Source organism: Carassius auratus, chromosome 26 (genome assembly GCF_003368295.1).
Source record: "Carassius auratus strain Wakin chromosome 26, ASM336829v1, whole genome shotgun sequence".
Taxonomy (NCBI): Eukaryota; Metazoa; Chordata; class Actinopteri; order Cypriniformes; family Cyprinidae; genus Carassius; species Carassius auratus.
This window is the reverse complement of record NC_039268.1, coordinates 2,724,591-2,796,679: the sequence shown is the minus strand read 5'-3', so window position 1 is coordinate 2,796,679 and position 72,089 is coordinate 2,724,591. Positions and strand designations below refer to the sequence as shown.

At 38.2% G+C, this 72,089-nt stretch overlaps 7 protein-coding genes across 7 annotated transcripts; 4 read left to right on the top strand and 3 right to left on the bottom strand.

Moving 5' to 3' along the window:
* Positions 1–1,212: 1,212 nt before the first annotated feature.
* On the top strand, positions 1,213–4,591 carry LOC113043942 (mucin-5AC-like). Its single transcript, XM_026203495.1, has 4 exons — positions 1,213–1,438; positions 2,038–2,223; positions 3,736–4,384; positions 4,528–4,591. The coding sequence occupies exons 1-4, from the start codon at positions 1,213–1,215 to the stop codon at positions 4,589–4,591; spliced, it is 1,125 nt and encodes a 374-aa protein (XP_026059280.1).
* A 2,874-nt stretch (positions 4,592–7,465) lies between these two features.
* On the top strand, positions 7,466–10,365 carry LOC113044082 (integumentary mucin C.1-like). The gene is made up of 5 exons (XM_026203682.1): positions 7,466–7,517; positions 7,678–7,916; positions 9,502–9,563; positions 9,693–9,850; positions 10,086–10,365. The coding sequence occupies exons 2-5, from the start codon at positions 7,686–7,688 to the stop codon at positions 10,223–10,225; spliced, it is 591 nt and encodes a 196-aa protein (XP_026059467.1). The 5' UTR covers positions 7,466–7,517; positions 7,678–7,685; the 3' UTR covers positions 10,226–10,365.
* Positions 10,366–16,054: 5,689 nt separating this feature from the next.
* Positions 16,055–22,130, top strand: LOC113043941 (mucin-22-like). Its single transcript, XM_026203494.1, has 5 exons — positions 16,055–16,187; positions 17,436–17,535; positions 17,663–19,884; positions 20,608–21,344; positions 22,085–22,130. Exons 2-5 carry the CDS (start codon positions 17,442–17,444, stop codon positions 22,128–22,130), a joined length of 3,099 nt encoding a protein of 1,032 aa, XP_026059279.1. The 5' UTR covers positions 16,055–16,187; positions 17,436–17,441.
* Positions 22,131–46,929: 24,799 nt separating this feature from the next.
* On the bottom strand, positions 46,930–48,754 carry LOC113044752 (coiled-coil domain-containing protein 86-like). Its single transcript, XM_026204927.1, has 4 exons — positions 48,109–48,754; positions 47,723–47,852; positions 47,432–47,506; positions 46,930–47,297 (listed from the first exon to the last, which is right to left on the bottom strand). Exons 1-4 carry the CDS (start codon positions 48,621–48,623, stop codon positions 47,160–47,162), a joined length of 858 nt encoding a protein of 285 aa, XP_026060712.1. The 5' UTR covers positions 48,624–48,754; the 3' UTR covers positions 46,930–47,159.
* A 559-nt stretch (positions 48,755–49,313) lies between these two features.
* On the top strand, positions 49,314–52,876 carry LOC113044080 (claudin domain-containing protein 1-like). Its single transcript, XM_026203681.1, has 5 exons — positions 49,314–49,392; positions 50,149–50,623; positions 50,733–50,837; positions 51,818–51,955; positions 52,606–52,876. Exons 2-5 carry the CDS (start codon positions 50,350–50,352, stop codon positions 52,824–52,826), a joined length of 738 nt encoding a protein of 245 aa, XP_026059466.1. The 5' UTR covers positions 49,314–49,392; positions 50,149–50,349; the 3' UTR covers positions 52,827–52,876.
* A 1,732-nt stretch (positions 52,877–54,608) lies between these two features.
* LOC113044751 (N-acyl-aromatic-L-amino acid amidohydrolase (carboxylate-forming) B-like) lies at positions 54,609–63,162 on the bottom strand. Its single transcript, XM_026204926.1, has 7 exons — positions 62,937–63,162; positions 60,334–60,569; positions 58,400–58,595; positions 57,460–57,553; positions 57,270–57,377; positions 57,077–57,189; positions 54,609–54,910 (listed from the first exon to the last, which is right to left on the bottom strand). Exons 2-7 carry the CDS (start codon positions 60,567–60,569, stop codon positions 54,713–54,715), a joined length of 945 nt encoding a protein of 314 aa, XP_026060711.1. The 5' UTR covers positions 62,937–63,162; the 3' UTR covers positions 54,609–54,712.
* A 941-nt stretch (positions 63,163–64,103) lies between these two features.
* LOC113044079 (N-acyl-aromatic-L-amino acid amidohydrolase (carboxylate-forming) B) lies at positions 64,104–68,356 on the bottom strand. The gene is made up of 7 exons (XM_026203680.1): positions 68,059–68,356; positions 67,186–67,421; positions 65,479–65,674; positions 65,075–65,168; positions 64,885–64,992; positions 64,694–64,806; positions 64,104–64,353 (listed from the first exon to the last, which is right to left on the bottom strand). Exons 2-7 carry the CDS (start codon positions 67,419–67,421, stop codon positions 64,156–64,158), a joined length of 945 nt encoding a protein of 314 aa, XP_026059465.1. The 5' UTR covers positions 68,059–68,356; the 3' UTR covers positions 64,104–64,155.
* Between the last annotated feature and the right edge of the window lie 3,733 nt (positions 68,357–72,089).

Genomic DNA, 72,089 nt, shown 5'->3' with positions numbered 1-72,089 from the left:
ACAACTGCTCCTGAAACATCTACAACGACAGAGACTTCCACAATCACAACAACTGCTCCTGAAACATCAATCACTAGTGCAGCAGAAACATCTACAACAACAGAGACTTCCACAATCACAACAACTGCTCCTGAAACATCTACAACGACAGAGACTTCCACAATCACAACAACTGCTCCTGAAACATCAATCACTAGTGCAGCAGAAACATCTACAACGACAGAGACTTCCACAATCACAACAACTGCTCCTGAAACATCTACAACGACAGAGACTTCCACACTCACAACAACTGCACCAGAAACATCAACCACTAGTGCAGCAGAAACATCTACAAAAACAGAGACTTCCACAATCATAACAACTGCTCCTGAAACATCAACCACTAGTGCAGCAGAAACATCTACAACAACAGAGACTTCCACAATCACAACTGCTCCTGAAACATCTACAACGACAGAGACTTCCACAATCACAACAACTGCTCCTGAAACATCACCAACAACAGAGACTTCCACAATCTCAACAACTGCTCCTGAAACATTTACAACTACAGAGACTTCCACAGTCACAACAACTGCTCCTGAAACATTTACAACTACAGAGACTTCCACAATCCCAACAACAGCTCCTGAAACATCCACCACAAGTGCATTAGAAACATCTACAACAACTGAGACTTCCACAATCACAACAACTACTCCTGAAACATCCATCACTAGCACAGCAGAAACATCTCCAACAACAGAGACTTCCACAATCACAACAACTGCACCAGAAACGTCCACCACTAGTGCAGCAGATACATCTACAACAACTGAGACATCCACAAGCACAACAACTGCTCCTGAATCGTCCACCACTAGTGCTGCAGAAACATCTACTAAAACTGAGACTTCCACAGTCGCAACGACTGCAGCTGAAACATCCACCACTAGTGCCGCAGAAACATCTACCACAACTGAGACTTCCACACTTGCAACGACTAGTCCTGAAACCTCCACCACAAGTGCAGCAGAAACATCTACAACAACTGAGACTTCCACAATCACAACAACTACTCCTGAAACATCCACCACTAGCACAGTAGAAACATCTCCAACAAAAGAGACTTCCACAATCACAACAACTGCACCACAAACGTCCACCACTAGTGCAGCAGATACATCTACAACAACTGAGACATCCACAATCACAACAACTGCTCCTGAAATGTCCACCACAAGCGCTGCAGAAACATCTACCACAACTGACACTTCCACGATTGAAACGACTGCTCCTGAATCGTCCACCCCTAGTGCTGCAGAAACATCTACCAAATCTGAGACTTCCACAGTCACAACGATTGCAGCTGTAACATCCACCACTAGCACAGCAGAAACATCTACCACAACAGAGACTACCACAATCACGAGTGCTCCTGAAACATCCACCACAAGTGCAGCAGAAACATCTACAACAACTGAGACTTCCACAATCACAACAACTGCACCAGAAACATCCACCACTAGTGCAGCAGATACATCTACCACAACTGAGACTTCCACGCTTGAAACGACTGCTCCTGAATCGTCCACCACTAGTGCTGCAGAAACATCTACCACAACTGAGACTTCCACAGTTACAACGACTGCTTCTGAAACCTCCACCACTAGTGCAGCAGAAACATCTACCAAAACTGAGACTTCCACTTTTGCAACGTCTTCTCCTGAAACGTTCACCACTATCGCAGCAGAAACATCTACCAGAACTGAGACTTCCACAGTCGCAACGATTGCTCCTGAAACATCCACCACTATGCCGCAGAAACATCTACCACAACTGAGTCTTCCACAGTCGCAACGACTGCAGCTGACACATCCACCTCTAGCACAGTAGAAACATCTACCACAACTGAGAGTACCTCAATCTCGGCTTCTCCTGTAACATCCACCACAAGTGCAGCAGAAACATCTATAACAACTGAGACTTCTATAATCACAACAACTGCTCCTGAAACATACACCACTAGCACAGCAGAAACATCTCCAACAACAGACACTTCCACAATCTCGGCTTCTCCTGTAACATCCACCACAAGTGCAGCAGAGACATCTACAAGAACTGAAACTTCCACAATCACAACAACTGCTCCTGAAACGTCCACCACTAGTGCAGCAGAAACATCTACTCCAACTGAGACTTCCACAGTCACAACGACTGCTTCTGAAACCTCCACCACTAGTGCAGCAGAAACATCTACCACAACTGAGACTTCCACACATGCAACGACTGCACCTGAATCATCCACCACTAGTGAAGCAGAAACATCTACCACAACAGAGACTTCCACAATCACAACAACTACTGCTGAAACATCCACCATTAGCACAGCAGAAACATCTCCAACAACAGAGATTTCCACAATCACAACAACTGCATCAGAAACATCCACCACTAGCGCAGCAGATACAACTACAACAACTGGGACTTCAACAATCACGACAACTGCTCCTGAAACATCAACCACTAGTGCAGCAGAAACATCTACCACAACAGAGACTTCCACACTTGCAACGACTGGTGCTGAAACATCCACCACTAGTGCCTCAGAAACATCTACCACAACTGAGACTTCCACAGTCACAACGACTGCTTCTGAAACTTCCACCACTAGTGCAGCAGAAACATCTACCAAAACTGAGACTTCCACTTTTGCAACGTCTTCTCCTGAAACGTCCACCACTACCGCAGCAGAAACATCTACCAGAACTGAGACTTCCACAGTCGCAACGACTGCTCCTGAAACATCCACCACTAATGCCGCAGAACATCAACCACAACTGAGACTTCCACAGTCGCAACGACTGCTCCTGAAACATCCACCAGTAGCGCAACAGAAACATCTACCACAACTGAGTCTTCCACAGTTGCAACGACTGCAGCTGAAAGCTCCACCTCTAGCACAGTAGAAACATCTACCACAACTGAGACTACCACAATCTCTGCTTCTCCTGTAACATCCACCACAAGTGCAGCAGAAACATCTATAACAACTGAGACTTCCACAATCACAACAACTGCTCCTGAAACATCCACCACTAGCACAGCAGAAACATCTCCAACAACAGAGACTTCCACAATCACAACAACTGCACCAGGAACGTCCACCACAAGTGCTGCAGAAACATCTACCACAACTGAGACTTCCACACTTGTAACGAAAGCTCCTGAATTGTCCACAACTAGCGCAGCAGAAACATCTACCATAACTAACACTTCCCCACTTGCAACATCTTCTCCTGAAACGTCCACCACTACCGCAGCAAAAACATCTACCACAACTGAGACTTCCCCAGTCACAACGACTGCTCCTAAAACATCCATCACTAGTGCCGCAGAAACTCCTATCACATCTGAGACTTCCACAGTCGCAACGAGTGTTGCTGAAATGTCCACCACTAGCACAGCAGAAACATCTACCAGAACTGAGACTACCACAATCACGACTGCTCCTGAAACATCCACCACAAGTGCAGCAGAATCATCTACAACAACTAAGACTTCCACAATCACAACAACTGCTCCTGAAACATCCACCACTAGCACAGCAGTAACATCTACAACAACTGAGACATCCACAATTACAACAACAGCTCCTGAAACATCCACCACAAGTGCAGTAGAAACATCTAGAAACAACTGAGACTTCCACACTTGCAACGACTACTCCTGAAACGTCCAAAACTACCGCAGCAGAAACATCTACCAAAACTGAGACTTCCACAGTCACAACAACTGCTTCTGAAATATCCACCACCAGTGCAGCAGAAACATCTACCACAACTGAGACTTCCACAGTCGCAACGACTGCTCCTGAAACATCCACCAATAGTGCAACAGAATCATCTACCACAACTGAGACTTCCACAGTCGCAACAACTGCTTCTGAACTGTCCACGAGTAGCGCAACAGAAACATCTACCACAAATGAGTCTTCCACAATCACAACAACTCCACCAGAAACCTCCACCACTAGCACAGCAGATACATCTACAACAACTGAGACATCCACAATCACAACAGGTGTTCCTGAAACATCCACCACAAGTGTTGCAGAAACATCTACCACAACAGAGACTTCCACACTTGCAATAATTGATCAAAAATCATCCACCACTAGTGCCGCAGAAACTTCTACCACAACTGAGACTTCCACAGTCGCAACGACTGCTCCTGAAACGTCCACCACTAGTGCCGCAGAAACTTCTACCACAACTGAGACTTCCACAGTCACAACGACTGCTCCTGAAACCTCCACCACTAGTGCAGTAGAAACATCTACCACAACTGAGACTACCATAATCACTACTGCTCCTGAAACATCCACCACAAGTGCAGCAGAAACATCACCAACAACAGAGACTTCCACAGTCACAACAACTGCACCAGAAACGTCCACCTCTATCACAGCAGATACATCTACAACAACTGAGACATCCACAATCACAACAAGTGTTCCTAAAACGTCCACCACAAGTGTTGCAGAAACATCTACCACAACAGAGACTTCCACTCTTGCAACGACTGCTCCAGAATCATCCACCACTAGCACAGCAGAAACATCTACCACAACCGAGACTTCCACACTTGCAACGACTGCTCCAGAAACGTCCACCACAAGTGCTGCAGAAACATCTACCACAACTGAGACTTCCACACTTGCAACGACTTCTCCTGAAACGTCCATTACTACCGCAGCAGAAACATCTACCACAACTGAGACTTCCACAGTCGCAACGACTGCTCCTGAAACATCCACCACTAGTGCAGCAGAAACATCTACCACAACTGAGACTTCCACAGTCGCAACGACTGCTCCTGAAACATCCACCACTAGCACAACAGAAGCATCTACCACAACTGAGACTTCCACAGTCGCAACGACTGCTCCTGAAACATCCACCACAACTGAGTCCTCCACATTCACTACAACTCCAGCTGAAACGTCCACCACTAGCACAGCAGAAACATATACCACAACTGAGACTACCACAATCATGAGTGCTCCTGAAACATCTACAACAACAGAGACTTCCACAGTCACAGCAACTGAACCTGAAACATCCACCAATAGCACACCAGAAACATCTCCAACAACAGAGACTTCCACAATCACAACAACTGCACCAGAAATGTCCACCACTAGCGCAGCAGAAACATCTACAACAACTGAGACTTCCACAATCACATCGTCTGCTCCTGAAACATCCATCACCACTGCAGCAGAAATGTCTACAGTAACAGAAACTTCCAGACTCGCAACTTCTGCTGAAACATCAACAACAGTATTTACAACTTTTGCTGGAACTACTACTGCTGGACTTTCCACGATATCACCACAAACAACATATACTGCAGAACCTTTGATTTCCACTTCAGCCACTACTGAAAGTACCACTGTCAGCACACCAACAACATCCACAACACCAACAGCTACAACAACACATCTTTCAACCGTGACATCAACTCCTGTTGGAACTACTACTGCAGTACCTTCCACAAAACCACCACAAACAACATCTACAGCAGTAACTTCTGTGATTCCCACTTCAACCACTACTGAAAGCACCACTGTCAGCACAGCAACAACATCCACAACACCATCAGCTACAACAACACATCTTTCAACCGTGACATCAACTCCTGTTGGAACTACTACAGCAGTACCTTCCACAACACCACCACAAACAACATCTACAGCAGTAACTTCTGTGATTCCCACTTCAACCACTACTGAAAGCACCGCTGTCAGCACAGCAACAACATCCACAACACCGTCAGCTACAACAACACATCTTTCAACGGTCACATCAACTCCTGTTGGAACCACTACTGCAGTACCTTCCACAACAGCACCACAAACAACATCTACAGCAGTAACTTCTGTGATTCCCACTTCAACCAGTACTGAAAGCACCACTGTCAGCACAGCAACAACATCCACAACACCGTCAGCTACTACAACACATCTTTCAACAGTGACATCAGCTCCTGCTGGAACTACCACTGTAGGACCTTTAACAACAGCACCACAAACAACATCTACGACAGTAACTTCTGTGATTCCCACTTCAACCACTACTGAAAGCACCACTGTCAGCACAGCAACAACATCCACAACACCGTCAGCTACAACAACACATCTTTCAACGGTCACATCAACTCCTGTTGGAACTACTACTGCAGGACCTTCCACAACAGCACCACAAACAACATCTACGACAGTAACTTCTGTGATTCCCACTTCAACCACTACTGAAAGCACCACTGTCAGCACAGCAACAACATCCACAACACCGTCAGCTACAACAACACATCTTTCAACTGTGACATCAACTCCTGTTGGAACTACTACAGCAGTACCTTCCACAACACCACCACAAACAACATCTACAGCAGTAACTTCTGTGATTCCCACTTCAACCACTACTGAAAGCACCACTGTCAGCACAGCAACAACATCCACAACACCGTCAGCTACAACAACACATCTTTCAACGGTCACATCAACTCCTGTTGGAACCACTACTGCCGTACCTTCCACAACAGCACCACAAACAACATCTACAGCAGTAACTTCTGTGGTTCCCACTTCAACCAGTACTGAAAGCACCACTGTCAGCACAGCAACAACATCCACAACACCATCAGCTACAACAACACATCTTTCAACAGTGACATCAACTGCTGCTGGAACTACTACTGCAGGACCTTCCACAACAGCACCACAAACAACATCTACAGCAGTAACTTCTGTGATTCCCACTTCAACCACTACTGAAAGCACCACTGTCAGCACAGCAACAACATCCACAACACCAACAGCTACAACAACAGCTACAACAGCTACAAGGACAATACCTGAACTTGTGTATCTAACAGATCTGGTATTCCGCTCTTTAGATAACTTTACAGATGAACTCAGTAATCAAAATTCACAGATCTTCAAGGACAGGGCTCAGCTTGTCATATCTCAGGTGAGTTAAAATAAACCTACAAGATTAAATGCTAATACACAGAAAATATCTTTATTGCACCCATGAAGCAAAAAAGTCTTAATCAGTAATCAATGTCATTTAACAAATAATAACAAAAAATATATTGATTGTGGTTTTGACTGGCTGTTGCACTTTTACTCTTGCAGCTTAATCATATCTACAAAGCAAAATTTCCTTCCTCCTTTATCAGAGCGAATGTCTTAAGTTTCAGGTAAATATATGATTTATGTGCAGTTTTAAACACACACACACACACACACACACACACATTATATTTGTTATTTCAGAATCTTATTTGACATCCTTCTATTTTTTCCAGTTCTGGGTCAGTCATCACAGAAACCCAACTAGCTTTTAACTCCACACAAGCTGTTCCAACCGTTCAAGAGGTTTCAGACACTCTCTTTACAGCAGTGATAAAAGGAGAAGTCAATCCATTGAACATAACTCCTTATTCAATTTCAGTCAACGGTTCAAGTAAGTTTGCTTGCATTTCAGAAAACATCTTGCAGATTCTGAAAGTCTTAGAAAAACTGTGCCTACCACTTTTGTTCAGTAGATCTTATAGAATTTACAACCTTCATATCACTATGTATACTGACACACAAAATCTAATTTGTACACCTTTTTCTTATAGTTATAAACATGACTACTTCAACTACAGCATCAACAACAACAACAACAGCTACAACAACAACCACACCAACAACAAAACCCTTGACATCTACAACTAAAGTGCCTGCAACTACAACTACACAATTTGTACCTGTGTACATAACATCTCTGGTGTTCCGCTCTTTAGACATATTTATAATTGATCTCAGTAATCAAAGCTCTCAGGCCTTCAAGTCAAGATCTGAGCTTGTCAGATCTCAGGTGAGTTCAAATAAATTTACGAGATTCACAGATGACACACATATCTTGTAAAAATATCTTGTATTTAAGAGAACAGAATATATATTTTAGACCAAAGCCAATAATACCGTATAAAGGGTTTTATTATAATTTATTTCTTTAGCTTGCCGTAAATAAGTGATACATTTTGCCCCCCCCCCCCCCATAATGTTGTCAGCGGTTATCAATATAATGTAACAAATAAAAAAGATCATTCTGATTGTGATTGTGACTGCCTGTTATTGTATGTTACAGCTTGAAACCATCTACAGACCAAAATATCCTTCCTTCATCAGAGTGAATGTCTTAAGTTCCGGTAAATATGGAATTTTTGTGAAGTTTTAAGCATATATCAGAACATGTATGTATATATATATATATATATATTCACACAATATATGTTTCAAAGGAATCTTATTTGACATCCTTCTATTTTTCCAGTTCTGGGTCAGTCATCACAGAAACCCAACTAGCTTTTAACTCCACACAAGCTGTTCCAACCGTTCAAGAGATTTCAGACACTCTCTTTACAGCAGTGATAAAAGGAGATGTCAATCCATTGAACATAACTCCTTATTCAATTTCAGTCAACGGTTCAAGTAAGTTTGCTTGCATTTCAGAAAACATCTTGCAGATTCTGAAAGTCTTAGTAAACATTTGCTCAGTAGATCTTGTAGAATTTACAATCTCCATATCACTACCCTTATGAAACAAAAATATATTGCAATATATTGGAAAATATCAGGTAATATATTAGGCATATATTCTTATATATATTTATATTTTTCCAATATATTGCAATATATTAAAAGCGGCAATCATTTGTATATTTTGCAATATATTATATAATATATGTATCATCAATATATTATTAAATGTATTCAAATATATTAAATATTAGAAATAAAAAGGGAAAATAATATATTACAATATATCACAATATATTTTAAGAAATATATTGGTAAATATATTTTCCTTTCGTAAGGGTATGTATACTGACAGACAAAACAGTGCATTTTATCTAATTTTGTACACCTTTTTCTTACAGTTATAAATGTGACTACTTCAACTACAGCATCAACAACAACAACAACAGCTACAACAACAACAACAACCACACCAAAAACAACAACAAAACCCTTGACATCTACAACTAAAGTGCCTGCAACTACAACTACACAATTTGTACCTGTGTACATAACATCTCTGGTGTTCCGCTCTTTTGACATATTTATAATTGATCTCAGTAATCAAAACTCTCAGGCCTTCAAGTCAAGATCTGAGCTTGTCAGATCTCAGGTGAGTTCAAATAAATTTACGAGATTCACAGATGACACACAGAAAATATCTTATACTTAAGAGAACAGAATACCATCTATATTTTAGACCAAAGCCAAAAATACTGTATAAAGGGGTTTGTTATTATTAATATTATTTTTAGCTTACCATAAGTAAGTGACACATTTTGTTTTCGCCCCTTATAAAGTAAAAAAGTCCTCAACGCTTATCAATGTAATGTAACAAATAAAAAAGATCATTCTAATCATTCTGTTATTGTATGTTACAGCTTGAACCCATCTACAGAGCAAGATATCCTTCCTTCATCAGAGTGATTGTCTTAAGTTTCCGGTAAATATGGAATTTATGTGAAGTTTTAACACACACATGTATATAGATGTAGATGTATATATATATATATTCACACACATTATATGTGTTATTAAGAAATCTTATTTGACATCCTTCTATTTTTTCCAGTCCTGGGTCAGTCATCACAGAAACCCAACTAGTTTTTAACTCCACACAAGTTCTTCCAACCGTTCAAGAGATTTCAGAGTCCCTCATGTCAGCAGTGGTAACAGGTGGTGTTGATCCACTGAACATAATCCCTTCAACGGTTTCAGTCAATGGTTCAGGTAAGTTTTATTGCATTTTAAAACCTATCCTACAACATGTTCTGAAAGTCTTCCAACAACTGCACCTAGAACTTTGGCTCAATGGATTTTGTGGAATTTCTAGCCTTAGCACTGGTCACTAGTTAATTATCTGGAAATAAGAATAACACACAAAAAAGTTATGGTACATTTGGACTTTAATGAAACAAAAAAGAGAGACCTTGTTGATCTAATTCGTTAATTTTTTTTTCTACAGTTATAAATATGACTGTAGCTGCAACTACAACAACAACTGCAGCTACAACTTCAGCTTCAAGTGGATTGAAGATTCAATCCAGCCTATTCCAAGCAACATGGCTCATTATTATGGCAAAAATATTACAACTTTTCCTATAGATCCCTTAACAATGAATGTGAGTTGCGAGAAATGAAAGGCATGTACAAGGCACAGATTATATTAGCAAATTATATTGTTTTTGTATGTGTGTTTGTGTATTGTGTTATTTAGTATTATAGCACACTCTCAGCATTGATTCTAAGAAGCACAATTTGTAATTAGAAAAAAAATAATATATATGTATTTATTTATCAGCAGGTTGTAGTAATCAATCAAATAAGGACAATTCCTATTTCCTCAGTATTTTAAATGTAATGCTTTTGTTCACTTGTCTGCAGGTTAAAGACTATTTATACTGTAATTTTATTTTGCCTAGTATGTGGTAACATTCCAAGATCTTATTTTATCTTATTGTAATCAAATATTTATTAAGTTCACATCATCCAAAATTGTATGATTGTTTGTAGTATTTACATGTATTTAAAATGTAAGGGTTTTATATTAATTAAATTAAATAAAGTCTTAATGCAAATTTAACTTGCATAGGTCTAATTCTTTCTTCGCAAACTCATTATAGTCTAATTATCAAAACTGGAAATTTAAAAACAGAATAATCATGTCAGAATAGTATGATTAATGAGGCTTATTAGATAGTATGCATTAATGAGACCTATTTTGTTCTTTCTTTATAGCAACATGACAAGAAAATAAGACATCAATGAGTTTCAATAAACATTAGTTTTTTGTTTTTTACTGAAATTTAAATACTGCACACTGATGGCACATCTGACAGCTGGGTGTCTCACATTTTATACCTTACTTTACATAATAATAGTTACTGTATTAATCCACCTAGCAAGTTACTGCATATAGATTTTTTTTTTTTTTAAATAGTATATCCAGAGTGGGTTATGGCTAGTAAAAACAATGAAAGTATCTTTAAACACACACACACAAAAAAAAGTGTAACAACCACCTAACAAACTGCTATGCAAACTGTCATTGCAGTGGTTTTCATATTCCACTTCACGTATTTAATGCTCGCAAACAATGCAAAGCATTAAAACATTTTTATAGTTCTAGTCCCAAAACAAGTGTTTTGTACACTCACTAATTTAATGTAATAATAATTTATCAGATATCCCTAAAACATTGTACAATGCCTTATATACTGTATAGGACATATGCTATTTTTAAAATCATCTTTTTGCTGAAAGTGTATGACTTTTTCATATACTGCATGATTACAGAGAAAATATCTCCTTCTCGTGCAATGAAAAAGGAATGTCTCTAGATCTTTGTCAGGCGACATAATTAGAGCACATGACCGCTTTACTCTATAAAATTGCCTGTGTCTGTTCTAGGGTACAAGGGATGTTTGTCAGAAAGTTTTAATTACCACAAGTACATTAACTACAAGCACAATCCTCATTGTGGTTCAGTATCTTTAATTTTGTGGAATCCTCTTACTGTGCCGGTCTGAAACAGACATACAGCACAGTTAAAATAATTGATGGGATTGTTTGTCCCCATAGCAGTGTGATATGTGCAAGAATCATGTCTGCTTTCAAGACAGAATTCAATTACATTTAATACTAGAAGCTTTTTCATTTCTAGATTTCATGTCTACATGAATTGCTATTACACTGAATAGGTGTCTGGGTGACGTTTATTTACAGTATCAAGAGTAACCATCAAATTCAGTGTTTTTGTGACAGCTTACACAATCAAACTCATTTCAAGTACTGCGACTTGATCTTTTCTTTGGCAGGACTGATTGGTTTGCAGTGAACCACTGACTTGACCAGTCTTGCTTGATTGTTTGCATAACAGACTTAACTCGAAACTTATTTTGCGACATGCTTGTGATCTGTTGACTCTGAAACTCACCTTTTTTAATATAAAGATAAGTTGTGAGTTGGGTTTTTTTATCAAAAGGGAGCATAGCTTTACATCGGTCATATTTTATTTTTATTTTTACTCATCTTTTGCTGTTATAGAGTCTTTATCTGTGTGTTCTGATATGTCGGGATTTTACTTTGTCCAAGTTTGTTTGTCTATTGTTTTCATTCATTCCTTCGACAAGAGACTTGTCTTGCATAACAGTTTTTTATTTTATTTTTATGCACGTCATGTTATTGTGCGTTTCAGAGAATGTGTGAAAAAATGAAATAAAGTCTATACATTCATATATCATTAAGGTGTAAAGAGCTCTTATGTTGTATGAATTACAAAGCATTTCTGTCATAATGGGTATTAGTATTGTTGAAACAGACTGAGTCTTGGGTAAATGCCTGAGGGATTCTACTACTCTGACATTCTTCCGCCTTTACAGAAGAACACCTTCTTTATTATTCTAGGTGTTGACAGGGTCTTTTATAAAATGAACTGCAGAGATTACAGTAGTTACAATTAAGGGTAAATAAACCACCCACATTGTGTCACCATGAATGGAATGACACATGGTCACATTCTTTGCTGTTGAATAACATTGCACAACCTACCATGCTCGCCCAACATTATTCTAGGTTGCCATTATCTCTCAGTGAAGACTGTGAAGTTTTCTGATGAAAGGGATTTCAAAGTGAGAATCTTTGTGGTTGTTTGTGCATACTGTGGATTTTCACAAAAGTGTTTTTTTTTTTAAGTGAGACTGCTAAAATGGCAATGAACTGATACAAACTATATTTTGTTACTTAATTGTGATCAGCCTAAGTAGTTAAATTACACAGCTGAAATTAATTTTCTTTGAACCTGCCAGCAGAACACAATTCAAAGTGATTTAATAATAAAAATCAGGTAATTATCATCTATTACCTCTGGTGTCATTTAAAACCTGAGAATAAAACCAATGAAAGGCAACTAACTACCAAAATATATTATTTTGTGCTTTAAAGAAGAAAAAAAAGAAAGGTCTGGAATGCCATGGGGTGAGTAAATGACAGATTTGGAGGTGAACTATATCTTTAAGTGTTTCAATGTCAGTATTCCAGGTTCTAGTAAGAGATGCAAGACAATTAATTAGAGAGGAGTTCATCCACAAGCAAAGCAAATTCATGCCTGCCCTCTGTTGGCCAAATACAAGCTAATCCTTAAAAGAGCCCAAAAGAAAAGAGCATATGAGGACAGAGAGTAAATAGGACAGCAGGCACAACTCTGATTTTGCTATCCCATGAACTGTTGGTGTCACAAGACTTTTATTTTACTTTTTCTCCTTCTTGCTCAATACAATGCCCCAAATAACAAGTATACCCAACCATGCTCAAGATATTTAGAAAAAAATGTAAATTAGTTTATGAGAAATAAAACTTAAGGAACAGTAATTGATATTAAATATACCGAGTATCAAAAGCACAGGTAAGTGCATGGCATAAATAATAACACAGCAGACTACAGCCATTGCAGCTTAGGCAGGTGTTATTAAATTCGCTTATATACAGGTGAGGTGATATGGATAAACTCTCAAGCCTAGAAAAAAGGTATAAAAGCTGTCACTGGGGCAGTACCCTTTTAAAAAGTACTGATATATACCAATTGGAATGGGTAATAATATGTACACTTTAGGTACTAATATGTACCTTTAAGGTACCAAAATGCACCCTTTAGGGTTAAATAAGGTAGAAAGAAAGAATACCGTCCTAAAAAAGATACCGTCCTAATGAGTCTGAGAGTGTAGAATATTTGTTCAGAATATTTGCAATACTCTAGAAAGATTATTCCATTGTGAATGTTTGTTCGTTGCTTAGCAATAAAAAGTTGTTTTCTTTTCTACATTTGTTCTTTCAGTTTTCCAAATCCACTTACACTGTGCTAATTTCGCCAATAGAGAGCGCTTTTATTCACCGAATCTCTTTAATCGAACCATGGACGTGGGCAGGTGGAGCAAAGTATGAAGCCAATTTTTATTATACTTTTTTTTTTTTTTATCCAGGAAGGAGGAATAAAGCCAGATGGGAAAATTTAGGATTTCAATAAAGTTCTGCATTGGAATTGCTGTAATAAATATGAATTAAACATATACTTTCAGACTGAGAAAGAGAAAACCTCTAAATCTATTGGCAATGGCTGTCATGAAATCAAATATCTGCTAATGAACTATCTTTTAATCTGCTGTTATGTAGAATCCACTGATTTTATATCCACAAGGCAAACTGGACCCACATGGATTTCATTGCTACAGTTTCAATATATTTAGACTGGATAGCCTTTTTCTCTGTGAAAATGCATTTCATAATACTTTAATAATAATACAGTAGTAATCATACAAATCATCCATTCAGAACACCAAGTGGATGTATCAATTGGTGTAAACATCACTTGACTTCCAACAAGTACATAAGCACACACAGTACAGTTTCTAAAAATAAAGGGATGGGTGTTCACCTTGACCACCCACCACACCCAAGGATTCATTTCTAAGACTTGATTGTAATGCGAGGAATGACAACTACTTCACTTGACTTCGAAGATGGCACTTAAAATACAATGAATTACTTGTGCAATCATATACTTACTAGCCACTTACTGGCGTCTAGCCTCTTCAAATGTTGTTTCTAATTATAATTTTTTAAATATATATTTATATAGCTGTTTTTTTTCCTTAAATAATGTATTGATATAGCCAAACACATTACTACAACATTCTTTCAAAAGTTTCTCTCCAGAAAAGTAGCTGTAATTATAATAGGCCTAAATATAGCCTAATTTTCTCTCTTTTTTATTCGAGAAACGTTCAAAAGCCATAATGATTTTAATTAAATAAAACCGACTATAAGTCGCAAATGAAAATTAATTACGTGATCCAAGCACACCAGCAAATGATCAGTCATCAAAACTACACATTAGCTAATTTATTATTATTATTTATTTTATGTTTTTATTTTATTTTAATTTACAAATATGCTATTTTCCGTCTGAATAATTTGTATAGCTTATGTCTAAAATATTTACATGAATAGGAATGGCTGCCTACATCAATTGTTACCAACAAAAACATAGTCTAGGTTTATTTTAATATGCGCGTCTCGATACTAACAGTTTAATTGATTATTAGTGAGGCTTCATTCTTAAGGGGAAACTTTCTCAAAAACATCAAGGAAGCCCGTGAAACGTGTCAGTATATGAAGAATAAATAGGTAAACCGTGTCTTTTGTGTTGGTCAATTTTGACGTCTTTCATGTGTTGTAAACAGATCACGTGCTCCACGATGATCGATCTATGGTCGCACAAATTATTAAACTCACTGGAATCTTTGTGTTTGATGTTGTTTTTATAATCCCTAGCTATAATAATTTATATCGTTTCCACTATCATCCATGCAGTAATGTCGACAAACTGGGAAATTAAAAAACTTTAATGTAACTATTAATTTGAACAATGCCTGATTTTTTATTTTATTTTTATTATTATGAGCGCTTCATCTGTTTAGGCTATTTGCATCTTTATGCTGAAACGCCTGTTGTATTCCTCAATTAGTAAGTCGTTTTGGATAAAAGGGTCTGATAAAAATGTATAAATGTAAATGAAATGAATAACAAATTGTGTATATAATTATGTTGTGTGCCCTCAAAGAAACCGCTCTATTCCGCGAATTTTGGATTGCTATATTTTTAATAATGTCTGATTGAAATGAAAACAGTCATGGTATGAGGATTACAAATTAAAATGTGCATCTAGCTATATGACGGTGTTTATCAAGTGCTCAACAGTTTCTATAAATAGGTCTGCTTATACATTTTTGCGCACGCCAGAGGCTGGCACAATACAATAGATTTTTGAGAAAAACAAAAATCGTCACGGTGTCTGCCAAAAGGCATTCCATTCACATTATCTGTGCGTATACATTAAGTAACAAACCACAGATCAGGACGTCACTAAGTGGTATAAGAGGCAGCGCCACAGGTGATCCAAGAGAATCGGAAGAACTGGAGCACAGAATAATTGGGCTATTGGACCACCGACACAACTGCGGATTAGCCTACCGATCAACGTGTTCAGTAAAATATATCTGCTCAAAGACTGGTAAGAGCATTTCATTTCTCTAAATATGTTTGTCTTAATCATATTTAGATATACAGTAAGCTATAGTTTAATCGCTGGAAATTTTGCACCTGGCGTATAATAAGAATCGAAGCAATTTGCCTACTATTTCAATGCTAGGGCAATAAATAATGTAGTTATGTAATAAAATGTAATATTTTGTCATTTTTGCAGTAGACTGTGTTCTGTTATTTTGTGATGTATTTTATATAAAATTTATTTAGTCATTATATTTACAATAGCCTACTAAGTGATCATTTATCCTGATATGAAAGGACATTCCTATTATCAAGGGACATCCATTTATTTACTGAACCATGTGTGTTTACTATTAAGGAGTCATAATGAAAGAATATTTTAGTTTGTATAATGATAAGCAATTGGAATTTTATTTAAATTTGGTGAAATCTAGTGATAGGGCCTAATTAGAAGCGGACTAATTATGATGTAAAGTGTCCTTTTTTCAGACTGAGTAGAAAACTAAACATGTATTTGGGTGCTTAGTTGCGAAGATAAATTTTGTCTGACTGAAGTAATGTTTACTGACTTTATGTAATTGAATATGTTGAATAAATTTTCATCCCGACCCAGGACGATAGTCATTAAGTCATCGGGAAAATGACGTCATTATGTTATTGAGTAAAATAACCGGTTAACCGGTTTTTTGAACCGGTTCATTGAAACTAACTGTCCGAAAGAACCGGTTCGCGGAAAAGAACCGGACATATCACTACTCTGCGTGCGTACCTAACACGGCGCACCAGTACTCAGTTGAGTTTTTTTTTTTTTTTTTTTATATATATATATATTTTATATAATACAAATTATACGAATATAAATATATACCCTACATGTAAACACATGTAAATAATTACAAAATATAAAGTACACAAACATATGTTATGTGAAAAAACTTTGATTTTGTATGTAATTAATTGTGATTAATTGTATGACACACACACACACAGAGTTAGCGTTTACAATACTATTTTTCCCTGGGTTATTCCATTTTATTACACAGAACTTATTTTTCTGAACTTATCTGTTTCGTTTTCTTTGTATGGATGGATTACTTGGGTTGTTAATAACATCTGGTGAAACTTAATATAAACAGCACCTTTAGAAATATATTTACTGAGAAATATAGCGATGTGTTCGATACTCATTTTACCTCATTTTATATATTAGTGTGTATGTGGTTAAACTTTCTGTATATTACTTACTCTGCAGATTCTTATGATCACCACTGGATTTAGAAAAGACTCTTATCAGTGTTGGACTCTTTCCAAAATGGAGCGAAAAGCCTTTATCATAATGTGGATTTTTTTTGGTAGGTGAAATGTGAAAACAAAATCTTACAAAACAACAACAACAAAAATTCCACAATTCACACATAAAACATTTAAAATGTGTAACTTTAACAATAAACCTTTTTTAAATCTTTAAATCTTTTGTAGCAACAGTTCAAGTTGGAACAACTCAGTCCACAACAGATTCAACATCACCATCATCTGTTAGTACAGTGGACACCTCTGCAACACCCACAGCTACAACAACATCTTCAACAACCACGACAGCGGTTACTGAATCATCCACCACTACTGCAGGAGATACCACAACAGCACCACAAACTAGTGTTACAACAACTGAACCCTCCACGACAGCTACAACAACAGAAGTGCCCGCAACAACCACTACAACTCTTACTGAATCATCCACCACTACAGCAGGAGTTACCACAACAGCACCACAAACTAGTGTTACAACAGCTGAATCCTCCACAACAGCCACAACAACAGCAGTGCCCTCAACAACCACTACAACTCTTACTGAATCATCCACCAATACTGCAGGAGTTACCACAACAGCAGCAGAAACTAGTGTTACAACAGCTGAATCCTCTACAACAGCAGAACCCTCAACAACCATTACAACTTTCACTGAATCATCCACTTCTACTGCAGGAATTACCACAACAGCACCTCAAACTATTGTGACAACTGAATCCTCCACAACAGCAGTGCCCTCAGCCACTACAACTCTTACTGAATCATCCACCACTACTGCAGGAGTTACCACAACAGCACCACAAACTAGTGTTACAACAGCTGAATCCTCCAAAACCGCCACAACAACAGGAGTGCCCTCAACAACCACTACAACTCTTACTGAATCATCCACCACTACTGCCGGAGATACCACAACAGCACCACAAACTACTGTTACAACAGCTGAATCCTCCACAACAGCGGTGCCCTTAACCACTACATCTCTTACTGAATCATCAACGACTACTTCAGGAGTTACCACAACAGCACCACAAACTAGTAGTACAACAACTGAATCCTCCACAACAGTTACAACAACTGCGGTGCCCTCAATAACTACTACAGCTGTTACTGAATCATCCACCACTACTTCAGGAGTTACAACTACAGCCGCACAAACTAGTGTTACAACAACTGAATCCTCCACAACAGCAGTACCCTCAACCACTACAACTCCTACTGAATCATCCACCACTACTGCAGGAGTTACCACAACAGCACCACAAACTAGTGCTACAACAGCTGAATCCTCCACAACAGCCACAACAAAAGCGGTGTCCTCAACAACCACTACAACTCTTACTGAATCATCTACCACTACTACAGGATTTACCGCAACAGCACCACAAACTAGTGTTACAACAGCTGAATCCTCCACAACAGCCACAACAACAGCAGTGCCCTCAACAACCACTACATCTCTTACTGAATCATCCACTACTACCGCAGGAGTTACCACAACAGCACCACAAACTAGTATTACAACAGCTGAATCCTCCACAACAGTGGTGCCCTCAACCACTACATCTCTTACTAAACCATCGACCACTACTTCAGGAGTTACCACAACAGCACCACAAAATAGTGTTACAACAACTGAATCCTCCACAACAGTTACAACAACTGCGGTGCCCTCAACAACTACTACAGCTGTTACTGAATCATCCACCACTACTTCAGGAGCTACCACAACAGCACCACAAACTAGTGTTACAACAGCTGTATCCTCAACAACAGCAGTGCCCTCAACCATTACAACTTCTACTGAATCATCCACCACTACTGCAGGGGTTACCACAACAGCACCAAAAATTAGTGTTACAACAGCTGAATCTTCCACAACAGCCACAACAACAGAAGTGCCCTCAACAACCACTACAACTCTTACTGAACCATCCACCACTACTGCAGGAGTTACCACAACAGCACCACAAACTAGTGTTACAACAGCTGAATCCTCCACAACAGCCACAACAACAGCAGTGCCCTCAACAACCACTACAACTCTTACTGAATCATCCACCACTACTGCAGGAGTTACCACAACAGCACCACAAACTAGTGTTACAACAGCTGAATCCTCCACAACAGCCACAACGACAGCGATGCCCTCAACAACCACTACAACTCTTACTGAATCATCCACCACTCCCACAGGAGTTACCACAACAGCAGCGCAAACTAGTGTTACAACAGCTGAATCCTCCACAACAGCCACAACAACAGCGTTACCCTCAACAACCACTACAGCTGTTACTGAATCATCCACCAGTACTGCAGGAGTTACCACAACAGCACCACAGACTACTGTTACAACAGCTGAATCCTCCACAACACCCACAACAACAGCAGTGCCCTCAACAACCACTACAACTCTTACTGAATCATCCACCACTACTGCAGGAGTTACCACAACAGCACCACAAACTAGTGTTACAACAGCTGAATCCTCCACAACAGCCACAACAACAGCGGTGCCCTCAACAACCACTACAACTCTTACTGAATCATCCACCACTACAGCAGGAGTTACCACAACAGCACCAAAAACTAGTGTTACAACAGCTGAATCCTCCACAACAGCTACAACAACAGTGGTGCTCTTAATGACCTCTACAGCTGTTTCTGAATCATCCACCACTACTTCAGGAGCTACCACAACAGCACCACAAACTAGTGGTACAACAACTGAATCCTCCACAATAGTTACAACAACCGCGGTGCCCTCAACAACCACTACAACTCCTACTGAATCATCCACCACTACCGCAGGAGTTACCACAACAGCACCACAAACTAGCGTTTCAACAGCTGAATCCTCGACAACAGCCACAACAACAGCGGTGCCCTCAACAACCACTACAACTCTTACTGAATCATCCACCAGTACTGCAGGAGTTACCACAACAGAACCACAAACTAGTGTTACAACAGCTGAATCCTCCACAACAGCCACAACAACAGCAGTGCCCTCAACAACCACTACAACTTTTACTGAATCATCCACCACTACTGCAGGAGTTACCACAACAGCACCACAAACTAGTGTTACAACAGCTGAATCCTCCACAACAGCCACAACAACAGCAGTGCCCTCAACAACCACTACAACTCTTACTGAATCATCCACCACTCCCGCAGGAGTTACCACAACAGCAGCGCAAACTAGTGTTACAACAGCTGAATCCTCCACAACCACCACAACAACAGCGTTGCCCTCAACAACCACTACAGCTGTTACTGAATCATCCACCAGTACTGCAGGAGTTACCACAACAGCACCACAGACTACTGTTACAACAGCTGAATCCTCCACAACACCCACAACAACAGCAGTGCCCTCAACAACCACTACAACTCTTACTGAATCATCCACCACTACTGCAGGAGTTACCACAACAGCACCACAAACTAGTGTTACAACAGCTGAATCCTCCACAACAGCCACAACAACAGCGGTGCCCTCAACAACCACTACAACTTTTACTGAATCATCAACCCCTACTGCAGGAGTTACCTCAACAGCACCAAAAACTAGTGTTACAACAGCTGAATCCTCCACAACAGCTACAACAACTGTGGTGCTCTTAATGACCTCTACAGCTGTTTCTGAATCATCCACCACTACTTCAGGAGCTACCACAACAGCACCACAAACTAGTGGTACAACAACTGAATCCTCCACAACAGTTACAACAACCGTGGTGCCCTCAACAACCACTACAACTCCTACTGAATCATCCACCACTACCGCAGGAGTTACCACAACAGCACCACAAACTAGTGTTTCAACAGCTGAATCCTCCACAACAGCCACAACAACAGCGGTGCCCTCAACAACCACTACAACTCTTACTGAATCATCCACCACTACTGCAGGAGTTACAACAACAGCACCACAAACTAGTGTTACAAGAGCTGAATCCTCCACAACAGCCACAACAACCGCAGTGCCCTCAACAACCACTACAACTCTTACTGAATCATCCACCACTCCCACAGGAGTTACCACAACAGCAGCGCAAACTAGTGTTACAACAGCTGAATCCTCCACAACCACCACAACAACAGCGTTGCCCTCAACAACCACTACAGCTGTTACTGAATCATCCACAAGTACTGCAGGAGTTACCACAACAGCACCACAGACTACTGTTGCAACAGCTGAATCCTCCACAACACCCACAACAACAGCAGTGCCCTCAACAACCACTACAACTCTTACTGAATCATCCACCACTACTGCAGGAGTTACCACAACAGCACCACAAACTAGTGTTACAACAGCTGAATCCTCCACAACAGCCACAACAACAGCGGTGCCCTCAACAACCACTACAACTTTTACTGAATCATCCACCACTACTGCAGGAGTTGCCTCAACAGCACCCAAAACTAGTGTTATAACAGCTGAATCCTCCACAACAGCTACAACAACAGTGGTGGTCTTAATGACCTCTACAGCTGTTTCTGAATCATCCACCACTACTTCAGGAGCTACCAAGACAGCACCACAAACTAGTGGTACAACAACTGAATCCTCCACAACAGTTACAACAACAGCGGTGCCCTCAACAACCACTACAACCCCTACTGAATCATCCACCACTACCGCAGGAGCTACCACAACAGCACCACAAACTAGTATTTCAACAGCTGAATCCTCCACAACCACCACAACAACAGCGTTGCCCTCAACAACCACTACAGCTGTTACTGAATCATCCACCAGTACTGCAGGAGTTACCACAACAGCACCAGAGACTACTGATACAACAGCTGAATCCTCCACAACACCCACAACAACAGCAGTGCCCTCAACAACCACTACAACTCTTACTGAATCATCCACCACTACTGCAGGAGTTTACCACAACAGCACCACAAACTAGTGTTACAACAGCTGAATCCTCCACAACAGCCACAACAACAGCGGTGCCCTCAACAACCACTACAATTCTTACTGAATCATCCACCACTACTGCAGGAGTTACCACAACAGCACCACAAAATAGTGTTACAACAGCTGAATCCTCCACAGCAGCCACAACAACAGCGGTGCCCTCAACAACCACTACAACTCTTACTGAATCATCCACCAATACTGCAGGAGTTACCACAACAGCACCACAAACTAGTATTACAACAGCTGAATACTCCACAACAGCAGTGCCCTCAACCACTACATCTTTCACTGACCCATCAACCACTACTTCAGGAGTTACCACAACAGCACCACAAAATAGTGTTACAACAACTGAATCCTCCACAACAGTTACAACAACCACGGTGCCCTCAACAACTACTACAGCTGTTACTGAATCATCCACCACTACCGCAAGAGTTACCACAACAGCACCACAAACTAGTGTTACAACAGCTGTATCCTCAACAACAGCAGTGCCATCAACCACTACAGCTTCTACTGAATCATCCACCACTACTGCAGGAGTTACCACAACAGCACCACAAACTAGTGTTACAACAGCTGAATCCTCCACAACAGCCACAACAACAGCAGTGCCCTCAACAACCACTACAACTCTTACTGAATCATCCACCACTACTGCAGGAGTTACCACAACAGCACCACAAACTAGTGCTACAACAGCTGAATCCTCCACAACCAACACAACAACAGTGTTGCCCTCAACAACCACTACAGCTGTTACTGAATCATCCACCAGTACTGCAGGAGTTACCACAACAGCACCACAAACTAGTGTTACAACAGGTGAATCCTCCACAACAGCCACAACAACAGCGGTGCCCTCAACAACCACTACAACTCTTACTGAATCATCCACCACTACCGCAGGAGTTACCACAACAGCACCACAAACTAGTGTTACAACAGCTGAATCCTCCACAACAGCCACAGCAACAGCAGTGCCCTCAAAAACCACTATAACTCTTACTGAATCATCCACCACTACCGCAGGAGTTACCACAACAGCACCACAAACTAGTGTTACAACAGCTGAATCCTCCACAACTGCCACAACAACAGCGTTGCCCTCAACAACCACTACAGCTGTTACTCAATCATCCACCAGTACTGCAGGAGATACCACAACAGCACCACAAACTAGTGTTACAACAGCTGAATCCTCCACAACAGCCACAACAACAGCGGTGCCCTCAACAACCACTACAACTCTTACTGAATCATCCACCACTACTGCAGGAGTTACCACAACAGCACCACAAACTAGTGTTACAACAGCTGAATCCTCCACAACAGGCACAACAACAGCAGTGCCCTCAACAACCACTACAACTCTTACTGAATCATCCACCACTACTGCAGGAGTTACCACAACAGCACCACAAAGTAGTGTTACAACAGCTGAATCCTCCACAACCGCCACAACAACAGCGTTGCCCTCAACAACCACTACAGCTGTTACTGAATCATCCACCAGTACTGCAGGAGATACCACAACAGCACCACAAACTACTGTTACAACAGCTGAATCCTCCACAACAGCTACAACAACAGCAGTACCTTCAACGACCACTACAGCTGTTACTGAATCATCCACCACTACTGCAGGAGTTACCACTACAGCACCACAAACTAGTATTACAACAGCTGAATACTCCACAACAGCGGTGCCCTCGACCACTACATCTCTCACTGACCCATCAACCACTACTTCAGGAGTTACCACAACAGCACCACAAACTAGTGTTACAACAGCTGTATCCTCAACAACAGCAGTGCCCTCAACCACTACAACTTCTACTGAATCATCCACCACTACTGCAGGAGTTACTACAACAGCACCACAAACTAGTGGTACAACAACTGAATCCTCCACAACAGTTACAACAACCGTGGTGCCCTCAACAACCACTACAACTCTTACTGAATCATCCACCACTACCGCAGGAGTTACCACAACAGCACCACAAACTAGTGTTACAACAGCTGATTCCTCCACAACAGCTACAACAACAGTGGTGCTCTTAATGACCTCTACAGCTGTTTCTGAATCATCCACCACTACTTCAGGAGCTACCACAACAGCACCACAAACTACTGTTACAACAGCTGAATCCTCCACAACAGCCACAACAACAGCGGTGCCCTCAACAACCACTACAACTCTTACTGAATCATCCACCACTCCCGCAGGAGTTACCACAACAGCACCACAAACTGGTGTTACAACAGCTGAATCCTCCACAACAGCCACAACAACAGTGGTGCCCTCAACAACCACTACAACTCTTACTGAATCATCCACCACTACCGCAGGAGTTACCACAACAGCACCACAAACTAGTGTTACAACAGCTGAATCCTCCACAACAGCCACAACAACAGCAGTGCAATCAACAACCACTATAACTCTTACTGAATCATCCACCACTACTGCAGGAGTTACCACAACAGCACCACAAACTAGTGTTACAACAGCTGAATCCTCGACAACCACCACAACAACAGTGTTGCCCTCAACAACCACTACAGCTGTTACTGAATCATCCACCAGTACTGCAGGAGTTACCACAACAGCACCACAAACTAGTGTTACAACAGCTGAATCCTCCACAACAGCCACAACAACAGCGGTGCCCTCAACAACCACTACAACTCTTACTGAATCATCCACCACTACTGCAGGAGTTACCACAACAGCACCACAAACTAGTGTTACAACAGCTGAATCCTCCACAACCGCCACAACAACAGCGTTGCCCTCAACAACCACTACAGCTGTTACTGAATCATCCACCAGTACTGCAGGAGATACCACAACAGCACCACAAACTACTGTTACAACAGCTGAATCCTCCACAACAGCTACAACAACAGCAGTACCTTCAACGACCACTACAGCTGTTACTGAATCATCCACCACTACTGCAGGAGTTACCACTACAGCACCACAAACTAGTATTACAACAGCTGAATACTCCACAACAGCGGTGCCCTCGACCACTACATCTCTCACTGACCCATCAACCACTACTTCAGGAGTTACCACAACAGCACCACAAACTAGTGTTACAACAGCTATATCCTCAACAACAGCAGTGCCCTCAACCACTACAACTTCTACTGAATCATCCACCACTACTGCAGGAGTTACTACAACAGCACCACAAACTAGTGGTACAACAACTGAATCCTCCACAACAGTTACAACAACCGTGGTGCCCTCAACAACCACTACAACTCTTACTGAATCATCCACCACTACCGCAGGAGCTACCACAACTGCACCACAAACTAGTGTTACAACAGCTGATTCCTCCACAACAGCTACAACAACAGTGGTGCTCTTAATGACCTCTACAGCTGTTTCTGAATCATCCACCACTACTTCAGGAGTTACCACAACAGCACCACAAACTACTGTTACAACAGCTGAATCCTCCACAACAGCCACAACAACAGCGGTGCCCTCAACAACCACTACAACTCTTACTGAATCATCCACCACTCCCGCAGGAGTTACCACAACAGCACCACAAACTAGTGTTACAACAGCTGAATCCTCCACAACCGCCACAACAACAGCGTTGCCCTCAACAACCACTACAGCTGTTACTGAACCAATCACCAGTACTGCAGGAGTTACCACAACAGCAACACAAACTACTGTTACAACAGCTGAATCCTCCACAACAGCAGTGCCCTCAACCACTACAACTTCAACTGAATCATCCACCATTACTGCAGGAGTTACCACAACAGCACCACAAAATAGTGTTAAAACAACTGAATCCTCCACAACAGTTACAACAACAGCGGTGCCCTCAACAACTACTACAGCTGTTACTGAATCATCCACCACTACCACAGGAGTTACCACAACAGCAGCACAAACTAGTGTTACAACAGCTGTTTCCTCCACAACAGCAGTGCCCTCAACCACTACAACTTCAACTGAATCATCCACCATTACTGCAGGAGTTACCACAACAGCACCACAAACTAGTGTTACAACAGCTGTATCCTCCACAACAGCAGTGCCCTCAACCACTACAACTTCAACTGAATCATCCACCATTACTGCAGGAGTTACCACAACAGCACCACAAACTAGTGGTACAACAACTGAATCCTCCACAACAGTTACAACAACTGCAGTGTCGTCAACAACCACTACAACTCCTACTGAATCATCCACCACTACTGCAGGAGATACCACAACAGCACCACTAACTAGTTTTTCAACAGCTGAATCCTCCACAACAGCCACAACAACAGCGGTGCCCTCAACAACCACTACAACTCTTACTGAATCATCCACCACTACTGCAGGAGTTACCACAACAGCACCACAAACTAGTGTTACAACAACTGAATCCTCCACAACAGCCACAACAACAGCAGTGCCCTCAACAACCACTACAGCTGTTACTGAATCATCCACCACTACTGCAGGAGTTACCACAACAGCACCACAAACTAGTGTTACAACAGCTGAATCCTCCACAACAGCAGTGCCCTCAACCACTAATACAGGAATTACCACAACAGCACCTAAAACTAGTGTTACAGCAGCTGAATCCTCAACAGGTTCATCCACAGTCCCAGCAGCTATTAATGGTTCATCCACTAGTAGTGCAGCAATAACCACAACAGTGGTACAATCAACAGCTTCTTCCCCAATTTCAGTCAATTCCTCTTTACCAGCCGCTGACACATCTACCACTAGTGGCACAACAGTTATTCCTGCATCTACAGTGTCTAAAGCTTCTACTGCATCTACAGCTTCTACAGCATCTACAGTATCTACAGCATCTACAGCTTTTACAGCATCTACTGTGTCTACAGCATCTACAGTGTCTAATGCTTCTACTGCATCTACAGCTTCTACAGCATCTACTGTGTCTACAGCATCTACAGTGTCTAATGCTTCTACTGCATCTACAGCTTCTACAGCATCTACTGTGTCTACAGCATCTACTGTGTCTAAAGCTTCTACTGCATCTACAGCTTCTACAGCATCTACTGTGTCTACAGCATCTACAGTGTCTAAAGCGTCTAATGCATCTACAGTTACTAAAGCATCTACAGTCTCTACAGCATCTACAATTTCCACAGCAACTACTGCAAAAATAGTACCCGAGGTGCTAACAAATCTGGAGTTTCGCTCTTTTGAAACATTTATAGATGCACTCAGTGATAGCAACAGTGAGGAGTTCAAGAATAGGTCTAAGCTTGTCAGAGATGAGGTGAGTTCAAATCCATTTATTATATTTAATGAATCACACTGACTTTTCTTGACTTTTAAACATTTAATTAATAAAAGAGAAAATCATTTAAGTAATGTTTGTGATTCTTTTATTTGTTCCAGCTTGAGCCCATCTATAAAATCAAGTATGAAAACTTCCTTAGATTGATTGTCCTAGGATTCAGGTAAAAGCAGCAAATTACCATTTATTTATTTATTTTTGTATTTTATTCATGCGGTGTGTGTGTATGTGTGTGTGAGAGAGATAAAGAGAGAGAGAGAGAGAGAGAGAAATAAAACTGGCAATTAACTGAATCTATAAAGTTAACATTAATTTCAACATTTATATATTCCAGAGCAGGGTCAATCATCACATCAACACAACTAGCTTTCAGCTTCAATCAAACTATTCCATCTGCTGAGGAGATTTCGAAAACTCTCTTGACAGCAGTGGGAACCGGAGATGTCAATCCACTGAACATAATTCCTCAATCAATTTCAGTCAATGGTTCAGGTAAACTCTTTTTACTTACTATACCTGTAAACTATCTATAACTATAGATCTATAAGGATATCCAGCTAATTTGCTTATTTTTTATTTAATCATATATTTATGTGTGTGCTTTTTATTATTATTACAGCTTCAGCTACCACTACTGTTCCAGTAGCAACCTCAGTTTCAGGCGGATTGAAGATTGAATCCAGTCTGCTCCAAGCAACATGCCTTATTATTATGTCCAAAATATTTATACTTTTCCTATGAATGCCATAAACATATCAACCATTCATGATAGTTCATTAAGACATATTTTAACAAATTAATTAAACAACAAATGTATTTATTATTATTACATGTATTACATATAGGTACAACATATTTCCCATTGTAGCACACTCTCAAATAATGGTATAGAGCAATATAAAGATAAGTTTGATGATGTTTTGTTTCTCAAGAATATAATTAGACATATTAATGTAACAGCAGGCTGTACTGGGAGGGAGAAGTGGATCTTTTTTCTCATGCATTTCCTAATGTATGTTTTCAAATGTAAACAATGTCAATGTTGTTTAACTTTTGATGTTTAATACTGCTCAAACTTTTTTTCCAGTTCTAACATTTTAACGTTCTAATATTGCAAGATGTCATATTTTATTTTAATTAAATAAAAATATTTATTTTGTTTAAATAGTCCAAAATATTGTGCTTTCATAAAAAATACAATAAATATAGGCTACATGTTATGGCTTTTAATGGTACAGTATTCACTGTTAGAATGAAACCAGACTAAGTTATACATTAACCTTTACATTAACATTATCTTTGGTCAGTATTTATTTAACTGTAAGTAGGCTTGCATAAAACCATTCCTTTGGAGAGCTGTAAGCAAGAAACTGTCATTTTTGTGATTCTTTGCTATATGTTATGAGTTAGCATTAAAAACTAGCAATTCTATGTCTATGATGACACAACCCATAGGAAAGAAAAATCAAAAGTGAGATCTCTTTAACATCTCAAATATTTCTCCTAGACAGAAAGGAAGTTACTTAAGATCAAATAGAGATTTTTGACTGAGTCTCCTGCTTCTCAAAACTTGTCTCCTTTTCTTCAAAAACTAGAGCTCTAGCTAGAGACTTTGGATATCTCACATTTGTCTCTTTTTAAAGTTTTAGAAAGATCTCAACAACATCACACTGTGCTCAGAGCGAGAGACCGAAATGCCACAAAAGGAGTGTGTTTTTGGTTGCCAGGGCAAGACAACCCTGCACAGATTACCAAAAGAAAAAAAAACAGCATTAAGGGACCAGTGGATGGAGTTTATTTTTACAGAGCATCAACGGAGTTGTGCAAATGTTTTGGTTTGTTCCCTGCATTTCGAAGATGCTTGTTTTACAAACAAGGCCCAGTTTGACGCCGGATTTGCGTATCGTTTATTTCTTAAGGATGATGCAGTCCCAACGAAAAAGGGTCACGATCGTGTGTTGGAACCGCAGGCGGTGAGTAAAACTGCTTCAAATATCTCTGTGTTGTTAACATAGCTATCGGCGTGTAAGCACATCAAGTAAACAACATGCGATGTTGTCATCAAACTGCACTTTCCACATGTACACCTTAAAAAAAAAAAAAAAAAGGACGACATAAAGTGGAACTTAGTCATTTTCCAAAACCGCTAAGCAAATATATACAGTTTCAATACATACCACATAGAGACGTCCTGATGTAGTCGTTGCTGCTGCTGCTCTTGATAAATTTCAGCCTCTGGATCTGATTCTGGATCATAAATATACGGCTGAATCTGACTGTTTTGGATGATGTTTTTTTCCTCACGGTAATGTCACAGCTTCCAGCTCTCAACGCAAAAGCCTACTGGCGCTCGTGATTCTTTAGCTCCGCCCACACGTCACGCCCCTAGCCGCTCGTGTTTTTCCGGGTAAAATCGGTACAGACTATCTTTCTCTTATAAATATAATAAAACTAAAGACTTTTTGGAGTTATGAAGGATGCAGTACTACTCTATAGGTACTCAAGATTAACAGGATATTGAGTGAAAAGGAGCATTTCACCCCCCCCCCCCCCCCCCCACCCCCCTTTAAGAGTTTTTTGTCTCAGGAGACAAGTTTGAGAAGTAGGGGACTCAAGCTAAAGTTTCCATCAATCTTAAGGTAATCTAATTTATGTCTAGGAAAAATATTTGAAATGATAAAAAGTTTTTTTATTTTAATTCAGTTCAATTGAAGTTTATTTGTATTGCGCTTTTTGCAGTACAAATCATTGTAAAGCAACTTCACATAAAATTAAGTTTCTTCAACTATTTAGTAGCAGTGGTGACTTTATGTGCATAAAGCAGAAATGTACGGAAAAAGTCAAGTAAAGACGTAATCAAACATACAGTGAGCACTATTAACAGCAATTATAATATGATGCAGTCACACTTGTAGCAATATTTGGTAGTTCTGTATGTTGTTTCAGGGTTAGCATCATCTGAGGTCCTCTGAGGGGTCTCAGGTGTTCTGGATCCAGACTGGAGTTGTGTAAATCTTAGGGCAAAACAGAGAAACAAATAGAGACATAATTAGCGTAGCTGCTGTTCCAACCCAAAAAATTATTAGTTTAACCCAAGCTAAAGAATAATAATGCGTATTTGATCAGATACAACTGCAGTTCAAAATTATGAGATGCATTATTTGAATGATTGGCCAAAGAGATGCGTTTTTAATCTAGATTTAAACAGAGAGAGAGTGTCTGAACCCCGAACATTATCAGGAAGGCTATTCCAGAGTTTGGGAGCCAAATGTGAAAAAGCTCTACATCCTTTCGTGGACTTTGCTATCCCAGGAACTCCAGCATTTTGTGACCTTAGGGAGCGTGATGGATTGTAGCGTGGTAAGTCTTGTCAGGTATCATTAAGTGATCAAGAATCATTCAGTTATATCATGAAGGGCCTTATAGGTACGTAATAATATTTTGTAACCAATGCGGAACTTAATAGATTCTCTTTTTAAGAGATCTCATTTTATTTTATTTTTCGTCCCTCTGGTGTATACAGTGTGGTGTATACAATGCCGGACATTGAAGATAAATTTCAAGATTTAACTAGTAACCCTTGATATTCTGAAATGTTTAATGCTCTTTAAAGGGGGGGGGGGTTCACTCAATATCCTGTTAATCTTGAGTACCTATAGAGTAGTACTGCATCCTTCATAACTCCTAAAAGTCTTTAGTTTTATTATATTTATAAGAGAAAGATAGTCTGTACCTTTTTTTCCCAGAAAAACACGAGCGGCTGGGGGCGTGACGTGTGGGCGGAGCTAAAGAATCACGAGCGCCAGTAGGCTTTTGCGTTGAGAGCGTTTGGAAGCTGTGACATTACCGTGAGGAAAAAACCATCATCCAAAACAAACCATGGTTAACAGTCAGATTCAGCCGTATATTTATGATCCAGAATCAGATCCAGAGGCTGAAATTTAACAAGAGCAGCATCAGCAACAACGTCTCTATGTGGTTTGTACTGAAACTGTATATATTTGCTTAGTGGTTTAGGAAAATGACTAAGTTCTAAGATCTTTTTTTTTTTTTTTTTTTTTTTTTTTTTTTTTAAGCTGTACATGTGGAAAGTGCAGTTTGATGACAACATCGCATGTTGTTTACTTGATGTGCTTACACGCCGATAGCTAAGTTAACAACACAGAGATATTTGAAGCAGTTTTACTCACCGCATGCGGTTCCAACACACGATCCTGACCCTTTTTCGTTGGGACTGCATTATCCTTAAGAAATAAACGATGTGCAAATCCGTCGTCAAACTGGGCCTTGTTTGTAAAACAAGCATCTTCGAAAAGCAGGGAACAAACACAAACACTTGCACAACTCCGTTGATGCTCTGTAAAAATAAACTCCATCCACTGGTCCCTTAATGCTGTTTTTTTTGGTAATCTGTGCAGGGTTGTCTTGCCCTGGCAACCAAAAACACACTTCTTTTGTGACATTTCGCGACGCTCTCGCTCTGATCAGTGAAGTCTGTTGTGCTCTCAGTGCTCTGCTATACGTGAGCGCGCGCTCTTCCGGCAGGTGTCCTTAGGACCCATATAAGGAAATTCCGCTCCATCTAACGTCACACAGAGCCATACTCGAAAAAAACTTTCCGAAACTTGTGACAAACCGGAAGAGGTATTTTTGGAACAGAAATACTCCTTCAAACGTACAACTTAATTTTTGAAACTTTGTCCATGTTTAGCATGGGAATCCAACTCTTTAACAGTGTAAAAAACTCAGTATGAATGAAATAGCATTTCACCCCCCCTTTTAAATGAAAACAAACGGAGGCAGTGGTATTTTATATCTTATTTCGTTTTATTGTAAATATACAGTAAGGAATATTGCAGTAGTCAAGGCGAGCTGACTGATGTTATCACGTACGCTGCTGTTTGCAGAATTACAGGATTTGCGTCGCCGCGGACATCACAACATCCCTCCTGCTGCAAAGGCATGATGTCTGAGCCCACCACAGATGTAGGGCTTGAAATGTGCTGCAATGCACAAGCCAACATCTAAGAAAAGGACAGAACAAAACCATCTCCCCAGAGCACAAGCCTTTTGGAGAGTCTGACCAGGTGTATGTGCCAGCTACATGTGCTACCGAAGAACTATTAGTGGAGTAGAAGGGAATGGATGAAGAGCCCTCCCATACTCCCACTACTAAGGATGGGCTGCTGCTGGGACATAATTCTGACTGTGGTCTGGATCCCTGACTGACTACTATTTTATCTACATGCTGCAATCTACATGTGTCACATTTACTCACTCTCATGTTGTTCCAAATCTGATAATTAAACCAATGAAAGTCAAACATATCCTCTTATTTGTCCCACAGAAGAAAAAAGGCTGAACAGTTCTGGTGATCCAGTGTGAATAGTAGCCTCAGTTTCCTGTTCTTAGCTGACAGAAGTGGCACCTGATGTGGTCTTCTGCTACTGGAGCCCATCTGCTTCAAGATTTAACATGTTGTAAATTTAGACATGCTCTTCTGCCTACTTTGGTTGTAATGATATTTTTTTTTTTTTTTTGAGTTATTGTCTTTCTATCAGATCAAAGTAGCCTGGCCATTCTCCTCTACCCTATGCAATCAACATGACACTCCCACTCACTAAATATTTTCTTTATTATTATTTTTTTTCCCCCAGAACATTCATTGTAAACCCTAGATATGGCTGTGTGTGAAAGATTTCTGAAAAGCACAGACAAGCCCATTTGGTACCAACAAACTTGCCATTTTCTAAAGCCCTATTCGGACGGGATTAGCTTTGCAAGCTTAGATAAAGCAATGTAATTTTGCCACAGGGTGTCTGTAATATTAATGACCAATTTGCACAGGAAAATAAATCTCAGTAAATCTACACCAGTGGGGGGCATGAAAACTTCTCTGTTGTCATGTGTGTGAATGATTTATTAATTAAATTCCGTTTGGATTCTATTGGTGATAGGCACTTACCAAAAGCTAACAAAAGTTTCAAGCCTCTAACAAGTGCTTTCAACCATCTTTTGGATCTGAATAACATGTGTTGATGTATGCAGAAAACATTTGAGGTTGGCCACAAACTTGTCCCACCATTTAAAAAGCAACTGAATCCTTCTTCAAGTGCCACCATACTTGAAATAGCATAGAAAACAAATTTAAAACTGGAAATGATGCCATATTTACATATTTAAGTCTATTTGCACAGTGGTATCATTACCTGAGGTAATTTTTTTTTACTGAAGGTAAAAGTCACTGTACTCTTTAGTAACACTGTGGTGATGTTGAGCCAGGGTCGTCGCTAGTGGGGTGAAAAGTGGTGACGATTATAGGGGCCCACGTTTGAGGGGGGGCCCTCGGCGATCTCAACCGTCTGGCTGAAGCCAGCCTAAAAAGATGCTCAGGACCTTTGACAGGCCACTGCTGCTTGTGGTTACGAAAGCTTAAAATTTTCATGTGTTATTAAGCCTTGCCACTTGTCAATTTAAATATTAAAAAGAGTTTTAAGCTTTCAAACACAAGATGGGGAAAAGCTATATTGAGTAGCTGGTTACTCGTGCGCTGTGTTCGGTGCACACGCAGAGAGCCGCGTATGTATGTATATATGTATGTATGTGTCCTCCACTGTTATTCGTAACCTTGGTGAATATGAGCAAAGGTGGCTGTAAAATATATATCTGCATTGTTTATCCTTTTGATCTTTCATAAAAAAATAAAAAAAAATTCACAAAATTCTAAACTTTCATTGAAGCAAAACAATTGAAAGTGGGGGGAAATCTCATTATGAAATAAATGCTTTCTTTAGTTCATGCTGGCCGCAATTATTGCCACCCAATTATTGCAATGTCAATTTCCCAAGATAACAGCTCTGAGTTTTCTCCTATAATGCCTGAAGAGTTTAGAGAACACCTGAAAAGAGATCAGAGACCATTCCTTCATGCAGAATCTCTACAGATCCGTCAGATTCACAGCTCCATGTTGGTGCTTCTTCTCTTCAGTTCACCCCACTCATTTTCTATAGGGCTCAGGTCAGCTAGAGTTTGTTTTTGGATGAGTAAGGGTAATTTTCTGTTAAACCTATCCGAACAACATGTGGTGATGTAGGAGCTCATTGATTTATTTTTTAGGCTTTCTGACCTCGACTAAACTCTCAATAAAATTTTCTCAATAAAACTAAAATTTTCCAGCTGTGATCCTTTGAGAGTCTTTAGCAAACTCTCCTCCTCACTGTGTATTAGGACGATAAAGACACATGTACTCTTCCAGGTGGATTTGTAACAGCTTTAGTTGATTGGAACCCTTTAATTACTGCTCCGATGGTGGAAATGGGGATTTTCAATGCTTTAGCTCTTTTCTTATAGCCACTTTCTATTTTGTGAAGCTCAACAATCTTGTTCTGCAAATCAGAACTATATTCTTTGGTTTTACCTCTTGTAATGAATGATTAAGGGAATTTGGCATTAGTGTTCCACATATTTATAATCCTGGTCTACAGGAAGTCATGGCTGGACAATTTCACGCTCCTAGTCACAAAATATTTCTCACTTTAATCCCTACAGACCCTTATTGTAGCCTATTAACACTGTCATTGTATTATAATGGTGTATGGGCAAAGATACATCAAAATGCATTTTAAAATAAAATGCCAAATACCTTATTTTTAAGTGTATCAAAATAAATTAAAAAGTACAGTAGCCACAGCATGTATCAAAATAAATGATGGTATTTTTTTATAAATAAAAAAAAAAACTTTTACAAGGAAACATTTCTTCACAAACCTTTGATCCGCTTGCCTATCTGATCTATACCTTCACCATTACACCGACTACTCAGTTGATTAAGTGAACAATGTTATTATAGCAACAGTACATGCAGTAAATCTGATAAATGCAACCAGTCAAATGCAACTCTGATCTCCAAGATAAAAGTTAGATTTAAAGCAACCAACTGTTTAATGTTTAACAGTTTGCGAATGACTCATACATGTATCCTAATTTAGTTACTTGGTGTTTGGTATTGAAGGGCCTACTTTGCATCGGCAACACTGACTCAATGAACAAGTCATGCATAAGAAGACATGGCACCTGTATTCAAGTCCATGCAAACTACAGAGTAGGTACCAATCAGAGGTATTTTAAAACAACAAAAAGACAAAACACTTAAGTATTTTGATACAATATACAAAGCCATTTTCACTAATCCTATCAAATACAAATTACAAAATCCTATTTTGCATTTGATTTCTATTTTTTTTTTTTTTTTAGGGGGGCTTTCTGACCCCAAGTCTCGACTAATCTTTGCAACTTTCCAGCTGTGATCCTTTGAGAGTCTTTAGCAAACTCTCCTCCTCACTGTGTATTAGGACGATAAAGACACATGTCCTCTTCCAGGTGGATTTGTAACAGCTTTAGTTGATTGGAACCCTTTAATTATTGCTCCAATGGTGGTAATAGGGATTTTCAATGCTTTACCTCTTTTTTTAATAGCCACTTTCTATTTTGTGAAGCTCAACAATCTTGTTCTGCAAATCAGACCTATATTTTTTGGTTTTACCTCTTATAATGGGGTGGCTCAGTTCTTGGACAACTTCTCTTCTCTGTCTACATGGCATCATTAGGTTCTGTCATTCAGAAACATGGCTTTTCATACCACTGCTATGCTGATGACACTCAACTCTACCTCTCATCCCATCCTGATGATCCGACGGTAGCTACTCACATCTCAGCTTGTCTAACTGACATTTCTTCCTGGATGATGGACCATCACCTTCAACTCAACCTTGCCAAGATAGAACTGCTTGTGGTTCCAGCAAACCCATCGTTTCATCACAATTTCACCATCAAGTTAGTTACATCAAACCTTCAAAAACAAGCAGAAACCTTGGAGTAATGATTGATGATCAGCTGACTTTCTCAGACCACATTGCTAAAACTGTCCGATCCTGCAGATTTGCTTTATTCAACATCAAGAAGATCAAGCCCTTTCTTTCTGAACATGCTGCACAACTCCTGGTTCAAGCTCTTGTTCTGTCCAGGCTGGACTATTGCAATGCTCTCTTGGCAGGTCTTCCAGCCAATTCTATCAAACCTTTACAATTAATTCAGAACGCGGCAGCAAGATTCATTTTTAATGAGCCAAAAAGAATACACGTCACACCTCTGTTTATCAATTTGCACTGGCTTCCAATAGCTGCTCGCACGAAATTCAAGGCATTGATGTTTGCCTACAAAACTACCACTGGCTCTGCACCCATTTACCTAAATTTGTTACTTCAGACTAATGTGCCCTCTAGAAGCTTGCGTTCTGCAAGTGAACGTCGCTTGATTGTGCCATCCCAAAGAAGCACAAAGTCACTTTTACGGACTTTTAAATTAAATGTTCGCTCCTGGTGGAATGACCTCCCCAACTCAATCCGAGCAGCTGAGTCCTTAGCCATCTTCAAGAATCGGCTTAAAACACATCTCTTCCATCTTTATTTGACCCTCTAACTTTAACACTCACTATTCTAATTCTATTCTTAAAAAAAATCTAACTACCTTTCTAATCTTTTTGTATTCTATTTTCTTTTCATTAATTATGCAATTGTATGTGTGTGTGTGTGTGTGTGTATGTGTAAAGACCTCTAACACTAGCTTGCTCTATTCTTTTTTTATTCTATCTGTTTTCTTTATATTATATTATTTAAAATCCCATGCTATGTGCACTGTGTTAACCTGACTGAGACTTGTTATAGCACTTATATATCATTGCTCTTTTTGTTGTTTTTGGATTGCTTCCACTGTCTTCATCTGTAAGTCTCTTTGGATAAAAGCGTCTGCTAAATGAATAAATGTAAATGTAAATGTAATAATGAATGACTGAGGGAATTTGTCATTAGTGCTCCACATATTTATAATCCTGTTGTACAGGAAGTCATGGCTCGACAATTTTAATGCTCCTAGTCACCCTGGTGTGCTTACAAAAAGTCAATATCAATGGTAATATACCTCAGAGATAAGTTACTCAAAATGTGGAAAAAGCAGAGCACTGTAAATACTTTCTGGATGCTTTGTATGGAAATATATTTTGATAGACCTTTTATTTTTTTGGTCTGATTGTATTTTTCCATTGTGCATCAGCAGCACTTATTTATTTGTTCATTCCTGATATAGTGAACTCAACTGCCATACACTATATGATTGAATAAGTGAGCGATTTCAGACACACAACTGACTCAATGAACAAGTCATGCATAAGAAGACATGGCACCTCTATTCAAGTCCATGCAAATTACAGAGTAGGCACCAATCAGAGGCCACCTTTTTCATGATGTAATCTCTTCTTTAAAAATATTTTACAGAATTTTAAAACATCAAAAATACAAAACACATAAATATTTTGATACAATATATGAAGCCATTTTCACCAATCCTATCAAAATCCTATTTTGTATATATATATATAATACACTAGGCTACGCTATATCATATTTCTTATCATATTTGATTGCAATCATGCATGAAGATGACGAAACGCTGTTGCCATCTTCGTCACCATTTGTCTACAATTCAATGAAAGTTGCAGATCTGGTAATGTCATGTGTAAAGCATCATATGCACGTCACGTCCACGCTAATGATAACAAGCCTGCAACAAAACAAAACAAAAACAAAAACAAAACAAAAACAAAAACTTCCGTGTCCCATGACTGTGCCTTAAAAGTTCTCATTTATTAGCTTGGTCAGTGTTGGTTACATGTTATCTGTGCCATTGTTTCAACTTGGAACTTGTTTAATATAAATTTTAATTTTAATAAATGTATGCATTTAGCAGATGCTTTTATCCAAAGTGACTAACAGTGCATTCAGGCCATCAATTTTTACCTATCATGCGTTCAATATTAATTATTTGACAAATTTGTTCACTAACAAATATATAAAATACTTTATAGCAATTACACAAAACTCATAGAAACTACCACATTGGCTAAATGTCTTTACAGTATGTGTGTGTTGACTACAAACTTAATATTTCAAATCAAATCAAATCAAATCTCTTCATTGTCTTTTTTCAATATGTTTTTCTTATATGCATTATATATTTTTTAACAGGCCTACATGAAATGTGAATTTCTGCTTTATGTAAAACCATGTGTAAACTCATGCAAGCCATAAAAGTATTGAGTTTGTCTTCATTGCTATATATTTTATATGTAGGCTATCGATATATAGCCATATTTGGTCCGTACATTGAAACTTATAAGCAGTAATGTCCATTATAGAAATATAGTATTGTGTCTGAATGTATTTTTGTTTCGTAAGAGCAGTGCATGAGCCAGAACTGTGCAAAAGCTGAGTGTTAATTACTGTCAGGCATGTCAAAGTGCTTGATTAGTCTCACAGCTCGAGGGAACTTTGACATGGCGAACAGGGGTGTGAATATACATAAACAGAGATGCTCCCTGGCATCTTTCCGCATAATTCAGTGTAGATGAAGAAAGCAGGAATTTTGGATGTTTTGTTTTCCATTGCTGCTTGAAATTGTTTGCTCATTTTTGTTGGCAACAGTCCCACTATTTCAAGTATGAGTTCTGCATTCATGCTGTCATAAGTACTGTGCTTTTATTTGTCTTCTTTTTTAGTGAATGAGGACTTGGCTGTCAACCTCCAACATCACACCTTGTTTTGACCAATTCTATTTATTATAAAAATATACAATAAATGTGCTGCTTTTATTTTTATTGAATTCATTTGAAGACATATGACCTATGAATTTGTGAGGTCATTATTTAGGAGAAGTACAGTATGTGAATATGATAAATATAAAAAATAAATAAATAAAAAACATTCTTTTTGTTTTGAGCCTTTATTGTGAGCTTTTCAATAAATCAGCCAATTCAGCCAAATCAGCTGATCCAGATGCTATATTGTAGAAATACTGTAGAAGCATTCAGATAAAATCATGCGACCCTAAGCGATTTAGAAAAGGGATGGAAAATGTGGTCTAGTGCTTCCTACTTGACAAATGATCAGTTGTATTAAATGGTATGAGATTATGTGATGTATATTACACACTCATTTACTTATCAGATCTCAGGATACCAAAGAAATGACCCAACATACCTTGGACTTCCTATTACGGCTTTAATGTCCTAGTAAGATGTTTCTGATAAGCCTCGAGCTTTCAAGAGCAGATAAATGTAACAATCACAATGACTGACACACCCAAAGTCTGTTTTCATCACGTCACATGTCTGCGCACAAACTATTCAAACTAGTGCGACAGCTGCATTCTCTGACCCTTTAGAAACACAACAGTATTAAGAAAAGACTGGATCTTCCCCCTGTTTTCCGTGTAATGTGGCTTCTCTGAACTGATATTGTGCACAGCAGATGTGACGCCACGAGCCAACAGGTTTCAATGAAGAAACCAGGAAGTTTACTCAAAGCTACAATAAATATAGTTATTATAACTATATTTATATATAGCTAAATATAGTTACTTATATTATAGTTATGAAGACATAACCCATGTCCCCACTTTTCAAAACGCTTATAAATCATACAGAATGAGTTTTTTTGAGAAAGTAGAAATGCACAAAGTTTCCTGTGAGGGTTAGGGTTAGGTGTAGGGTTGGTGAAGGGCGATAGAATATACAGTTTGTACAGTATAAAAACCATTACGTTCATTATGGGATGAACCCACTTTTCACAAAAACAAACGTGTGTGTGTGTGTGTGTGTGTGTGATATCAAATGACCTGTATTGACATTGACAAACATATTTGACCTCATGAGAACGTTTCCAAATAAATGAACAACATAACACCATAAAAAAACACATTAAACGCTATTATATAACGTAATTTATTAAAAAATATGAAACTGCCCCTCTGTATTTTTTTTTTTACTTTTTTAATTGTTTGAAATTGATCAAAACATTGACATTTATTTATTATTATTTTTTATCCGTTTTTATTTTTTATGCTTGTGTAAACTTTAGAATTAATGTGCAGAAAAGCTAAAAAGTCCAATCATATTTTTTATTATTTGAAAATTATTATTATTATTATTTGACATTGGTGTAATCATTTCCACCTTATACTAAAGCTATATGTTATCAATACCACCTTGTTGAAAAAAGAAAAGTGTATTTTGTTTACCAGCAATGCATTTTTGAGTTTGTGTGAGAAGGGAGCGGTTCTGATTTAATTACCTCTGATCATTTACTGTAAGTTTGCAGGTGTATACACCTTAAAGACACAAAGAGCCTGAAGCATCTGTATCGGCAAATCCCTTTTAAATTCAGAGTAACTTCCTTTACTTGTGTGCTTATACTCATACTCATGCTAGAATCACTCATGCACGGCCCCTGGTTTACTGATTTACTGATATGTTAGTTAATTGTTAAATAGTTATACATTTGAAAAAAAACTGAATGTTGCATATATTGCAAATGTATTTAGATATCTGAATGCTGACGATCAAGCAAATCTAATGACAGTGACATGCAAATCAGATTCACATTTGCTTTGATCTTCACAAGAAAAGTATATTTTTAAAGTGAAATTTATCAAATGAAATATGTAAACTGCATATCATCTTTGTTTCTGTTTAGATCATCACATTTTTATTTATTTATTCATATTAATATAATCACTTTTAAGATTGAATGTGTGCATTTGTGGGAAAAAAAAATAAAACATTAAAACGGTGTAGGCTACAGACGTTTGAAAAGTACTGAACACTGTAAGCGTAGTTAATAAAAAAAAAGTTTCAAGATGTTTTTAATGACACTTATATACAAGTTTAAAACTGTCAGTGCAAATAAAAATATTAAAAATGCATTAAGAAGAAATTACCACATGGCTCAAAGAATAAAAGTGGTTTACTTGTATACTCTTTAGGCCACTGTATGCTTCAGGCATGATTGTGCATGGGTTTGTACTGTAGGTGTGTCAGTATAAGAGAGGCACCTTGTGGTGTATTTCTGTTTAACACCAACGCGTCCTTCAGCTTTTAGATGACAAACCAATAAATATGATGGTCTTCTTGCAAGGGACACTATAAAAGACTATTGCTGATTAATCTATGGTTTTAATCACAGTAATTTTGCACAACATTAGAAGCTTCAGGTTAACTTACTGTATATACCGACGCAGGTTATATTACTGTATATATCATGACCAATTCGTATTTTATGAGGTGGCGAATTGGCTTTATTGTTAGAATTACTGAATAACACTCGAGGGTTGTCAGAGGGCGATTTTACTCACTTTACTCTAATGTTCCAAAGTGCAGTTATTAAACATTAACTGTAGAGGTCGTCCTAACAGCATGTTTAGCTTCATTCGCAGGAAAAGGAGAAAAGATGTCTATGTAAATATGACTTAACCTTCATGTGCATTTTGTCATTTATATTTAAAATTAAATAAGGCAACATATGTTCAGAACATAATAAGCCTATAAAACCAAACATTCAAATGTTTGTATAGACTTGTTAATGTATTAGCTGTAGTAATAATGAACAATATATTTTTAAAACTGTTTAAATAATTTTTAAACAAACACTAATTATATTTAAAAAAAATCATGAATTCTATAAGTATTTTATAATTATCAGACTTTTTTTTTTTTCTGAAACTGCTGACTATATGACATTATTATTTAGCTTACATTCTGTGTGTCCCGTTCATTACTGTGAAATGTCAGGAAATGTAATGTCTGGCACACAAACATTCATAGCATTGCAGTTATCATGATATGTTTCTTGCTATGCTACAACCCACGATTTATACCGCTAGGCCTACTACCTAAAAATGTCCCTGAAAATTATAAAAGTGAAAGAGAAACTTTGTTTGGGAATTCACCTATCTACCCTACTTCTGTTATGGCATTAATAAACACATCCGGCACTCCAGATTCTCACCAAACACATGATTTACAAGAAGAGCTCAGCACTAACCAAAGGTGTTCACGTGACTTTACCGTCCAGTTATGAGAAACACAATTATGAGAGATTTCTGGAAATCACTGTACTTTGTCTTGCAGTTCGAAACTAACTAGTTTCCCTCACTGTGTTTTACAGTATGTTGTTTTATTATATTTGAACCACAGTGATTAAGGTCTACGTTAGTCACAAGTCAAAGGATCAAACTTATACAGGTGATACTGTAGGCTACTTTGAAAGTTGACTATAGTTAGTAGTTAAGCCATCTTGTTGTGCCTTTCATAGTTATTTGTGTATTTTTTTTTTTTTTTTTTGTGGTCATCTTATTACATTATGCTGAAGTTATGGACGATACACTTACAAAGTGAAAGTGAAACTGTTTTATTGTCAGTACTACAACCTCTGTGTGTTCTGGCTTCACAGCCCTTCCTGGCCATTGTTGTATAGAATACAAAGCAATACAAAGTATAATATTATTCTTTTTTGAGTCAGTCAAGTTCAGAGACAGCTTAAACAGAACGGTCTGCTCGTGCATTATCAACAACACACACAATTGCTTTCAGTTTCATTTGGTTGCTTTTATTTATGATTGCATGCACTGGACTTGTTGTTGTTTTGTTTTAGAAGCAATAGAAAAAAATCTATCCTTTTACACAGCTTTGTTACTAAATGTGTAAACTGTAAATATCTCGTACAGTAACAATGTGATATTTAGCATGGTTGTACATACATTTAACATATTTCACATGTGTCTAGTAAACATTAAAACAATGAAATGACAAATAAACAAAAAAATCTATCTTTTATAATAGTCTATGTCTTTTATATACTTTTAGCTTCCTTCAATATCTGGTCCATTTTTTTAATGTTTGTTTTTATATAGAAATCTATACTTAATCGCTGAGAATCTAATCATTTAGGCAGATAAAAAAATTCAGTACAATGCTTCCATGACTTTGATGATATGTAATGCATCATATGAGCTAAAGGTAATATAAGATAACACATCAAAACATATAGACACTGTAATAAAAGCAAAGTTTTACGTAAATTTACAGTCCTAGAGTGTCATTTATTCCAAATCATATAGTGTTAAATGTAAACAACAAGAAAGTCTCTTAACCTCCATGACATTTCTGGTAGGTGATGAACACGGCTCCGGGCTTCACCTGCAGCTCAGACAGCTTCTTGTGCGGCTGAACCGGTTTACCATTATAGGACAGATGCCCACTTCTTAGTTCTGGTCTGAGCTTCAGGACCTTCTGCTGCAGTTTGGCGATGGTATCGATGCTCCTCACCGTCACAGAAATCTTCGTACCATCAGAGCCATTGAAGACATTCACGGGAAAGCGTTTAAGTCCTGGGGAAACTGGCTCTTGAAGTTGGAGAATGGCGTGGGTGGTGTTTCCTAACGGTTCAGGGAAGGGAACAGGGTCTCCTCTGGGATGTTTGGGATCTACTTTGACACACTGTTTCGGTCCACATGTTTCAGGCTGAAGAAAGATCGGAGCCTGAAAGAGAATGAAAATATCCAGAGAATGTGAGCATGGCACCTTAAGACAACAAAACAAAACACAAGTGACAGCATTTTCATAAGACCATACATAACACTATTGTGTTAAAAATGTTCTGTTCTTATAAAATGTATTTGAAAACATCTTACCGGTGCTGCTTGAATGTCTGTAGCCATGCTGGTTTGAGCTGCCAAACATCCACAATCCACAAATGATGTTCTGTTCCTGTGCCGATTGAATTTATAGAGTCAGAGACATCTTTGGGAATGTACCGGACTTCCCATGTTTCTAGTAAACATGCCCATCCCAACCGTGCTAGGCTGATTTTCATCAAACGTGCATTTAAAGGAACAGCACACCTCTGCGTAACTACAGCAACAGTGTGAGCACAAGAGCCGGATTTGACACAAATGGTAACCACCGTACTTTAGTCGCACTTCAAAACAAATAGTTTCATGTTTAATTTCATTTTCATTTTAAGCAGTGGTAGCTGTTTTTATATGTCATATGTGGTGATGGTAACATGAATCTACATCAAATTTAATGTCAGTAAAACAAACCTATATACAGAAGAACTTTTCTTGAGATTATTATTTTACTTGCAAGGCGGTCCATGACCCTGCTAAACACAGGGAATATAAAGGGTCATTGTAATTCCATAGACTACTACTTGCCATCCTTTAGTATAAGCCATTGTATCTGTCAAAAATAATTGTACTGCTAATAAACTGATAATGAGAAAATCTAGATCATAACAGGCCTGTTGAATTTAACTGAGTGTTAAATCATAATGGACATTCAAATCTGGAAATAAATTTCAAAATGTAAACGGAGAAAGATGAAGAAATATTTAAGCTTCTGCTGTATTTCTTTGGGACACTTACATGTCTGTACTTTTTGTACAGACTGTCAGATGTTCTTGTTTCCACTGAAGCTCACAATCTTCTTAAGAATATCCAAGATCATGAAGGAGAACAATAGCAGGACTTGTTCATGTAGCTCCAGTGCTGCTTTCATTAGAGAAGCTCAATTTCATGAAGAATTTAATTTGAAGTGTTGAATATCATAACTCACATCATAAGCTATCATTTTCAACAACATATTACAATGGTATTGAACTAGAAAACAGTGCAAAACAGAATTTATTTGCTTCAGATTCTTGTATTTATTTGCATTGAAACTAGAATCTGCTTCCTCTTCTGTGTGGTTAGATTCTGTCATTTCCGCTAGCTCAGTGTTATGTTGTTTGCAGATGTTACAGAAGGTGTCTTGCAATGTACCGATTAAGATTAAAACTCTTCCTCATCAATTCTTAAAGAATACAAAACACAAACTTAAAAATAAATCTTTATTCCATCAAGTTTTATTTCTCGTGACTAAAATATCATTTTAACTGCATTTTTTTTTTGTTTCACTATCATTTTCATCCCACAAAGCTTGATACACTAATTAAAAATAATCACATTATTGTAATTAAAGGCACATTATGATACAGGAAGATTTACCATTGAGCCTTTTGACAAAATAGAAGGACAAAGTCCTTGTTAACCTCCATGGCATTTCTGGTAGGTGATGAACATGGCTCCTGGCTTCACCTGCAGCTCGGACAGTGTCTGGTCCAGCTGAACAGGTTTGCCATTGTAGACCAGATTCAGGCTTGCTCCGAGGTCAGGTCTGAGTTTCAAAACCTCCTGCTGCAGTTTCCCGATGGTATCAGTGCTCCTCACAATCACAGGAATCTTCATACCATTAGAGCCACTGAAGATATCGACAAGAAAGCTTTCAGGACCTGGTGCAACTGGCTCTTGAACCTGGAGAACGGCGTGGGTGGTGTTTCCTAACGGCTCATGGAAGGGAACAGGCACGGTGCCTTTGGGGTCTCCTTTAACACATTCCCTGGGTCCACATGCTTCACGTCGGAACAGAAGGTATTGAGCCTGAAAGAGAACCAGACATTTGTGACAATAAAACATCTAGACAATCAAAAAGTCTTATGTAAAATGTTGGCATATTATGTTCAATGATTGTCTGCTTTAAAATGCATTTAAAAACAATCTTACCAATGTTCCATAATATGTAGCCATTCTGTCTTAAACTGGAAATCCTTCTTGTCTTCTGTGTTTCTTGGTGTTTGTCATGCTCTGTATGCTTTTGTGGGTCTAATAAATACGGAAAGTACCTTCTCATTGTTTGGCGACAGACTCCACCTCCCGTAATCTCATATAACTTGGTTACATCTTCCTGTCTGATTCACCACAGCCCCCTGGAGGGAGATTCACCAACTATGAAAAACATCCAATATGGGTGGACATGAGACAGCAATTGTTACCAAAAACAAAACAGAAACCCTGACAAGTCATGATGTCTTATTTCCCTCATTTGTACCTTTATTATTTGTCATGTTATTTTAAGAGTACAAGCCTAAATCACCACTTCTGAACACTATAATTTTGCCTTCTAGGACTGTAGTTTTTATAGTATTTTTTTGGATTGAAAGGTCAGATCAATCCACCTCACCATGTAAAGTACCCAAGATACTGAAAGTGTAAGCATCTCAGCTAGATAAATATTACCATATATAACCATGAAAACAAATAACATTGAAAATGAAATTAATTTCACATGCATGAACCAGGGTCAAATTGACTCATTCATTGATAAATAGATTTATTTAAAATGTTTTTTAATGAGACAAATCACATAAAAAAAAAAAAAACAAGATCGGTGACATTTTCCATGAGTTCCAAACATATTTGATTTTTATTTTGCTGTACAAATATTACAACAAACCCAGAGACTTAAAGCAGTTTTACAACCCAAGCGGTCTACTTAAGGGTCACTGATCCAACATTATTACAGGTCCCTAGTATTTTCCATAGTGAGGTTCACATGTCAGTCCATTCAATAGGCACTACACACGTATATACAATAGCATGTTAAGATCTGATGAGATCTCTCACAGTACTGTACTGAAACGCTCTACAAGCTGCTGGTTGTGTTCCCTGCTCCCTTCTTGACACTGGGTGGTGTTTTCTGCACCATCGAGAGCGTGTCTCTTTTCTCAATCTTCCTCAGCTGTTTCTTCTTCATTCTCTTGATCTTTGCTGTATTCTTAATCTGAAAGGGTAAAGCAGTAACGAGTTATTAAAAAAATACAAACAGAAGAATTTTCCAGATTTAAAAAAAAAAAAAAAAAAGATAGTAACGACAACTGATTTTTTTTGGGTGAAAAATAGACATTCTGCATTTACCACTTGCACAATCTCTGCTTTTCTTTCATTTTCTGCTCGTCTTCTCAGGTTTTCTGCTCTCCTCCTCTTTTTCTCCTGCAAATTTAAATGCAGAAAAAGCACATATGACCAATGCTCACTTTAATTTTTAATTTAAGGTTTGACACTTTTATTGAGCAGGGAAGCATTACATTAATCAAAAGGGAAATACACACAGCCTTGGTTTGCATAAGGGACTTATCTATGCAAGTTGTAAGGATGTTGAAGACAATGCAATAAAAATAAAAACAGAGTCTTGGTGCATAAACTGGCCTCTTTCTCTCTGGCCTGCTCATCTTTCAGCTGTTGGTGGTACTGCTTCACCAGCTGCTTCTCTCTCTTGGCCTCCATCTTCGTTTCCCATGATGTACGCAGAGGTTTGTCTCTCAACAGAGCGGAGAACCTACAAAAAGTCAAATAGATACAGTTCCACGCTGAAAAACACTGATGTACTAGTAAACGGGCAGAAAAGACTACCAAAAAAAAGCCACACAACAAAACTGGTTAGAAAACTTAGAGAAAAGGTTTATGTATCAAAGTATTATTATGGACTGATAGACATGCAAGAACATGAATGCAAACATAGACACGCAGTCTCCTAAATTAAACAAGCCAAGTGCTACAAAGAAAGTGATAAGAAACATCATAATATTAATCACCTTTGCTTATTCCTGTCTTTCCATACTCTTCCAGATTTAGGTTTCCCAAGAGGTACCCTCTTACTTTTCTTCTCACTGGATTCTGAGTGAGTCCTTTTTTTGCCCCTTTTCTTGGGGTCAGTGGGACCAGGGGCTTCAGTCTCTGTATTATTTACCACATTTTCCTTCTCACTGGTCTGATCTGACCCTATCAGACCTGACTCTTGACTGACATCTGCGTATGTGGACAGATCTGGACACACTGGTTCTGTCTGTGGACTGCACTGGTCGCTTTGAGTATCTGCTGTACTCTCATCGGGTGGTGATTCTTGCCGAGCCTCGGTGTATTCTGCCGGATCTTCCCGCACAACGGACTTTCTGGTCCGGCGGACGGGAGTTTTGGCCGCGGGTGTCCGTATTCTGCGACCGCTCCGTGTGCGGCTCACAATGGGAGAGTCCTCTTCGTTGTTGAGAGCTTCTGTCTTTGTGGCAGCCTCTCCTCCGTTTGTTTTCTTGTTTATAGACGCAGACATCATCAGAGTTGTGTCGATCAATACAATACAAAAATAATTAAACTGTAATGAAATCTACACGTGCGGAAACCATAGGCGGAAACACACGTGTATTCCTCCTGTGCTTCGACAAGCGAAGAAGAAAAATCCTTAAGAAGCGCTCGATATCGCTCCCTAGAGGTTGGGAGACGCGTAGCGGTGAAGGAATGCGACTCATATCCGCGATTCGGTTCTCGAAGAGGTTCAAAGACTCGGTCAGTGATTCTTTTGCGCTATCCTATCCTTTTTAATGCTTTATGTCAACAAATAACATGTACAATGTCGTCTCACATTGAAAATTTCACATACATCATCAAGAAGAAACAAGGAAAAAGGGGAACAATTAAATAAAAAGTAGAGAGGGTGTGCTACTTAGCATCAGTTTACAGACACATTGCACATATTCTACACTTCCATATATGTTACAATGCCATTTAAATACTATATATATATATATATATATATATATATATATATATATATATATATATATATATATATATATATATATATATATATATATGAAGGCAGGTACACTATGAACAGAAGAAAACAGTTTAGTTTCTTATCATTTTAGTCCTTCTTTTTTAGCAAGAGCGTTTGAAAACCACAGACTGTATGAAAACCTAATAAAACTCTCAACGCGCATCTGATCGAGTGCACTGCTCGTGCCCGTGCGGATTTAAGTTGAGTACGCGCGTTCGTAATGGTAACCGGAAGCGGAGTCGTCGTCAGCGCGAAGGGTGTGTGTGTGGTAAGTTTAGTGACAATCGCACACAGCTTTTATTGCTTTAAACAACAAACCTATATATGGTGTTTCATTGCTATATGAAGTTCACAACACTTACATTTTAAATACTTTATTTTTTATTCGCAAGAGTCTCGAGTACGTCGGTAAAACTAGCCTGTTAGCTGTTATGCTAGTCAACGTCTAAACTTTAATATAAGTTAGGCAATATTTAATTTTAGACACTTGTGTCTCAGTTAAATATATCTAAATCACCATATATGGGAAGAAATGCTCCTTTGTGCTTTTAAATGCTGCGAAAATTATTTTATATAGTTAACTAAAAAAAGACCACTTAACGTTAACTTAAATGAAAAGTTCAACTGTTGTTTTTAAACCCTTTCTTTTTCATATATATATATATATATATATATATATATATATATATATATATATATATATATATATATTTTAAATAAAGTTTTGTTATACCATTTTATATTAGAATTAACTAGTCATCGTTTCTTTGTTGTTATGTGCGGTTTAGTGGCATTTATGTGAAATACCTTCTGCAATCGTAAGTACAACGAATCCTTTCCCAGTCATACAATACACAGGTTTACTCACGAATGTCTAGCTACCTGGCTGAATGCTTCGAAACTGGGATTGTCTTTTGCAAATCCAGCGACTCATTCCTCCTTAAAAGTGTATTAACTTGTTACTTCTGTAAACATGACTTTGTTTGACTACTTTGAGATTTAATCACACTCTTCTCTGTTTCAGATGACTTAGGATCTTAAGAAGGATCACCTCCACGAGGATGAGATCTGACGTTCTGCACAGGATATTATAAGAGGATGAAAAGCAATCTCTGTCACCAAAACCCAAACAAGTTATATTACCGATCTCCTCCCATCAGTCACCACACTCCTCAACTAAAGAGTTAATTGTTGGACATCTATAGGAAGTCTTTTAATCAAAACCATGGTGGACAACCGATACGCCACGGCTCTGGTCATCGGCTCTGTGCTGAGCCTGCTCGCCACCGTCTATCTCTCTGTTGCAATGGGTACGCACCACTGGTACCAGTACCACAGCCAGCCGGCCAGCAACGATGCCAAAAACAACTACTCGGACCTGCAGAAGAAATTTGAGGGAGAGGAGGTGAATGAGGGGAACTACAGTGACGCTCTGTTCCGGCTGAACGGCACGCTGGGTCTCTGGTGGCGCTGCATTCTGGTGCCCTTTAAAGAGCCTGGTAAGGAGAGGAACATATGGTGATGTATTATTATTGTGCAGTTGGTTAAAAATTGATGCTTGCTACACTTTGCTTTCTCTCTCCTCACTCTCCGCTTCCTCCTTTCCAGATCTGATAATGACTAAATGTCAGGCCTTTACTTTGCCACAGCAGTGGGAAACCAAGTACAACTCCCCGGGGAATATTAAAAGTGGAGAAGATCTGCTGCGTACATGTACGTCCTGACTTGAAATCAATCATGTACTCAGACCTATATTTTCTAGGGATTTCTTTTTATGATATTCCGTTCGATTTATACACTACCATTTGAAAGGCTGGGGTGGGGTCTTACTGGATAAATAAACGCATTTATCGAGTAAAGTTGCATTGAACTAAACAAAAGTGACAGTCAAGAAATTTATATTAGGGCTGTCACTTTTAGATATTCGAATATATTCGAATACATTGCATGTTATTCGATATCCGTTCAAATTAGATTTTTCTCAAAAGTGATCGCCCTAATTTATATTGTTACAAAAGATTTCTGTTTCAAATAAGTGCTGCTCTTTTGAACTCTCCATCATCAAAGAATCCTGAAAAAAGGAATACATCATAGTTTCCTCAAAAATATGAAGCATCACAACCGTTTTCAACATTGATAATAATATTAATACTTGTTTCTTGAGCAGTAAATCAGCTTATTCAAGTGATTTCTGAAAGATCATGTGACACTGACGTGGCGTAACAATGCTGAAAATTCAGCTTTGAGTCATAGGAATAAATGTTTTTTTTTTATTTGAAAACAGGTATTTTAAATTGTAATAAGATATCCTAATAATACAGTTTTAATGTATTTTTAATCAAATCAAATGAATGCAATCTTGGTGAGCAGAAGAGTCTTCTTTCTGAAACGTAAAAAAAAAAAATCTTGCTTACTTTTGAATGGTAGTGTATATATTGGGAAGATTTTTATTTTTCATTTATATCAAACATTTAATTTTAAACTTAATGACCAAATAAAAACATATCAAAGCTATATCGGCTAATTTAACTAACAATGAAAAGAGTAAACATAATTTTTAATGCTCATTCCATTCACTTATAATTGTTTATTGTCTAGAAACAGTTACTTTAAGTAAGATTCATTCATATATAGTATTTTAAAATTTGAAGTTATTTGCTGTGTCATCATGTTTTAAATGTTTGTGTCCACAGACCTGTGGAAGTGTCAGTTCCTGTTGCCGCTGGTCTCTGTGGGGCTGGTGTTTCTCGCCGCGTTGATCGGAGTGTGTGCCTGTCTTTGCCGCAGTATCACTCCCACACTATTCGTAGGGCTGCTGCATCTGCTGGCCGGTAAGACATTAATAACAGCTAATGGCTATATATATATATATATATACACACACACAGTACAGACCAAAAGTTTGGCCACACCTTCTCATTCAAAGAGTTTTCTTTATTTTCATGACTATGAAAATTGTAGATTCACACTGAAGGCATCAAAACTATGAATTAACACATGTGGAATTATATATGGAATTATATACATAACAAAAAAGTGTGAAACAACTGAAAATGTGTCAGATTGTAGGTTCTTCAAAGTAGCCACCTTTTGCTTTGATTACTGCTTTGCACACTCTTGGCTTTCTCTTGATGAGCTTCAAGAGGTAGTCACCTGAAATGGTCTTCCAACAGTCTTGAAGGAGTTCCCCCGAGAGATGCTTAGCACTTGTTGGCCCTTTTGCCTTCTGTCTGCGGTCCAGCTCACCCCTAAACCATCTCGATTGGGTTCAGGACCGATGACTGTGGAGGCCAGGTCATCTGGCGCAGCACCCTATCTCTCTCCTCCTAGGTCAAATAGACCTTGATGCCTTCAGTGTGAATCTACAATTTTCATAGTCATGAAAATAAAGAAAACTCTTTGAATGAGAAGGTGTGTCCAAACATTTGGTCTGTACTGTATATATGAGATCATTATAATTTGACGTTTATTGTTTTCTCAGGCCTGTGTTCCCTGGCCACCGTATGCTGTTTCCTCACGGGCATGCATTTGTTACACAAAATATCCCAGCTCCCCGAGGGTATGGACTATTCTCCGAGCTGGTCCTTGTTTTTGGCTCTGGTGTCGTCACCGCTGCAGATCATGGCTGCTGCGCTCTTCATCTGGGCCGCGAGGAGCCAACGCCAACACTACACTCGAATGACAGCCTACAGGGTCGCTTAGGCAATAGAGGACTGACTATACAGTCGCTGAAGGGATTGTCTGCTCTCACAGAATGCATTTAGCCATGTTCGTTCAGCTGCTGCTTTTACCACTAACCAAGTTAAAGCTATGAAGGAAAAGATCAGAACATACCGCTCAAAGTTAGTAGGTTAACTAATGTTGTCCGTCCACCTGTCGCACTGTCCTGTGAATATATTCATTTCTTGAAGGATCTTCCTACTATATACCTGCCTTTTTAACCACTCGATTAGCATCTGTGCTGCTGAAGATGAGAAACTACACTTCTCAACCACAGACTCACGCTCAACAACAGAAAAGCATCTATAAACTAAAACCGCAGTTATTCAGAGCTTCACCTTTTGTTTAGTCACACGGTTACTCAATTTGATAGGTTAGGTTTAGTTTCATCTCCTCAGCATGTTTAAAATGCCGTATTTTTTCGGACTATAAGTCGCACCTAAGTATAAGTCGCATCAGTCCAATAATACGTCATGACGAGAAAAAATAAAACATAAGTCACATTTATTTATAACGGTATAGACTGTAATGAACACCCTCTCGCGGCTATAGACAGTAATGTTTTCTCTCGGTTCATGTCAAATTAATTTCGATAAATAAGTTGCACCTGACTAAGTCGCAGGACCAGCCAAACTATGAAAAAATTTGTGACTTATAGTCCGGAAAATACGGTAACAAAGGTGTTTTTTATTCTAGCTACTCGGTGACATCTTTAAGCGATAGCATTTTAGCACTTTGCAATCCCAAAATGTAATGGGTTATGCCTTGTCCTTAAAGACTAATGTTTGTGTCCATTATAAGAATTAACCACTTGAGCCTTTTTTCGTTTTTCTGAACATTTGGTTTGCTTATTATTTTTTCTTGTGCTTTGCATTGGTTATACTCTGTTGTTTACCATTTAGTTTCTCTTTGATAATGTATTTCACATTTGTTTAGTGACTTGATTAGAATCCATATATAATGGTTTGAGATGGTTCAAGTACAGTAAACCATCTCAGCTGTGGTTTATATTTTATACTTCAGTTAAAATATTTAGCTGGTGCACGTTATGTGATTTTTACCATTATGTTGTTTTCGATATGCTTTGCAGTTTAGGATTGCATAATGTGAGGCTATGACAACTAAATTAGTACATATAAAGCCACTCTAAACATTGGTGAAATCAGTGCAAAGGCACAATTATATTGTCAATTTTGTGTGACATGATGTGGATGAGTGATTTAAAACATCCAGTTACTGCTGTCATTCATCATGTGTTTCATGCACTTTTACTAAAAATCTGTAGATGACTTGCAGTCAGTTGTAGATTTTACTTAAGATTTCACTGCCATCATATTAATTTAAAAAAACGCACCAGTGGTAAAAATCACACTGTGCACATCCAGCTTCACTTGATCTCATTGTGCCATGTGGTTTATTCTGTGTGTTGTAATACTTGAGATCACATTTTTTTCAAGTGAGTGTGCTTTTTGTTTTGTCTTTTTATTTTGAGTCCATGAGAGGCTCTATTTTCTCAAAGAAATCAGGCGAGAGCAACAGCATATGAGCAATACAGTCAAGAGGATACCTCACACTCCACTGTGACATCATCATGAAGTCAATACTTCAGACCGTTTGCCTTTTTTATACAGTTTTGTACACCTTCCCATCAAGTGAACATTTTGCTGGTCACAATAAATATCTTTGCATCCAAAATGCTGTTGCTCATGTTTTAGAAGCAGATAAATGAGCCATTCATTGTCATATAGCTACAAATAAGTACATAGCATATACCTGATTTACAAGTGACTGTCAAAAGCATTTAGGTGAAATCAACTGATTGATGGTGGTAATCGCGCTGAATTTAATATATTTCCCTTTCTCATCCTTCAGTCTTTCTGCACTCGCACCGTTGGAATTTTCAGCATTATCTTTTTTCCCAAGTGAAAAGCTATACCCTTTTCATAGTAAGCAGCCTCATTGATAAAGAAAGGATGAAGTGTCTCTTCTTCCTTGTAGTTCACAGTTTCTCCAGAAAATGACAAAAATAAAGGGTCTCCATGCTTGAGAAGACAGAAGTCTTTGTCCTAGACAAAAAAAAAAAAAAAAAATTTAGATTTTGGGTATATTTCACATAAATATATCTAGGTCACATTATAATCAGAATCAAGAAAAATTATATTTAGCATGTTTTAGACCGATTGCTTTTGACCAAATTTTAAATGGGAATATTATTAAAAATATAAATAAATAAAAATTTTGTTATCGACATCGTAAAATGCATTAAACATTACATTTCTGTATTGTTCCCCAAACTGTGTTAAATTAAAGAACTGCAGGGGGGTTATTAGTTGATGAAGAGCTAATCATTAATTACATAATAAAATTCTAAACAATAAATTGTTTTAAAATAAAAGCATAAAACACTTGAACACCCAAATTTGAAATCTTGTTTACATACATGTCAACATGACCATTAACTGACATCAAAGAACATGTAAATGTGTTAATTACTGAAATATTCATATTTAAATATTAGGGGGACTTTAAAATGTAATATAATCCAATTACAAGTACTACACTTTAAGAATTTGATTACATAATCCAGATAATGTAATTAATTCCTATAAAGCACTGTTTACCATAATAATAACTTATCTTTTTTCCACACAACAATAAATAGAATTGGATTTTTTTCACCATTACTGTAAAAGAAAATGGAACTAAAACTTCATTTTCTCATGATCTAGACATCCTCATCCTGATTCTGTGAGGATATACAGGTGCTGGTCATATAATTAGAATATCATCTAAATGTTTGATTTATTTCACTAATTCCATTCAAAAAGTGAAACTTGTATATTTTATTAATTCATTACACACAGACTGATATATTTCAAATGTTTATTTCTTTTAATTTTGATGATTATAACTGACAACTAAGGAAAATCCCAAGTTAAGTATCTCAGAAAATTAGAATTAACTTAAGACCCATAGAAAGAAAGGATTTTTAGAAATCTTGGCCAACTGAAACGGATGAACATGACATGAACATGAACAGCACTCAATACTTAGTTGGGTCTCCTTTTGTCTGAAAGACTGCAGGAATGCTGTGTGTCATGGAGTCGATCAGTCTGTGGCACTGCTCAGGTGTTATGAGAGCACAGGTTGCTCTGATAGTGGCCTTCAGCTCTTCTGCATTCTTGGGTCTGGCATATCACATCTTCCTCTTCACAATACACCATATATTTTCTATGGTGTTAAAGTCAGGTGAGTTTGCTGGCCAATTAAGAACAGGGATACCATGGTCCTTAAACCAGGCACTGGTAGCTTTGGCAGTGTGTTCAGGTACCAAGTCCTGTTGGAAAATGAAATCTGCATCTTCATAAAGTTGGTCAGCAGCAGGAAGCATGAAGTGCTCTAAAACGTCCTGGTATATGGCTGCGTTGACATTGGACCTCAAAAAACACAGTGGACCAACACCAGCAGATGACATGGTACCCCAAACCATCACCGACTGTGGAAACTTTACATTGGACCTCAAGCAACATGGATCGTGTGCTTCTCCTCTCTTCCTCCAGGCAAGACGCTTCTGACGCTGTCTGTTGTTCAAGAGTGGCTTGACACAAGGAATGCGACAGCTGGAACCCATGTCTTGCATACGTCTGGTTCTTGAAGCACTGACTCCAGCTGCAGACCACTCTTTGTGAATCTCCCCCACATTTTTGAACGGGTTTTGTTTCACAATCTTGCTTCTACACTTTTTTTCTACCACATCTTTCCTTCCCTTCACCTCTCTATTAATGTGCTTGGACACAGAGCTCTGTGAACATCCAGCGTCTTTTGCAATGACCTTTTGTGTCTTGTCCTCCTTGTGCAAGTTGTCAATGGTCGTCTTTTGTACAACTGTCAAGTCAGCTGTCTTCCCCATGATTGTGAAGCCTACAGAACTAAACTGAGAGACCATTTAGGTCTAAACAGGTATTTAGAGTTAATTAGCTGATTAGATTGTGGCACCAGGTGTCTTCAATATTGAACCTGAATTTCTGAGATACTGATTTTGGGATTTTCCTTAGTTGTCAGTTATAATCATCAAAATTAAAAGACATTTGAAATATATCAGTCTGTGTGTAATGAATGAATAAAATATACAAGTTTAATTTTTTTATGGAATAAGTGAAATAAATCAATTTTTGATGATATTCTAATTAAATGACCAGCACCTGTAAAATAAATAGCAGAACGACTGGCACCTGCAGCTGAGGATGAATGGCAGCAGTGAGACTCCGAGTCTCTGGATCTCTGGGATAATCGACACTTTTGATTAGCTTAAAGGCTTCTACATCCCCACCTTCAAACACCGTTCCTGAAAACAACAACACACTTAATAATAAAGTATTACAGAAAGTACACAGGTAAGCCACATTTGTTTAGGACATACAGTACCTGAGTTGAATTTGTGGATCCAGTCTATTGTCAGGTAGATGGCCTCTTTCATAATGTTATAGATGTCAGCTCTGATGACACCATGCGGCTGCGGCCCGACCTCTAAAGCTACAGAAACACAGCTCATCTGAATGTGCATTTGTGGTTGAGTACACAAAGCAAATGCATTGAGATGATCACCATCACTTACTAAAGCCATGCTTGGACACAGACTCCAAGGAATAAGAATCACTAATCGGGACATCCAGTACCAGCACTCTCACAGGAACCTTGGTTATCTTAGTCTTAAATGTGTACATGACAACACACAACATCAAAACACACGTGCGCATAAATAAAACAAAGGTCTGTGGTTCTTAACTGTTTTTTTTTTAAGGACCTGTATTTTACACTGAATATTCTGTATTTTCAGTGCTGTGTCGTAACTAATTACAAGTAATCTGGTTGCGTAATTATATTTCAATCTAAAATGTTAATAATTGGATTACAGTTACTTTTTCATGGATTGCATAATTTTAAGATGCAGTCCGTTAGTTCCTCTTTGTTGCCATCTCCGTCTGTTATTTGTGAAATTATCATCTTTGCATGCCTCCGGTGGAAGAATCTAATGTTTTGAGGAGTATGTGTGGCTTTCAGATTCTAGCCTCCATCTTGAAATATAAAATCATATTGTCATCTAAACAAGTAACAAGTCTGCCATTTTTGTTCAGACCAACTGTGGAAAAGCCACAAATTATTATAACGGTTACTTTTCATTCTCAAATTGTCATGGCATCAGCATTGCGTGATTTAAATTTCTGTAGTCGAAAAGGGAGGGAAAGGGTGAGTTTGAGAGAAGGAGACAAAGAGTACGGTATGAGGCGGCCCATATATGAAGGTTTCAGGAAGTCAACATTTGCATGTTCTGAGATGACAAGTAAAGGACATATATATTTCTTTACGATAACTATAATTCTCATTTAAATTTATAAACTAAAGTAGTGCTGTCCCAATTTTTCCCTTGCTGTCTGTCAATTTTTTTTCCCTAGCTGCCTGTCCAATTTTTGGTCACAGCAACCCACTAGATGAGAACGACCTTGACCTTGGTTTCCAGTATGGTGTACATTGAAGCACACTAGAAATGTTCTTGCCTGTAGGTATTTGCAGATGTGCAGGGTCACCCAGTCACTGGTCGTGTAATGGATGAGTGTGAGGCCCATGTTGGACGTGGTGTTATGAAGGTCACAGATCATGTCTGTTGCATCGGTGGATCCTTTCAGCCCCAGCAGATTGTTCAGTTCCTGAGCACGCCGGACTTCATATGGGCTGCTGGCTGTAATAGGACAACTGCAAGAGAGAGCTACACAGTAACATATTTGCATTTAGAAATATATGTACTACATTTCTGTTAACCAGAGTTGCTGCACAACTAGTCAACATCCACAGGTGTACCATAGACACTGAGACCCCAGAAAACCTCTCAATGACAAAGAGGAATTTTTGGAACTTTAAAATGGACATTTTTAGGCTGATCTGCCTCAGCAGTGTAAGCACCCTCGTCAATGCTTGAGATGACAAATCAAATCAAAGTAGGCCGAATTTAATGTGAATTTAAGCACGAAGCGTCAGTTTTAATGCTGAAAGAGAACTAGGTAAGACAGAAGTAGTTAAACATTTAATATTTCACAACTGTTTTACAATAGAACCTTTTCTCAATGGTCATCAGCATCATAAATCCTCCAAAGTTTTTTATATTTTCATTTTTATTGTATGTACATTTTAAATGTATGTAAATTTATACCAATGTATTTTGTATAACATTACTTTTGCCTTGAATTAAAAAAATAAAATAATAATAATAATAATAACGATAAAGCAGAGGGTGGTTCTAATGCAACATCTATGGGCGTGACAGAAAATATGAAATTGTATGAAATTTTTTCTTTAAAAAAAAAAAAGTAAAGAAAAACATTCTTCATGGAGTTTTTCTTTTGCTATTTGAGCAAATCAGAATGAAAATAAATATATGTGTCAGTCTCTCATTCACCCCTATACTGTAGAATTTTACCCAGGTATTATATCTTCCGCTACTGAGAAACCCAGAAATCAGAAAAAGGTCTATAGAAATGTTCAAAAGGGGACAGTATTATCTAGTAATGCAAACTACTCAACATTTTGCTCCGATTGCATCCAAATTTCATGTAATTCATGAATGTGATGAGACAACAAGCGTTTTACATTTTCAACATGTTAGGCATACAAATAGGATTAAATGAGATCACATACTATTATAATATATGGGAGGCCGTTTGAGATGAAACCCATTGAAACACTTGTGATACACGTTGAAACACTTGCGCATACATGTAAAACACTATATATCTGTGCATATATATGAAAGACATGTGGTTACATAGAAACTCCTTGCATAAACCGCGCTTCTGTTTCCAAATGAACTAAACTTCTGGTTGGGAAGTTGTGGCCTAGTGGTTAGAGAGTTTAACTCCTAACCCTAGGGTTGTGGGTTTGAGTCTCGGGCTGGCAATACCATGACTGAGGTGTCCTTGAGCAAGGCACCAAACCCCCAACTGCTCCCCAACTGCTCCCCGGGTGCTACAGCACAAATGCTGTGTGTGTGTTCACTGCTGTGTGTGTGTGTGTGCGTTCACTGCTGTGTGTGTGTGGGTGCGTTCACTGGTGTGTGTGTGCACTTTGGATGGGTTTAATTCAGAGCACAAATTCTGAGTATGGGTCACCATACTTGGCTGTATGTCACATCACTAATTATTAATTATCACTCAAAGTGCAATCTTTGTGCAGGTACAACAGTAGGTGGGCGATAACAGGGTTTATGCAAAGAGTTTCTATGTATCCACACATGTCTTTCATATATATGCACAGATATATAGTGTTTCCCATGTACACGCAAGTGTTTCACATGTACTGTATGCGCAAGTGTTTCAATGGGTTTCGTCTCTAACGGCTTCCCATTATAATATATTTTGCTTTTAGAAGAAAGAATAGACCTAATTCAGAACCTTCACTATTTTTTAAGTCCACTCCATGTTGCAGTCCCACATCTCACCTCAGCATGTCTCTGGTGAAGCAGCGGTTCATATCCGTGTCAATGTATCTTCTGCACTCTTTCACAGCCCTTGGGTTTGACAGAACAGTTGTTACAGGAATCGGCCACACACCCTCTCCCTTCTCTTTCCGCTGTCGCTCCATCTCCTGCACAACATACACACCGGACAGCTCGTTCCCATGGGTGCCGCCACACACGGCCATACGAGCCAATGCTGGCAGGAACACTAACGCCATCTACAACAGAAAAGTACACTTTGAGTTTTCAAATGGTATGGCAATATTTTAATGTCTGTCTAATTCAGATTAACCCATAATATAATAAAGTTATGTGCTTTACTTATGATTTGTAGTTCTAGATAATATGTAGAACTGATGAGAGAGTAACCCCCCCCCCCCCCCCCCAAAACAAACAAACAAACAAAAACATAATTAATAATCCCATGGAGGAGGTCAACAGAACACGCGTTGACTATTTTGCATGATTGGCACAACAGACTGGAAACTGCACTGTTAACAAGAACAAAAGTGAACTGTTGCATTTGAGAAAAACAATTATTTACTGAAAACAGTGGTGGAATGTAACGAAGTATTTGTACTTCGTTACTGTACTTAAGTACATTTTTACGTATCTATACTTTACTTAAGTAAAAAAAATAATGCATACTTATACTTTTACTCAAGTAGATTTTTCAGCAATTATCTGTACTTTGTACTCCACTACTTTATTAAAATGCGTGTCGTTACATCTTTCCGAATCTTGCATAAAAATTTTTTTGGTCGACTGACGTTTTGGCATTGCTGGCCAATGCACGTTGAAACAGATCGGAGATCTGATTGGTCAAAGAACTCACGCGCTCAGCGCGCGTTTTGAAACAACACAAGCGGAACTGATGTAAATCGAAGAAAAGGACACGGTGGACACCAAATATCAAATAGAGCTAACAACGTCGACTGAGCTTGAGCCTGTGCCCTGCAGCTCTGATTCTGAGAGACATCCCTGGCCTTATTTAAGCAAGTTATTTGAATTTAATGGTTCAAAGGATGACTCCTGGCGTTTTCAATGTGTCAAGTGCCTACCTCAACGCAAAGAACTGTTGGCGTTTAAAAACTCCCCTTCAAATTTGAAGAAACATATAGAGGTAAGACATGCAATGCTAGTTATTCATATTTAAGTTACAAACTTGCTATGACATGGTGCTATGACTGTTATAGAAAAACGGATGTCAACATAACAAAAATATCACACCAGTATAATATTTGTTTGACGTAAGTTAGTGGTACCCTAACAGGGCAACTTCTTTAGCGTGTAATGTGTTATACATTATTAGCCTAATGCTTTTGGATTTTCTGTAATCAATGGAGTATAAGCCTCAAATGCAGTTTTAGCTACGTTTTCCCCATGCAGGCCTAGGTAAAGGACTAAAGCAACTGTTGTTGAGCAGAATAAACTGGTCATAGAAATTTGATTAAAGTGTTGAGAATAACACTAACCTGTGTACTTTTGAGTTTTTTTGCTGCTCTTAATAGTATAGTAAAAATAAAATAAATTGTATGTCATAATTGGCTTAGCCTAATTATTATTTAATGAGTAATAAGTATATAACCAGATTTTTACAGTGTCAGTATTGCACAACAACTCTTTCCAGTACACAATAGATATTGTTTGTGATTGTTACAATTGAACAGCCCAGACATTGAGACAACTGATTGTACTTTTACTTAAAAAAATACTTTAAAGTAAATTTAAAAGTATGTACTTATGACTTTTACTTAAGTAAGATGTTGATGTAGTAATTATACTTTTACTTAAGTATATATTTTGCAGGGTAGTTGTACTTTTACTTAAGTACTAAACTTAAGTACTTCCTCCACCACTGACTGAAAATGACTGAAAATTAAAATAAAGCAATGGACAAAGGATTATTATTGTTAACTACAACTTACAAGAGAGAGAAAGAGAGAGTAGATAGATAGATAGATAGCTTTCATACATCATACTTCAAGAATTCCATTCAAACTGTGTAATGTTGTGGTTTCTAATAAAGTTATGCCTGCAGCCTGACTAGTGGGTAACTTTATTATGTCTGCGTTTACGCTCATTTGTCGAGTGTTTATTCATGCGTGTACACCTTTAAGAACATGTGTTCATGGTATTAGTTTAAGAGTTTTGCTGTTTTCCTGTAGAAGGAAGTGTTCTGTAGCTTTCTTAAATAATATGCATTTACTGAAGACCATTATTACAAGCCGTCTCACATTTTACAACAACATGCAACATATCAGAGCAACAGCTCTAAAAATGAAAGGTAATCCTACTGCTATTTTTAATACAGAAGTAAATCTGTTTCACTTCTTCTTCCGGCTGCTTTGCTTCTAATCGTCTTACTGAGTGAAGCTGCACAAGGCACAGCAGACATTTGGACACATACGTGTGATAGAGTATGCATTCAGACACACATTCAGTCGGTACAGGCCTAATCTAACCTCAGGGGCCACAACACAGCAGGAGCCGCATCTGCATACCCCCCCCACACACACACATTAATAGTTTAAGACATTCTTCCCCAGTTGCTCAAACACAGTAAAGTATATGCAAAGATTTACCTCGACCTTCTTCTCTGTCTGCTTCAGTCACCGGCCCTGGATCATCTTCCACACATGACCTTTACTTCCACTGAAGCTCCAGCATGAAGCAGGCGTTTGCTGACTCATACATGCACTAAAAAGAAAGGGTGTGTGGAAGAAAATCAATGGGGGAAGGATAAACATGACAAATGAGAGGACCGCAGAACTGGCTCCTGCCCGACTTTCATAACAAACCGGTATTTCCTGTCACAGTTTCCTACTACTTCCGACCTCAGTGCATAAACACCTGCTATTGCAAAACAGCCAATTAAAAAAAAAAAAATCTCTTTGATTGTAATCACTGTTAGCATTGTGCTAAGTTATGATGCCTCTATAAGCATTGAAAATTCAGTAAACATCACAAACTTCCTTATAATGTCCTTTTGTCCTGTACAGATCTGCTAGAGGGTGAGCGTGCTATGGGGTTATTCATTTGTTATATGTGCAGCAGCAATATTTCTTAAATGCTCACAGCAGCAGCAGTTTAGCAGTCTCTACTCTATCTGTGCATGTTCATGTGTTTGGGAGGAGGCGTGGCTTTGGAGAGTGATTTGTTGGGAGGATGGGATCTTATGCTTTTAAAGCTAGCTTGCTATTGCTAACCTCTCCGAAATGCCTACACTACCTGTAAAGATTAACTGTTAAGGGCAACTTAAAGCAAGGGTTCTGAAGTTGCTTAATATGGAGCCACCTTGTGATCAAGTTTCACAAACTTTTCTATCCATACTTGTTTTTACATGATGTACGAATCTTTCCATTTTTGTAATGGTAGGAGATTTCTATTTGACATAATTGAGACCCAATGAAACGAAATGTCTTTAAAAAGAAGCAATAATATTTATTATAACCATAAACAATATTAAAAATTAATAACATGACATAGGCTGAGGAATTCACAATTTTGTAAATGCCTAAACAGCAGAAGTTACAGCATTACATGTATAAGACATGATGGACTAAATATTGTATTACATTTTTGTAAAGTGTAATATGCGACTGAACGCATTGATTTTGACAACTTAATTAGCATTGCATTTTCATATAACTACAAATATGTACATGATGTCTACCTGAGTTATAAGTGATTGCAAAATTGTTAAAATCATTTAAGTGGCATTCGGTCTTCTTAAAATCATCTGATTGATGTAAGATTTTTTGGCAATTATGCAGAGTTTTATATCCGTTCCTCTCCAATCCTTCAGTCTTTCTGCACTTGCACTGTTGGAATTGTCAGTGTCAACTTCTTAGCCAAGTGAAAAGCAATTCCTTTTTCATAATAGGCAGCCTCATTGATAAAGAAAGGATGAAGCGTCTCTTCTTCTTCATACTTCACGGTTTCTCCAGAAAATGTAAAAAACAAAGGGTCTCCCTGCTTGAGGAGACAGAAGTCTCTGTCCTAGAAAAAAAAAAAGAATTCCTTAATTTACAAAACATACTTGCATACATACTTCGTACATTTTCCCCATTTTGTATAATTCCCCCCAAAATATATATATATTTTTTATATTTTTTAAATCAGCATAAAAGCAGTACAAGAAATACTACCATGATGAATAAATACTTGACCAATTTAAACATTTATGAAATGTTTACAGTAAATCTATGAGATCTTTTTTCTCCATCACTAATATAAATGGTCCTGAAGCGAGCTTGAAATATGATCTGGACATGTGGTTCATAGCATCATCTTTGCTGATTCTGTGTGTAAATATCATAAATAGCAGAACGACTGGCACCTGCAGCTGAGGATGAATGGCAGCAGTGAGACTCCGAGTCTCTGGATCTCTGGGATAATCAACACTTTTGATAAACTTAAAGACTTCTACATCCCCGCCTTCAAACACCGTTCCTGAAAACAACATAGTTTGAAATAAGTCACAATTACAACAGTCAAATATAAACCAAAATGGTTTAGGTCTTACAGTACCTGAGTTGAATTTGTGGATCCAGTCTATTGTCAGGTCGACGGCCTCTTTCATAATCTTATAGATGTCAGCTCTGATGACACCATGCGGCTGCGGCCCGACCTCTAAAGCTACAGAAACACAGCTCATCTGAATGTGCATTTGTGGTGGAGTACACAAAGCAAATGCATTGAGATGATCACCATCACTTACTAAAGCCATGCTTGGATACCGACTCCAAGTTATATGCGTCACAAATAGGGAAATCCAGTACCAGCACTCTCACAGGCACATTGGTTATCTTAGTCTTAAATGTGTACATGACAACACAAAGCATGAAAACACACATGCATAGGCACAAAAAAAAAAAAAAAACATGTTCTACTCATGGACTTGTCAACGCAGTTAAAATGGAACATTTATAAAAACACAGATGTGTGGTCCTTCACTGGTTTTGCTTCAGGAAGCAGATTTTACACTGAATATTAAGTACAACTGTTTGTGACATGTACAACTTGCTGTCTGTTCAATTTTAAGTCAAACCTCCTACCAGTTGAGAACGACTGCCCTTAGTTTCTAGTACACCATTTATTGAAGCACACTAGAAATGTTCTTGCCTGTAGGTATTTGCAGATGTGCAGGGTCACCCAGTCACTGGTCGTGTAATGGATGAGTGTGAGGCCCATGTTGGACGTGGTGTTATGAAGGTCACAGATCATGTCTGTTGCATCGGTGGATCCTTTCAGCCCCAGCAGATTGTTCAGTTCCTGAGCACGCCGGACTTCATACGGGCTGCTGTCTGTAATAGGACAACTGCAAGAGAGAGGTGATATGAGATTAACATCCATTCACATTTTTACATGTATAAATACAGTTAGGCTCATATATATTTGGACAAAGGCACGATTTTATTATTTTAGCTATTGACCAAAACATATTCAAGTTACAGATATATAAAGAATATGGGCTTAAAAGGGTTTAGGAAATGTAATAAAATAAATTTCTGGAATCAGTGTTACAAGCACCCCAGATGCATTGTTTTTCCATTTTTGTATCTTAACCACCATCAAACCGATGCGAGCTTCATATATTCCAATGTTTCTCTATGGCACTGAAACCTACAGATGTCAGAGCTAGACAAGATGAGCAAAAAGTTTTTTTTTTTTTTTTTTAAGAAAATGGCCAATTTATATTTGTTATATAAATTGTGACTGATAAAATCTTTGTGACTGAAGAAAGGGAGACATCTTGGATGACATGGGGGTGAGTAAATTATCAGGATATTTTTATTCTGAAAGTGGAGTCATTTTTTGTAAAAACTGTTGCCGTCATGTACTCAAAGGAGGGGTTTGAAAAAATGTATCATTAAACAAATCGTTTGGGAGTCGTTGAGCGAAAAATTATAAATAAATAAATGCATATTTTAAGACTTTTTATGAAAGTGTTTAAATCGGATGGAAGAAAATGGTTTATATATCTTAAATTTAACAATAAATTACTTTCAAATGACCCAATTGCTGAAGTGTCGGCACAACTTTTTTGTACAAGTTTAGGTTACGTTGTTCCAAATACCTGTAGCAGCACAGCAGTGCATACCTGTTTACATTTAATTAAGGTGGACTAGACTAGACTGTAATGCAAATAGTTGAGTTTGCCAGGTGTATACAAGATTTATGACAGGTTTTCAGGTCAGATTGTCTGCTTGACAATCTCATTTTGCACTGCAGCAATAAAACTTAAGTGAGATGTTTCTTTTTAGTTAAAACAGCTGTTTCCAAAGTTTTCCTTTGGGGACATAATTTGAAGTTGGAAAAAAGTATAAATTGCAATATGAATCGCAAAGTATTGCAATATATTTTAATTCACAATATTATTGTATTAGGATGCGATAATATCGCGATAATACTGTATCGTGGGGCCTCTGGTGATTCTTAACTCTATTCAGCAACATCTATCCAGCTGACAGCATCCATAGTATTTCTTTCCACACAATTAATTTCAGTGGCTACTGTCAAGTATTTGGTTACCAAAATTCTTCCAAATAATTCTTAGAGTGACTAAATGATGATAGAACTTTCATTTCTGGATTTTCCTTTTAAAAACTGGGGAAGTCTGATGCATTCAAGTGAATTGGTTTGTCCTAAAGGGACCTCTTTCTCATTTTGGAAAGTCAGATTCATTCTAGTGAATAAGCTTGTTCTAAACAGAGCCTGCTTTTTATTTCTTTATCCATTACTTCTGTATGTCATTACCTAACTATCTTTTTTTTTAAATAAATCATTTACTCACAAGACTATACTCCATGTTGCAGTCCCACATCTCACCTCAGCGTGTCTCTGGTGAAGCAGCGGTTCATATCCGTGTCAATGTATCTTCTGCACTCTTTCACAGCCCTTGGGTTTGACAGCACAGTTGTTACAGGAATCGGCCACACACCCTCTCCCTTCTCTTTCCGCTGTCGCTCCATCTCCTGCACAACATACACACCGGACAGCTCGTTCCCATGGGTGCCGCCACACACGGCCATACGAGCCAATGCTGGCAGGAACACAAACGCCATCTGCAACAGAAAAATAATTACACACTTATTTTGTTTTCAGAGGTTTTGTGCATTAAAAGATTTCGTCCCTTATAATACATTGATACATCTCAGTATATGGAGTTCAGGAGGGGAAAACCAACACATCCTAGATAAACTTATCTAATGAGAACATAAAACACAACCTGCCTTTATTAGTAGACTGTTAGTATGTATTTGGCTTGCATACATCACATTCTAGAATTCCAAACTGTGTAATGCACTTTCTAACAAAGTTATGGTCAAATAGTGGGTAACAATTACACCAGTTTACTCTCATTTGACAGGCAATTACCCATGTGTGTATACCTTTAAGAACATGTGACAATGGTAGTTTAGCTCTGTTGCTCCTAGAAGTTTAGCTGTTTTACTTCGATTTCGAAACTAAATATTATGTTGCTCTGTTGAACTGTGTTCATTACAAGCTGTCTCACATTATTCAACAACATGCAACATATCAGAGTAAAGGCTACAAATGTGAAAGGAAAAGCTCCTACTGTTGTTTCTAATGTTGTTATATGCTCCTTCTTCCAACTGCTTTTCCTTTAATAGTCTCACTGAGTGAAGTTTGGACACATGAGGTGTGACAGGGCATGCAAAACACGAGACAATGATTTACCACGTCCTTCTTCTTCTTCTTCTCTGTCTGCTTCAGTCACCAGCCCTGGATCATCTTTCACACATGACTCTCACTTTCATTTGAGCTCCAGCAAGAAGCGAGCGTTTTGCTGACTGGTATATGCGCTAAAAAGAGAGCGGGTGTGTGATTATTTTTACCTAAACATAACGACTCTAACGTTACATAATGACAGAGAAAGCGGAGAAGCGTTTCAGTATTTCCTGTTACTGTTCCCTCGCACTTCCTCAGGAGGAGATAAACGGATGCTGTTTAATTATGTTTTATCAAAGTGAGAATAGTAATTATTATCATTATAAATTATATGAGCTGGTATTCATATATGTTTTTGTATGTCTCCTACCAGTGCACTGCGCAATGTGCGCATGTCTAAAGCTCAGTTCTACGGCGATAGAGAAAGGAGGCGGGTCTATGTAGCAGTTTAGCCAATGGCTGATTGAATACATAAACATTTAGCCAATCAGCGTCCTCAAACCTTATGTCTACAGTAGATTGTTTTAAAATGATTATATATTTTTTTCCCTAACTGTTTTTGTTATTGCACTGTAAATTATGAATTTTGACCAATAAAATATTTTTTTTTATCTTACCCTGGAAAAAAGCTTGCAGAAAAATACTGTTTTTAGGAATCATTCTCAAACTTAATCCTGAACTTAGTAAATCAATGATCATTATTTAAAATATGTTGCTAAAATTGTTGGATGAGCACAGCCCTAATTTGAAAATGTCCCACAAGCCCCCACTGGCCATGATATGAACTGCTGTTGTATGGACAAGAAATGCATTAAGATTGTTCCACAGGGTAAATAAATTCATATAAAAACATGATAAAAGCAAATGGTCACAAAATGCACGATGGTGAAAAATTATGGTTGCTGGTATATGTTTAAACTGTTTCAAGATATGCTGCAGATGTTTAAGTTTGCATACTCTTCTTGAAAGTAAATTACACTATATGATGTTATTCTGAATTCTCATAATTTAAGTATTAAGTATTTTCTTCAAATTCACACAGCACTTGTATTTTTGATTCTTATTGTTTATAGATTCAGATAATTTTCAGAATTTTCCCCAATCATCTCCCATAATTGGTATAAATGGGTGTTGACTCAAACTATGAAATTACCAAAAATAATATGGCTTATTATTGAGCAATTCAGTTTCTTGTTCAATCAGCTTGATGGCACAATGCCACATGAGAGCACAGGAGCGGCTGGTTTTCCCATCCATTTTCTCTTTCAAACTCAGCAGCAGTACCACTCAAACTGCCAATTGCATTCAGTCAATATGACTGAAAGGAGTAATTTAACCTAACCTAGAGTTTTTTTTTTTTTTAAACGCCAGAAATTAAAGATGTAAGACTGCAGAGATCTTGAATGAAATCAGGTTGTTCTTTTGGAGACTGGGTCTTCTCTCATTGTAGCAGCAGAAAGCAATCTTTAAACTAGCTGTGTGCACAATGGATGTAATCAGTGACAGAAGGCAATTTCTGTTCTGGATTGCTAGAAACATGTGAAGTAGAAACCCACTGAGAGCTTTAGCAACAAGAGTGTTGTGAAGACAGACAGTGCTCGATGTGGCCCGGTATGCAGTACCAGCTCTTTTGTCTTTAGAGTACCTGCACTTTTCTACATACCGCCACTTCTAACATGTTGCTGGTACTCTGAGGAAAAAATAAGTGTGTGGGTGATTAGAAATGACACTATATACATAACACTACCCAGGTGGGATCACCACTTATTTCGACTAAACATGTTGCACTCCAAAATGCACACTAAGCGGATGCAGAGACAAACTTGTTTGTTATTTTGAGTAATCGTGCAGCCCTAGCTGCATCCCTCCACATGAGAATCCACGTTTTACAACGTTCACCTGTTGACTGGTGATTCCCTGCTCAGAGTCCACTTGCAAAACAAGCTCACCTCAATCACAGACACACACTTGCATTGTGCCATTAGTCATTATTCCCCCTTGTGAAGTAGAGGAAGCAACTGTTGATCTGATTCATTAAGTGTGCTTCAATCAGAGTTTAATCCCTTTTAATTGGAAGAGCTTCTCCCCAGGCACTAAAAGCGATGTGATAGCAGGACTCCTCCAACAGGCGTTAGTGGAGGTTGCCAGATCTGCACGATAAAAGGGCAGCGTCTTCCCGGAGAGCTCAAACACCTATGGAAGCATCAAAGGATTAATGGTTGAAGATGAAAGGTACAAAACCACCTGAACCGTGAGTGCGTGGTGAGATGTGTAACATGGCCTTTCTGTGGTTAAAACACACACAGATAAACAGGCATAAGCGTAAATACACAAACAAGCACACGCACATGCTCCCACTACTGAAACTGTGTATATAGGTACAAACTGATAAAATCTTCACAATAATACACAAGACTTTAGTCCATCAATTAATGTCTTGTGAAGCCAAAAGCTGATGTTGTTTTCACCTAAAATAGGAATTATCTATTGCTTTCTCCAGTGAAAAGGTTGTCTTGCCTGTATCAAGAGAGAAATGGACACAGATCAAGCAGTGTTTACAGGCAAAAAACAGTATAGACAACAGCTCGAATCAAATATGTTGGTGTATTTTGATGCACTTGTGTATAGACTGGAATTTTGGTCAGAAGTGATGGTTTGTTTTCAAGTTTGTTTTGTTTTGTTTTGTTTTTTTACAAACATGCAGCTTGTCACTTCACTAAACATGAATTGATGGAGTGGGGTGGATTATTGTAATGTTTTTATCAGCTGTTTGGACTCTCATTCTGATGGCACCCATTCACTCAGAGGATCCACTGGTGAGCAAGTGATGGAATGGTATTCCATTAAAAGTAACAGATAACCAAAAAATTAGATTTATGTTATTAATAACTCTGATGTTATTCAAAACCCATGCACAAAATGAGCAAGAATGAAATCTGTCTTTTTAACAAAAAAAAAAAAAAAAAAAATCACAATATGAGTCATCGACATATCCCAACTTTAAAGCTGTACATTTTGATGGTCCTTAAACACAAGGCTTTGAATTGCTATTTTAAGGTTCTTTCATTGTTTTTTTACATATCTTGACAGATCTGTTCTTGTATTGAAAAGAGCTATATGAATATTCCTCTAATCTTGCTGTAAATGTCAGTAAATAATAACAGGGTGTTTGTTTTTTATGTCTTTTTGACATCCAAATAGTTTGACCATTATATAAAATTGTTGCACTGTTGCTGGACAAGATGTTCTTCTCGCACTGAATATAAATTCTCATCACACAAGCTGTTTTGCGTCATCTGTCAGCTCAAAGAGAAAGATGTGGAAAATGTTAAAGAATGTTGTGAAAGTCATTCGCAGACAGTGAATATTGCTCATTTGAGAAGTACCAGAGACCCCAAGTTCAGGCTTTTTAAGAAGTTCAAAACTACTGACACTTCACATGCCTTGTTCAAAGACTGAATTAATGCAGGGTGGCGTTACAAAGCAACTCTATTGCCAATTACAGTTTATACTAGCTAGACAGCAACACACGCTTGCCTCACCATTGCCTGCATCCTTTCAGTCAGATTAAGATGAACCTCAAAGGACTTTAAATCACTCATTGTCCATGCTATTTAATCACTGTCTGTACAAATGTAACATTGGCTTAATAACATTTTAAATATCATAATGTCTTCAGTGAATGCTTGAGTGCTGTAAGACATGTTTTGTAACTAGATAATAGTTAGCATATGTAAATTTATTGTAATGAGGAGGATGGGCTTCCTGAACCAAGTCTGGTTCCATTAAGGAACATCTTAATACTTAACAAAAAAGGGGTTCGTGTAAATTACATGTGCAATTAAGAAACCCAAATGTAGCCTATACTTACAAAGACATTTTGAATTGCAGATAACATCGTCATTCGTAATTATGCTAACCATATTTTGCACAAAAATACCCTTACTAGCTGTTTTTACTACAATAAAAATGTGGTGAGTGGGTTACTTTTATGTTACTTTTATAATAACAGCTGGTTTTGGTTTAAAGCTGATCGTTTA

Coding starts and splice junctions, on each gene's coding strand:
- LOC113044079 (XM_026203680.1), bottom strand. CDS start 67,421: ATGGCGTTTGTGTTCCTGCCAGCATTGGCTCGTATGGCCGTGTGTGGC. Junction 65,169..65,478: donor ACATCTGCAAATACCTACAG/GCAAGAACATTT, acceptor TACACATTTAAG/ACTAAGATAACCAATGTGCC. Junction 64,993..65,074: donor GGTATCCAAGCATGGCTTTA/GTAAGTGATGGT, acceptor GTGTTTCTGTAG/CTTTAGAGGTCGGGCCGCAG.
- LOC113043941 (XM_026203494.1), top strand. CDS start 17,442: ATGATCACCACTGGATTTAGAAAAGACTCTTATCAGTGTTGGACTCTT. Junction 17,536..17,662: donor CATAATGTGGATTTTTTTTG/GTAGGTGAAATG, acceptor AATCTTTTGTAG/CAACAGTTCAAGTTGGAACA. Junction 19,885..20,607: donor CAACACCCACAACAACAGCA/GTGCCCTCAACA, acceptor TCCTCCACAACA/GCCACAACAACAGCAGTGCC.
- LOC113044082 (XM_026203682.1), top strand. CDS start 7,686: ATGACTACTTCAACTACAGCATCAACAACAACAACAACAGCTACAACA. Junction 9,564..9,692: donor GTGATTGTCTTAAGTTTCCG/GTAAATATGGAA, acceptor TATTTTTTCCAG/TCCTGGGTCAGTCATCACAG. Junction 9,851..10,085: donor GGTTTCAGTCAATGGTTCAG/GTAAGTTTTATT, acceptor TTTTTTCTACAG/TTATAAATATGACTGTAGCT.
- LOC113044080 (XM_026203681.1), top strand. CDS start 50,350: ATGGTGGACAACCGATACGCCACGGCTCTGGTCATCGGCTCTGTGCTG. Junction 50,624..50,732: donor GGTGCCCTTTAAAGAGCCTG/GTAAGGAGAGGA, acceptor CCTCCTTTCCAG/ATCTGATAATGACTAAATGT. Junction 50,838..51,817: donor AGAAGATCTGCTGCGTACAT/GTACGTCCTGAC, acceptor TTGTGTCCACAG/ACCTGTGGAAGTGTCAGTTC.
- LOC113044752 (XM_026204927.1), bottom strand. CDS start 48,623: ATGATGTCTGCGTCTATAAACAAGAAAACAAACGGAGGAGAGGCTGCC. Junction 47,507..47,722: donor AGCAGGCCAGAGAGAAAGAG/GCCAGTTTATGC, acceptor TTAAATTTGCAG/GAGAAAAAGAGGAGGAGAGC. Junction 47,298..47,431: donor AAGCAGAGATTGTGCAAGTG/GTAAATGCAGAA, acceptor TTACCCTTTCAG/ATTAAGAATACAGCAAAGAT.
- LOC113043942 (XM_026203495.1), top strand. CDS start 1,213: ATGTCCACCACAAGCGCTGCAGAAACATCTACCACAACTGACACTTCC. Junction 1,439..2,037: donor TCCTGAAACATCCACCACAA/GTGCAGCAGAAA, acceptor CTCCAACAACAG/ACACTTCCACAATCTCGGCT. Junction 4,385..4,527: donor TCCACCACAAGTGCAGCAGA/AACATCACCAAC, acceptor CAAGTGTTGCAG/AAACATCTACCACAACAGAG.
- LOC113044751 (XM_026204926.1), bottom strand. CDS start 60,569: ATGGCGTTAGTGTTCCTGCCAGCATTGGCTCGTATGGCCGTGTGTGGC. Junction 58,596..60,333: donor TTCACCAGAGACATGCTGAG/GTGAGATGTGGG, acceptor TCTCTCTTGCAG/TTGTCCTATTACAGCCAGCA. Junction 57,190..57,269: donor GATCCACAAATTCAACTCAG/GTACTGTATGTC, acceptor TGTTGTTTTCAG/GAACGGTGTTTGAAGGTGGG.